Here is a 72,089-nt window from a genome sequence, read left to right on the forward strand (position 1 = left end):
AAATGCAGAGTGCCCTATTGAGGGTTGTGACTATGTAGCTGAGCATGCAGCGGCGGCGGTGGTGGCGGCCATGTTAAGTGTACACGCCACTATACATGTCACAGGCGCAGCCCCCTGGGCGCCGGGCGCAAGTGCTAAAATGGAGAAGCTAAAGCGTCCCTCCATAGCACTGGCCGGAACGGGCGAGGCCTGGTCATACTTCGTAACCCGCTGGGGTGAGTATAAAACAGGCACCAAGCTGGTCAGGCCCGACATAGTTTCACAGCTACTGGAGTGCTGCGAGGAGGATCTGAGGCAGGCAGGAGCCTAGCGGGCAACGACGAGGAGGATGTCCTCGCTGCCATGAAGGCACTCGCCGTTCGCGCAGAGAACACCATGGTAGCTCGGGCAGCCCTGTCTAACATGCGGCAGGGTTATGAAGAGCCCATCCGGTCGTTCCACGCCCGCATCAAGGGGCAGGCGGACACGTGCAAGTACCAGATGAAATGCACTAGGACAGGGTGCGAAGAGATCCTACGTGACGTGATTGCAGTATCCCTGCCTGCTATGGCCGATACGGGATGCCAAAGCTGCCTGATCGGCATTAAAGTCGCTCAACAAATGGGCCTAAGCACAGAGGACCTCATCCCCGTATCCATGACCATGAAGGCTGCGAACAATAAGGGAATTCGGATCCTCGGAGCTGCGGTAGTCAGATTCGCCGGCAACAGTGGTGACGCTCGAAGGTTGGAGACACGCCAAATCGCGTATGTGACGGACACCTCAGACCGCATATTTTTCTCCCGCGCAGCCTGCGTGGACCTGGGAATGATCTCCGCCCAGTTCCCAACACTCGGGGAGGTGAATCTGGCGACGTCAGAAGTATGTGACTGCCCGCGGCGTGCAGAGCCGCCGACCAGGCCAACCACACTCCCCATGTTGGCGATCGAGGCTAACAGGAAGGCGTTACGGAGACACTTGTTAGAACTGTACGCTCAGAGCACATTTAACACATGCCCCCACCAGACACTACCGAAAATGACCGGCCCACCACTCCGCCTCATGCTTAATGAGGATGCGACACCGGTTGCCTGTCACACCCCCATCCCCGTCGCCCTACACTGGCAAGAAGAGGTAAAGGCAGGCCTCGACCAGGACGTCCGCCTCGGCGTGTTGGAGGAAGTACCAATCGGTACACCGGTGACGTGGTGTCATCGCATGGTGATCTGCGCGAAGAAGACAGGCAAACCGTGACGCACTGTCGACTTCCAGGCCCTGAACAGGTATGCACTCCGCGAGACCCACCACACCCAATCTCCATTCCACCAAGCGAGATGTGTGCCTAACGGGAAACTCAAGACTGTGTTCGATGCCTGGAACAGTTACCACAGCGTCCCATTACACAAGGACGATCGCCACAAGACGACGTTCATAACCCCATGGGGCCGCTACTGGTACCTGTCGGCCCTGCAGGGGTACATGGCATCGGGGGACGGTTACTCGCGACGGTACGACGAGGTTGTCGTGGACATAGGCAACAAAACTAAGTGCATAGACGACACACTACTATGGTCAGATACAATTGAGGAGAGCTACTTCCAGGCGGTCCAATGGCTGGACATATGCGGCCGGAATGGAATAGTCCTCAACCCAGAGAAGTTCATTTTTAGTGCACCCACGGTGGACTTCGCAGGCTTTACAATCACCATGACTGACGTGCGACCGTGCAGTCGCTACCTGGAGGCGATACACGACTTCCCACAACCTCGTAATGTCACGGACATCAGGTCGTGGTTCGGGCTGGTCAACCAGGTGGCCTACGCCTTCAGCATGGCCAAGCGTATGCAGCCATTCCGGAAGCTCCTGAAGAGTGGAGAACGCTTCGAGTGGTCCACGGAGTTGGAAGACATATTCCGTGAGTCAAAGGATGTGATCATCGAAGAAATTGAGTGTGGTGTCCGCATTTTTGACAAAACCAGGCCAACATGTATCGCCACGGACTGGTCAAAGGAGGGCATTGGATTCTGGTTATTCCAGAAACACTGCCAATGTATGCCAGTCAGACCCTTCTGCTGCACCGATGGGTGGAAGATAACCCTGGTTGGCAGCAGATTCACGCATGCGGCGGAGTCCAGATACGCGTCCATAGAGGGGGAGGCTCTTGCGGTCGCGGACGCATTGGACAAGGCACGCTACTTTGTGTTGGGATGCGAGGACTTGATTGTAGCGGTAGACCATAAGCCGCTGCTGAGACTCCTTGCAGACAGGGCGCTCGATGACATACCGAACCCCCGCCTACGGAACCTCAAGGAGAAGACCTTGCGTTATCGTTTCCGCATCGTGCATGTCCCGGGCATGAGGAACAAGGCGGCGGACGCCATGTCACGTAGGCCGGTTGGCACCATATGGCCATCACTTATGGACCTTCCGGATGACAACGCCCACCTCCCACCCAGTACGCACACTGATGTACTGTCCTTCCTACACCAGACCGAGCCAGGGAATGACGACGACACTGAGGAGGATGACCTGGCATGGTGTGCTGCGGGCCTTGAATCATTGCGGTCAGTGACATGGGATCGTGTCAGGGAGGCCACCAGCAGCGATGGTGAGATGCGCACCCTGGAGGAAATGACGACGGACGGCATCCCAGACTCAAAATTCTAGATGCCGACGACGATCCGTGACTTCCACCAGTACCGTGAGAACATCACATCAACTGATGGGGTGGTCCTGTACAAGGACAGGGTAATTATACCATTCTCACTCCGCAGAGAAGTGCTGAGCACCCTACACGCTGCCCACCAGGGTGTATCGATGATGACCGCCCGCGCAGAATCCTCTGTGTTCTGGCCAGGCATGTCGGCTGACATCAGCGCCACTCGGAGGAACTGCGAGCACTGCCACCGGATGGCACCTTCACAGCCTGGAGCGCCGCCAACCCCGCCGGCCTCATAAATCACCTACGTCGGGCCTTCGTGACGTACGGGACGCCAGAAGAGCTCACATCGGACGGGGGCCCAGAGTTCACCTCCACCGAGACCAGGTAATTTCTATACAGATGGGGTGTACACCACCGCCTCTCATCTGTGGCCTTCCCCCACAGCAACTGCCGCGCTGAGATTGGGGTAAAGACAATGAAACGCCTTATCACTGACAACACCGGCCCAAAGGGGGAGCTTGACACAGATGCTGTGCAGAGAGCGATCCTGCAATATCGTAACACACCTGACCCTGACACAAAAATATCTCCGGCAATGTGTGTCTTCGGCCGCCCGATACGTGACTTCATCCCGGTTGTACCTGGGAAGTACAGACCACACGAGACCTGGCGTGAGACACTGACGGCAAGGGAGGAGGCTCTCCGCAAACACCACATCCGCACAGCGGATGCCTGGGCGGAGCACACAAAACGCCTCCCGCCACTCATGGTAGGGGACATGGTCCGTGTACAGAACCAGACAGGGCCCTACCCCAACAAATGGGACAGGACTGGCAGTGTTGTGGAGGTACGCCAATACGTGGTCAAGGTCGACGGCTCGGGCAGAGTCACACTTCGGAACAGGAGGTTCCTGCGCAAGTTCAGCCCTGTTCGCAACAACCTTCCACCTCCTCTATCAATTTACAACGACCTGGCGACCCGTGTCACCGTACCACCATCACTCGTTGTGACACCACGTCTGCCTGACCCCTACTGCGACCTTGTGTCCCCCACATCGCCACCGGTACTCACGTTGGCGAGCCAACCCCGGCGTGGGACGCCGCCTGCTTCGCACACGATCCTTCAGGCGTCACCACCGGCCCCTTTGGACCCGGGAGCCGATCCCCCACCGGGGCCCACTGTGTCGTCCCCTGCACCTAGGGCGGACTTACGCCGATCCACCAGGGCAACCAGAGTGCCTGCCTGGCACAGGGACTATTTCATGGGCTAGTCACATAATGGACACATGATTTATAGTCACATAACCTGGGTGTGGGTTATACAGGTATTTGTCCAAATTCTTGTGTGTTCGTTTATTTTTATTTTTTCTCAGCCTTTACACAGTATGTTAAAGACTCTGGGGGAGATAGAGAATATCTAGACAGCGCCTCTATAATAGACGGTCCTGCACAGTAGCGCAGCGACCGGAACAGGAAGTTGAGACGCTATTTGTAAATACACCTGCAATCGTCCAAGACTTGTTTGTATATTGTTTTCTTCTTTTATTAAACTGGATGGAACAAATGGAATATCGTTCTTATTTACTCCTGTACCTCACTCCTCCCTCTTCCTCACTCCTCCTGTACCTCACTCCTCCTGTACCTCACTCCTCCTGTACCTCCCCCCTCCTGTACCTCACTCCTCCTGTACCTCACTCCTCCTGTAGCTCACTCCTCCTGTACCTCACTCCTCCTGTACCTCACTCCTCCTGTACCTCACTCCTCCTGTACCTCACTCCTCCTGTAGCTCACTCCTCCTGTAGCTCACTCCTCCTGTACCTCACTCCTCCTGTAGCTCACTCCTCCTGTACCTCACTCCTCCTGTAGCTCACTCCTCCTGTACCTCACTCCTCCTGTACCTCACTCCTCCTGTACCTCACTCCTCCTGTAGCTCACTCCTCCTGTAGCTCACTCCTCCTGTACCTCACTCCTCCTGTACACCCCTCCAGTACCACCTCCTGTACCTCACTCCTCACTCCTCCTCACTCCTCCTGTACCTCACTCCTCCTGTACCCCCCTCCAGTACCACCTCCTGTACCCCCCTCCAGTACCCCCTCCTGTACCTCACTCCTCCTGTACCCCCCTCCAGTACCACCTCCTGTACCCCCTCCTCCTCCCTCCTCCTGTACCTCACTCCTCCTGTACCCCCTTCCAGTACCCCCTCCTGTACCCCCCTCCTCCTCACTCCTCCTGTACCTCACTCCTCCATCCCTTCTCTCACTTCCCACTCAGCTCAGCTGTTTCCCCCCAGTGCTTCTCAGCTGCTTCCCCCCAGTCCTTCTCAGCTGCTTACCCCCAGTCCTTCTCAGCTGCTTCCCCCCAGTGCTTCTCAGCTGCTTCCCCCCAGTGCTTCTCAGCTGCTTCCCCCCAGTGCTTCTAAGCGACCTCATTATTACTCCACTGATGAGCCAGTTTCAGACGGTAATGAATCCTGCTAGAATAGTCTTGACTCTGTTGCACCTTTTAAAGAGGAGAATGTGAAACAGAACTCCCTGCCTTGGATTAATCACCAGACAATGGACATTCAAACGCGACGCAGGAAAGCGGAACGCAAGGGGAAAAAGGATAAGCTTGTGGTTTCACTACACTCTCAAATGGTTGATGTCCACATAACCGGAGCGCTGTGAACGATGACAGGAATTCCTATTTTTCTAATCTAATTTGTAGCCACTGTCACAATCTCAGGGTTCTATTTCAGACCATTGACTCAGTGATCAATCCCCCTTCCAGTCAGCTAATAGAAGCCGCCAGTGAAAAATGTGACGAGTTCCTTGATCATTTCATAAACAAAACAGAGGGGATCAGGCAGCAGACCTCTGGATCTCCTCTGACCCCCCCTGCCTTGCAAACCCATTTGAGCTCATCTCTTTGTCAACCAATTGTTTTATGAATAACAGTAATATTTGTGAGTATTATTTTGTGCGCTACATGACACAGCTCTTGTCAAGGTTGTCAAATGATCTACTGCTTGCTGCTGATTCTTGTGACGTTAACCTGTTAAGCCCTATTTTCTGAACATCCGCCTAAAATACATACCTAAGTAAATGGAATATTTCTCCACGTCTACAAGGTCAATTTGCATGTTCTTGGTATCTAGGGACATCTATGGATCTCAGGGAATGTATTCCCAGTGTCAGAAATATTGTGTCTGTTACTAGGCTTGAGTAAATTGTGATGAAACAAAGGAGAATATAAATTATGATTTTTCTTTGCATCTTTGACGGTGAATAACACCATGCTAAAAATGACCAGACATGAAAAACTGCCACTGAGCTCGTTCAGCACCTTCTCGAGATCACGTGTACAAAAGATCTAAGCAAATTAATAAAGGGAAGATGATTAAACAGAAGGTTTTGTAGATACAGTACTGAATTCTGCCATCCGGACACATGCTATTTGAAATATTATTATAGAATATAGAATATCAGGCGTATAAATAACCTTATTATAGCCAAGTTGCACATCTATGGATCGGGCCAAATCTACTCTTTCCAATGGCAGAATTCAATTTGGATTTAGTATCACCAGGCGCAGGGCCGGCCCTAGCATTTCAGCAGCTCTAGGCGAGATTCTGAAAAGCGCCACTTGCGCGCGGCCGCGGCCACTGAAACAGTCTTAAGCACGGGCGCACAACAATAAGTACAGTATTGTATATTTAGTTCAGCGTAAAGCAGGGTTTTTGTGGTCTTTCATTACAGGATCGTACATTGCCATCAGCTGCACCTGTTTAAGGAAGTTGCCACTGCCATCAGATGTTCCCCTAAGGCTCAAGTTTCTCTCAGCTAATGACTGAATGATGGTGACCAACCTGGTTAAAACCCCACGTCATCTCTTCCTTTCTGTGTCGATCAGTCTCATCTCGTCTCTTTTGAAAGATGACAATTCTGAAGTTTCTGATACAATAAAGAAAATTCACTTTTAGTGTTAATGAAATAGAGTGACATAGGTCTGAACTTGAGTTGTAGAAAAACTTCTTACTCACGTTTTTTGTAGTAATTAGTAGTCCAAAAGTAGTATTTCCAAAAGAATAGGCTGAAAAAACAACCTGGGTCCATAGCCTGAAGTCTTGTGTAGTATATGTCCAAATTTCATAAAAATCCGTTCAGAAATGAGAGATTAGGGCGGCTAGGTGGTGTAGTGGGCAAGGCGCTCGCCATCAACGCTGGAGACGCTGGGTTTGAGTCCAGCTCTCTGCGTTGCTATCAGCTTGGCTGGCCGTTCATACTAACACAATTGGCAGTGTTAGGGGTGGGAAAGCTGATGGGTGGGTCCTGGGCATTGTGGACAGCGACCCCTACAGTTCGGTTGGTGCGCCTGCACAGCGAGGGTAGGATCTGGAGGGAGGTAGTGTGACCTTCCACACGTTACACTCTCCCGGTGGGAATCTGCGCTGCCAGGCTGGCTGCCGGCTGGCTGCACATGCGTCAGAGGAAAGCATGTGACAGTCTCCGGCCTCCCGGACCAACAGTACGGGGGAGTGCGCAACAACCAGGAAGGGGACTGGGAATTGGCATAACGACTAACAGTGGGATGGGAGAAAAATCGGAAAAAAAGAGGGGGGAAAAAGATAATAAAAAATAATAATAATAATTAGAGATTAGGAGCGGTTTTGGTAAAAAGTGAGAAAAGAAATAGCTCAGAAAACCATTTTCTCATTGACTCCAATGCATTCGACAGAGAAGGCATGTAACTCGAGAACCGCGGATCTTGTCGCCTGAAATGGGGCTTTAATTCAATAGATATAGATACAAAAAAAAATTTTTGAGGTGCAAAACGGCCCTTGGCCATTTGAGGGCACCCTAGGCCTCCGCCTATTTTGCCTATGCCTGGGGCCGACCCGTCCAGGCGTGCAGCAAGAACCGTGAATGAAATCTACTGTAAATACAGTTACTTTTTATTATGGAAACTGGTCCGTCAGAAATAAAAATCCACAAGTAATTTGATTGACAGAAGCTGGCTTGAGCTGGGTAGTGTCGTCTTTCGAAATTCTGACGCTCATTGAAAGCCCAGAGTGTCCTTCATCATAATGACTACAAACAAAATGGCGGCTCGCATTTATTTCCGATATTCGCTAGCTTATGAATACAATTCCTAAACTGATATTTCACGAATAACACTTTAACCTATTGGTAACAAACGTATTGTTGAAAATATACACTATGACTGCTGTTTTGACAGGATTATGGTCTTTACTCTTGGTTACATTTGAAAAAAAAAGTAATGCAATATTATGTCATACAGTCTAAAGAGATGGATTTATGGCATGGGTCCGGTACCGGACCCGTCGGGCTTAAGACCTCTTTGATCTGAGCTCTGCTTCTGAAGGCTGATCATAGTATTTTAATTTACCATCTTGAAAAATGGCTTGGAATCCGGGGCTCGGCTCTCATTGGTTTATCTTCTATCTTCACTGGGAGAAGTCTTTCTGTTGGTATAGGTAAAGCCACTTCCTCTCTGCCCCCCTCTCTTGTGGTGTTCCTCAGGGTCCGAATTTGGGTCCCTTGTTGTTTTCAATTTACATTCTTCCCTTGGGGGATATCATTCGTAAACACAATGTCCAGTTCCAGTGCTATGCGGACAACACTAGGCTTACTTATGTCCCACTGAGGCAGGTGACTTGGTCCGTGCCGTGTCGTTGGGTAGGCAGGGTGGGGGAAACTGTACAACTGTACAAGCAAAACTGTACATTGGAATATTTACGAAACCTTACTTGGTTCCAAGAAGAGGGTCTTGTGTATTATTGGGTTAGGACATTTACTGTACATTGGAGGGGGTTGGGTTAGGACAACTAACTATGAGATGAGACCACAATACCCATCCATGTCTCTCTTAACTGGTTGCCTGTAATCTTTAGAATTGATTTTAAGATTTTTCTGATTTAAGTTGTTTTTTACAAGGCTCTGAGTTACATTTCAGACCTGTTAGTCCCTATGAGCCTGAGATCCATATAGGGTAGAGTATACTGGTTGTTCTTAAAACACGTCTTACCAATTGGTTTTGATAGTTTATCAGTGAGCTGGATACAATCCTACCTGGAGGGGAGGGAACAGATGGTGGAAGTAAACGGTACCCTATCCCCCCCCCTCACAGTGAGCTGTGGTGTTCCACAAGGAAGCATACTAGGACCGCTACTATTCCTAATTTATGCAAATGACATGTCGTCAGCTTGTGACTGCAACTTGTTCCTGTTTGCGGACGACTCAGCCCTGCTGGTCTCTGACAAGAACAAGTTACAGGTTGAAAAAGCCCTCAGCTCGGAACTAGGCAAAATCTGCATATGGCTCGCCGACAACAAACTATCATTACACATGGGCAAAACAGAGTCCATTCTCTTCGGTTCAAATAACAAACTCAGCAAGACCGACGGCTTCTCGGTTACAGTGGGTGACAATATTATCACAAGGAAAGATGAAATTACCTACCTGGGTTCCATCCTAGAGGCTAATCTTTCCTGTGACAAAATGGCATCCAATGTAATAAAAAAAGTCAACCAACGAACGCGATTCTTGTACCGGATCTCCTCTCTGGTAAACAAGAATACCCTGAAGACTCTAGCAGGAGCACTCATTCAAGGGTACTACGACTATGCTTGCACCTCATGGTACCAAAGCACCTCAAAGGCACTAAAAAACAAATTACAAACATCTCAAAACAAGCTAGTCAGACTACTACTTGACCTGACTCCTAGAACCCACCTCACCCCTGCCCACTTTGACAACCTAGGATGGCTTAGAGTAGACGACAGAGTACAGCAACTTGCAATGGGCCTGGTCTACAAGATACACTACGCGACCAAGGTACCCATGTACATGTCAAAATACTTCCCAAAGGTCAGTGAATACCACGATCACAACACCAGAGGGAGCTCCACAAATCATGTAAAACCCAGATTCGGCTCAAACAAGGGACTAAACACGTTTCGCAATTATGCCACATCAATGTGGAACGCCCTGCCTAAAGCTGTAAAGGAATGTGAATCACTACCCACCTTCAAAAACACTCTCAAAAAACACCTACGTGAGACTGCAATTCGAAACTGGCCCCTACAAATGTCCTAACCTAGTTGTACAGTAAATGACCAAGTAAGGCTTTGTCAATATTCCAATGTACAGTGTAAAATGTGTGTGTGTCCCCTACCCAACCCCCCCCCCCCCCCCCCCCCCCACCTCCAATGTACAGCCCTCACCCAACCCACCCAACCCCACCCCACCCAACCAACCTCCTCCAATGTACAGTTTCTACGCCAAATGTATATACACTCCTTTTCTGGACACTTTTGTATCACAAACAGTACTGTATTTGCAAATTTGATATGTCATAAATGTATAGATGTAGCAGTACTGTCTATCTGTATGTCATGTATGTCATATATGTTATGATGAATTGAAAATGGGGGACCCTGATGTAAACAAGACGAAAGTCTTTCTCTGGTCTGCATCCCCTTAACAATTGTATGTATTGAGCTGTACTGTACTGTACCCATTCTGCAATCTGTTAATAAACTTTTCAATCAATCAATCAAAACCACCAAAGGTGACCAAGCTTTTGCTGTCCAGGCCCCTCAGCTGTGGAACTCCATGCTTGAGAATCTCAGACTAGCAAAATCAGTGACATATTTTAAGTCTCTTCTCAAAACACACTTTTACGTACAAGCTTTTTCATGGTAGTTTTATTTTATTTTCATTTTTATAATTGTTTCTGTTAACAAATTTCTCACTTCCCTTTTGCTCTTCTTTGATGGAGTTCTTCGTTAGTGCTTTTTAACTGTTTTACTGTTCTGTGAAGCACTTTGCAACCCTGTTTTGAAAAGCGCTATACAAATAAAATGTATTATTATTATTATCAACAACCGCACAATAATAACAACATCTGACTGTAGCTGATTCTTGGAGTCAGACCCTGAGAATCAATACTGACAATATGCACATGTATTCTACTTCACCGTAAGGCCTGACTGTAGCTGATGGTATTTCATTTTTAATTGTTATATTCAGTTGTTAAATGTTTACTTTTTGCATTCAAAGAACAAGTAACATGTACAAAGGCTAATAGACAAAGCAAACTTGGGCCTACAGCTACATTGTCCCTGTGTGCAAGAAGCTAACTATCCTAATAGGCCTATAGCTTCCTAACATTCTGTTTATCAGGCATTGCATGTATAATCCAATGTTTGTTTTCATCACTACCCCATTGAAATCGTAGACGGTCTTCCTTTTTCACACATAGACAGGTTTCTCCTCTACGTCAGAATCGATGTGTGCATCAAGGAGGCAGAAAGGAACGTAATCCTGGTCAGAACAACGAGGCAGACGATACATGCATTTTTTTAGCCATGCTAGCGAAAATGACATCCAACCGTTTTCATTTGAAACAACTTTTAGTCAGGGGAGTGTCATGGTTTCTTCATAGAGAGAGCTCCATTATACTTTAGTCAGGGGAGTGTCATGGTTTCCTCATAGAGCTCCATTATACTTTTAGTCAGGGGAGTGTCATGGTTTCCTCATAGAGCTCCATTATACTTTTAGTCAGGGGAGTGTCATGGTTTCCTCATAGAGCTCCATTATACTTTTAGTCAGGGGAGTGTCATGATTTCTCTATAGAGCTCCATAGGGAGGTGTAGTGGTTACGTCATTGCCGTTTTTCGTGTTCCACCCTCTGTCCAACGCAATGTATTTCCCCATTGCCCATTTCTAAATTGTCTCCTTTAAAACAAATAAAGCATTAACATTTGCATGGTGTACATTTCTGTGCTTATTCATCCACAATCTATAGCTCAACATGAAAATATTCGCAATTAATCATAAAATTGTATTTCAACCAAAAATGCTTAAACAATAATCTTAGTGATAGAAGGGAACTCATTTTGTGCAAAAATGTAAAGCTTTTCAATTTCCATGCGGCAGAATTGTTACAATAGCCGATAATCCATTTTCCCAATGATAAATCCCTATAGGCCCTACGGGTGGAACAACCAGTGACGTCAGACTACACCTCCCTATTATACCTTTAGTCAGGGGAGTGTCATGGTTTCTTCATAGAGTTGAAAAAAGTAGTAGAACGCGCTTACCTCACTAGACTTGACCCTGGGTGCTGTAACCTCTGATATCATACATAAAATATAGGGAAACAATGTCCAGGCACGCACTCCAGGTTTTTCCAAATTTATTGGCAGCCTGAAATCATATCATGACATTTCGGTGTGAACACACCTTCTTCAGAATGGAAAAACCTGGAGTGCGTGCCTGGACATTGTTTCTTCATAGAGTTCCATTATACCTTTAGTCAGTGGAGTGTCATGGTTTCTCCATAGAGCCCCGGTGTACTTTTATAGTGCCACAGCTCAACACATGTAGGGGGCAACTCATTCACATGATTCAGTATTGCTGATTGGTGTGGACATGGTATGTTTCTAAACCTGTCTATATAACCCAATTAATTATTTCATAACTACCCCATTGAAATCATAGATGGCTTTTTTTCTTTTTTTTATAATAGTCTCCCTCTTGTGTTTTTGTAGTTATAGACCTCAGTCAGTCAGTCAGTCACTCACCATCTCTCTCTCTCTCTCCCCCTTAGACATCTTCCAAATATGCACACACACACACACACACACACACCCACACATCCCTCCTCTCGCAGACAGATAACAGATACAGGCTCACAAGCTGAACATAATTCCACCGTTTGACATTGTTGTTCTTCAGTCTCACTCAGACGCATCACAGCTAATACACTACGCCGCACTTAAGTACACAAGCGCTCGTGTGCGTTCATTTGTAAACGAGTTATTGTTTAATTATAACTTTGCGTGAACTTTGCTGATCAGCGGGGCGAAACGTGTCTCCCTTCAGCGCATAATTATTCAGGCTAATTGCTCACCCTGTTTGTGCAACATGCTCATCCCTCAGCGAGGCCATCTCATGTGCCTTCTGTGGTGCATCCTCCACTAGGAAGGGCCATCACACTCTAAATGGTTCCCTGTCACTAATACCCTTTATGGCCCTTTTGTCAGGATATAAGCCTTGGATGGGAGAGCAGGGGGGGGGGGTCTTGGGGCAGTGATGCATTAGTAGAATAAAATGAACTGTAGTCAGTGATGACCACAGTAACAAAAAGAGATACAGAAAGAATGAATGAAAGAGAGAAAGAGAAGAAAGAAAGAAAGAAAGAAAGAAAGAAAGAAAGAAAGAAAGAAAGAAAGAAAGAAAGAAAGAAAGAAAGAAAGAAAGAAAGAAAGAAAGAAAGAAAGAAAGTGTATAATAATAGTGTTATTTAGTAAATGCTTCTAAAAAAACACATTTGTATGTAACTATTTACTATAATCGATCATAAAGATTCATATCAGCTTAAACATGTAGAAAGCTCCATTTAGCTAATTAGAACAGTGGATAAACAGAGTTCAGGTAGGTTCACCCTGAGTCTAGGACATCCCTGGTCAGATGAGAATAATTTATTGTATTTACTGTAGAACTAAAAAAGTGCTTGGAAAAAATGTCTAACATGAAGAGGTTTTGCAGAACCAGAACCAGAACCAAAACCAAAACGTCCCATCCAGTAATATGAAGCTTCTTTTCCAGCCCGGGGACCAAATAGAGTCAAACCAGCAGAGCCGCGTTCATTAAAACATACTGGGAAAGACGAGGGGACAAGGATAAGGAAGAGAAAGGAAAGAGAAAGAAAAGAGAAGAAAGAAAGAAAGAAAGAAAGAAAGAAAGAAAGAAAGAAAGAAAGAAAGAAAGAAAGAAAGAAAGAAAGAAGAAGAAAGAAAGAAAGAAAGAAAGAAAGAAAGAAGAAAGAAAGAAAGAGATAGAGATAGAGAAAGAAAGACAGAAAATAAAGAGATAGAGAAAGAAAGAAAGAAAGAAAGAAAGAAAGAAAGAAAGAAAGAAAGAAAGAAAGAAAGAAAGAAAGAAAGAAAGAAAGAAAGAAAGAAAGAAAGAAAGAAAGAAAGAAAGAAAGAAAGAAAGAACGAAAGAAAGAAAGAAAGAAAGAAAGAAAGAAAGAAAGAAAGAAAGAAAGAAAGAAAGAAAGAAAAGAAAGAGAAAGAAAGAAAGAAAGAAGAAAGAAAGAAAGAGAGAGAGAGAGAGAGAGAGAGAGAGAGAGAGAGAGAGAGAGAGAGAGAGAGAGAGAGAGAGAGAGAGAGAGAGAGAGAGGGAGAGAAAGAGAGAAAAGAGAAAAGGAGAGACCACCCACCAGAAACAGGCCTCAGATCCATTCTGCGCAGAGACGGGGTGGTGGTTGAGACTCTGGAACCACAGCCCCGTGGGCCCTGAGATCAGATCCCACCAGAACCCTCTCTCATGTGGCTCCTCTTCACTGTCTCCCTCTCAGCTTTTCTACTGTCTCAATACGGAACAATAATAGGAAAATAATACTGTCCTTTAAAAAAAAAAGAAGAAGAGGAAGGAAACGCTAGTCTAAAGTATCTAAGCACTAAACCTCCATCTGTGTCCATTAGAAATAAGTGGGATGAAGATGATCTTAATGCTGAGACATTATCAGGAGACACAGTCCAGCCTGGTCCTGCATTGTTGGAAAAAGTACACAAGTCCTTTACTTAAAGGTGCAGCCTGCTAGATTTACTAATGTTTGCCCGGAAGTGTGTGCCTCACTGACGGTGTCCTTCACACAATCTGTACGTCGATTTTGATAAAAGCGTTGACTAAATGTAACCGTTTGCAATGAGGCTGTGGATCCTACATGCAGGGACGTGCACAGGACTTTAGAGGGGCAGGTGCTCAAAGGCTGAAAAGGGCACTATACCTGTGCCCGATTTTTAAGGGCTCTTTTCGGGTGGGGGGGGGGGGGGGGCCCTTTTTATGCTTTTTGGGGGGTTTTGGTGATCAAATATTGAATATTGAACTATAATAATCAGTGCAGGAGCTCACTTATCCTTGAAAGACACTTTTATCACTGACTTAAAAGGTCCATACAGCTCCATAAATGTTCAGGGGGGAGGGAATAAGTGCTTACCCTACAGACCCCAAGAAGTGCTGTATATTCTGTATTGTTTAATATAAATGCATTTTTTATTCCAATCCCGATTTGTATTTGAGATTCCCAAATCCCATCGGACTTGACTTCTTCGTGTCCCTCAATGAGTGTAATACCAGCATTCAACTGTATGTGCCACAGCGGTTTCTATCATCATCATCATCACCACCCACGCTATGCATAAAATATAGGTCCGCGAAGAGGCACGCTGAGGAGGCCGTGCAAACTGCAATGGAATATGGGGCATCTCTCTCTCTTTACCTAATATTTTTATATAGGTATCCTGACATTTTTCAGTTGGAAGGGCAGTCTATATGCGTTAAAAAAAAAAAAAAAAGGTTATTATTATTTTTTTCTTTCAAAAAGGGCACTTTTTTTATGAGGCTCAAAAAGGCAGGTGCTCAAGCACCCCTTGGGCTCTATGTGTGCAGTGCACGTGCCTGCCTACATGGTCCTCACTCTGACAGGGATAATGAAGCTTTGGGTCCTACATGGTCCTCACTCTGTCGGGGAGAATGAGGCTGTGGGTCCTACATGGGCCTAACTCTGTCTGGGAGAATGAGGTTGAAAGTAGACATAAGTGCGGCTTTTAAAGCATTTGACAATGTATTTAAATGCCAAAAGTAATTGTACAAATTCTATACACATTTCTAGTATCTCAGTGCTCAGGATCATTGGAGCCTTGATGCATTTACCTCTAAAGGTTTTGGTAAAGTGGTTGGTGGCGCAGTTACTGTACGCTGGCTCTGATGGCATCCTTTGAAAAGGTGGCAGACTTGAACTTTGAAAGTGCAGCATCATCGCATCACTGTATGTTTTGTGTGCAAAATCCTTTTCTTCAGAGTAACACCTACAACTGCAGGGTTCAGATAGATGTAGTTGGGTAAAAGAATGTTCAATTTGTAATATAGTAGAGTAAAAAAGTACAAAGTACACTAAAATACTAAGCCTATGTTCACACTGCAAGCCTTAGTGTTCAATTCTGATTTAAGTTTAAGTAATTTATAAAAAAAAAAAATACCCAGGGACAGTGCACATTAATCAACATCTTCAGTTTCCACATCAATGTAAATGTGCCAGAATTAGCTAATGAGCTAGTTTTCATCTATAGTCCCTGCCTAACATGCATGTCTTTATGGTGTGGGAGGAAACCGGAGTACCCAGAGGAAACCCACGCGAACACAGGGAGAACATGCAAACTCCACACAGAAAGGCCCCCTGCTTTTTTATTGCTCTGATCAGATCTTGTTTGTTTGGCTGAAGAAGATGGATCATGTAAACAATTGTGACAAATGTCAACCTAGACTGACATAAAAGTCGCATAAAAGTCGCATGACTGTTCAGACTGAGGTTGCATTGCAAAAAATCCGACCTGTTTTGAAAGTGATATATTGAAATTATTTTATTGGGAAAACCACATTGAGATACAGTATCTCGTTTTCGAGAGGGTCCCAAAATATGATCAAATATGGAAGTGGCCCAAATCAGAATTGAAAAGATCAAATTCCATGTAATTTGTGCTGTTCAAAGAAGTCAGAGTTATCTCTGAATCATCAAGTCTAAGTACCTCAAAAACTGTACTTAAGTACAAACAGTACTCCAGTCAAAGTAAAAGTTACCCCCCCCCCCCCCTCTCCCACTCACGCGCTGGTCTTGTATTCCTCTAAACATAAATAAGGTTAGACAACGTGGTGATAAGAGTGACATGGATGTCTCAGTGATGGGCCTCCAAGCCGGGAAACCAGAGAGGGGACAAGAAGCCACATAATGATGGGTATCAGGGAGAGGTCTCTCCCTCAGGCAGGTCTCTCCCTGCCTCCCCTCAGTCTGAGAGCGGCTCGCCGGAGACAGACCACAGCGCTTCTCCGCAGACATGTGTCTCACTGAAGGAGAAGACGATTACCACCACGACGCCGCCCCGGCTCGGCTGGGGTGCCGGGGATTTTAAGTCACGGTATATTCTGGTGGTGCCAGTCATGTGGTTTCTCACACAGAGAGGACGTGGAACGACACGGGTGAAGGAGGATGATGAGGGAGAAAGGGAGGGGGGAGGGAGGGAGGGGAAGAAGGGATTGGAGAAGGAAAGAAAGGGGACGAAAGAAAGAGCAAGAGGAACAATGCCTCCTATATCTGAAAAATTCACATTTTTTAAAAAGTGTTGTTTTCGTGTGGTTTTCTTGCAGAATGTTTCATACCGAATCATATATTGTCTATGCACTCAATACTGCAGCACCCACGTTTCAGCACTGTTTGATCATTGTTACTCAGCTGAAAGAGTTGTACCCTTCCTGCTGACTTGTCGTACAGAACATCTAAGTCGCTTTGGACAAACGCGTCAAAATGACAAAATGTAAATGTAGACTGCAATTTTTTAAGGATACCTAATACAATACATTGTTTTTGGACTATATTACTATATTATGTGTTAACACAATACCAACCAGGTATTAGTGCCTCACAAAGTGCAGATATGAGGTTTTCCCCCACTTTTCTTTATGCAGATAGGAGGTTTTGTTCTTCATTCAAAAAGTAATTCTTAATTGACAAGTAATTTATTTTGTAATTGCTTTTAGTCTGCTTTTCCTGTTCCTTGTTTCCTGTTTTTATCTTATTTTAACTTGATTTTATTGTGCTGTGATTACTTGTTTTTATCTTTGTGTTATTCTATCTATTGTATTTGTTTACGCGGCGTCACGGTAAATGAGGGAAACCTCAGTGTCCCACGAGTTTAAGGGGAGACAACCGAATAAAATACAATTTCCTGATTTTGGGGCAATTTTGAGATTTTTGTATAATGTTGCCCCTTTACATGTCTTCTTTCAAACTAGTGACAATACAACTTAAAAAAAACACATTTAGTTGCTTATTTTGCATGATCACATCCATAAATGTGCACATATTGAATGGGGAAGTGCCTCATTTGAATATATAAACATAAAATTCAGAAAACTTGCAATACATTTTTTCTTAGTTTATATGTACATAACAAACTGGGAAATTTTCATAGTGATATCTATTCAAATATCTTTTTTGCCTATTAGGGGGTACAGTAATCGGTTGTGTTGTTTGTTACTACACTGTTACTACTACATCATTATTATTATGTTATTATGTTATTCAGTTATCAGGCATGTGTTTAGGTTGTCTATTACTAATGGTTTGATTGGGTGTTGTGTTTGTAAATAGCAGTTTAAAAAAAAATATGCCATTTTACAATACAGAACTTTGAAGGCGTTTCCAATTTACACTGTACATTGGAATACTGACAAAGCCATACTTGGTCATTTACTGTACAACTGGGTTAGGACATTTGTAGGGGCCAGTTTCTAATTGCAGTCTCCCGTATAGGTGTTCTTTGGGTACCGTTTACCTCCACCATCTGTTCTCTCCCCTCCAGGTAGGATTGTATCCAGCTCACTGGACATGTACCATTTCCCTAGCATCTACACACACCAAACTTTCCACCTTTATTCATATCTATATCCTGCTTCTTTGTGCCAAAGGGTTTGTTGATATGTCATACATAGCCTGATATACAGACAATACAAAATTTTAAAGGCGTTTTTCTCAAAATGAGATTTTATGAGTTTGTATTACACATAAAACTAAAAATCTCAATTTCTCTAGTACCTCCACATACCAAACTGGCCACGTTTCCTCCTATCCATATACCACAACTTTCTGTTAGAGGATATTTTGATATATCATATTTTTAGAAAATGTTATACAAAAAATGTATGCGAAAAATAGATTTCTTATGACTAGGGGGTCATAAAAGGTCATAAATCCCTGTTTGGGTGGCATATCAAAAAATCCTCTAACAAAAAGTTAGTTTTTTAATGTAGTAACATGAAAAACCATGAGAAAATATCTATATATCATCGATTTTAGCTAAATTTTGCTCGGGGTAACATGCAAAAATGGCTCATTTGAATAAACCACGCCCCTTTTGGGTAATAAAATTATGCAACCAATTTTTTTTTAATATATATATTTTTTTACTATTATAAACAATTAAGATGTTTGCAAATGATTTCATCCTTTATTATTTTTTCCCCTATCTAGGTGGGTGGTCTCCCCTTAAATAAAGGTCGAGAAAGAGAAAGAAAGGGAGAAAAGAATAGGCAAGAAGGAGCAGAAAAGAAAAACGCGAGATATGAGAGAGAGAGAGAGAGAGAGAGAGAGAGAGAGAGAGAGAGAGAGAGAGAGAGAGAGAGAGAGAGAGAGAGAGAGAGAGAGAGAGAGAGAGAGAGAGAGAGAGAGAGAGAGAGAGAAAGAGAGAGAGAGAGAGGGTGGTGGATAAACTAAAGTGTGCGGGGGGAGGAGGGAGGGCGTGGCAACCTCACGTCATACCGCCAACCATTCCTTCCTTGTTTACATTGTAATTTGGAATTTATTATTCAGGGTCAATATTTCTCATCCATATGTCTCCCCTGCATATCCATCCGGCTTTGTCTGTAAGCTCTTGAAAGACAAATAAAAAGCCAAACTAATTGCTGTGGATCCCCTCCGAGGCTCCGGCCCGGGTGCGTCCATCAGCGCCACACAGGAGCGCGACAGCGAGAAATCAAGCCGCAGCGTCGAGCGGAAAGCCTCCATGAATCACAAGCGCGGCGGTAGCGGCTGTGCGGCACGAGCGGCAGCGATGCCGGTGGTTTGAGAGCTAATCATTGAGGGAAGCGGCTCCGAATTAACACTCGGGCAGAGGACGCCTCGTTCTCCGTCATTAGGGCACATTACAGGGCCACAATATACATCATTAAACCGGGCATAAACAATTCATTAAAACGCCGTTAAGAAGACAAGCTAATGTCACGTCTCCCCGTGGTATTAATAGGCTGTTAAATGGCAATAGGGTTAAGAAGACAGGGATGATTCCTCCGCTACCCAGTCAGTCAACCTGACTGATGGCATCTCTAGTTGTTCCAGACATAGCAGGTGACCTCTTCCCTATCACTCTAACATGTCTCACTCTAGTACTAGGGAGATGCTTTAAAGGTAGAATCAGTAATTCCATCAAAACGGCGACCTCTAGGTAAAATAGTCCTGCTTGGTATTGCACTTTGTTTACATGGTAAATGGTAAATGCTGCATTTATATAGCGCTTCGCGCAGAATGCCTCACATTCACTCAAACACGACAGTGGAGGCCACCATGGAAGGTGCCAACCTGCTCAACAGGAGCAATTAGGGGTTAGGTGTACAGTGTACTCGAGGACACTTCTACACACTGCTGGGACGTGTGGGAATCGAACCAGGAACCTTCGGATTACCAGGCGACCGCTCTAACCTCCTGATCCACTGTTGCCCTGTACATACTTTGTGTGGGTTGGAGAGTTTAGTAACTTATTAGTGTGAATTTCTCTTGGCAGAGCCTGAGGTGTGGTCAGCAATAGCACCCCCCCCCCCAATCCCCAGTCAATTTAACCCACATGTCAGACCAAAACAAAATAATTAAACAAAGTGCGATACCAAGCAGGGCTCTTTTGCATAGTCAGAGCCCCATTCATTGTCTACACATTGGCTCACTATGTTGCAACATTAAAGGTGCAATAGATAAACATTTTATGGAGACTAATCATAAAAAAAAAACATCCAGAGCTTTTAGAAAGGTGCAGAATAAAAGTATTGCTTTTCCCCCAAATAAATTATTGATTGATGATTTTATCATTTAAAAAAGTTTGCCGGGTCCAAAATGAATGTTGTTTATATGTTGTGTGTGTATCCCCTCCCTACTTACAGAATACACCTGATTGGATAAACATGCTGCTCGTTGAGACATGCTGGTGCTATAGTGGGACATCTAGTGGCTCAATGTTATCTATAGCACCTTTAGCTTATCAAAATATGTCTAGCTTTCAGCTCGTCACCATGTTCATACCGGAAACATGGTAAAATATGCCAAAATATACCACAATGTGACCAAAACAGCACCGGCAACATGGCATCATGAGGTTTAAAGGTCTACGGCTGAAATGTAATTCCTAAATATCAAGCAAATCCAACAAGATAAGTGTTTATATCCCGTCAGGTTCACTAAGGTCCTTACTGTACCAGTGTAATGAGAAGGGGGATTATAAGGGTCATAAAGAACATACACTGACAGGAGAGCTATCAGTCATCAACCTTCCGTTTATTTAAAATCTGGTGAAATTCAAACACCCAGTTTCTTCATATCAGAGGCACGACCTTTTGAACTCAACAGTGGTTATCTTCAGGGAGCGACAGGGGTTATCACACCTCGGAACATTCACTCCTCAGCACACTGCTACACATGGTACAAAGGCTGGGGGGGGGGGGGGGGGGCACATTCATTGCAGAACAGCAGGTAAAAATAAATGTGCTAAATAAAGGTTGGGAAATCAATAAGAAAAAAAGAGAGAGCCCATGTTCCTTGTTATGGTGATGACTTCAGCTGATATGCTGAATCAATTCAGTTTCTATAACCATTAATTGCTCACAGGGAAAATGTTGATACGTGGAAATGTTGGTAAATCTTTAATTAGTTTGCCTGAGCAGTCATTTTGCTTGTTATTTGGCTGATCTCAGTGCAATTACTGTCATACAACTAAAATAAATGTGGTTCGTTTTAAGTCTTAATTTGACTAAACTATAAAAACCTAATTTCAGCTTAAACTGGATGAATTTGGACCCACTGAAGCAATTTAAGTGGAAAGGCTGATATTATCTAAGAATTAGTGTCTCTTTAAATTGTCTTTTTAAATTGACAGGAGGCTGATAACAACTGAATAATAACAACTTTCCGATGGCCTTAAAAATCCACAAGGCAGATTTCAACACGACTGCTGTTCAATGAAAAATAAATGTGTTGGTTAATCACAGGGTGTTGTAAATAAATGTTTTTGCATATAAACTTTAACATGGCTGACAGGCATAGCATATAAACTGGCTGAATAAAGATGCTAAATACTGGGGTTCTGCTCATTACTTTGGTTGAAGGGTTTGAAAGCAAAGCACCACACGACAATCAATAACATCCACTGACATCACACCACATTCAGTCAGGAGTATAAGGCACAAATATAACCTCACATACTAACTAGCATGTGTTCAAAAGGAAAATTCAAGTTTTTGCGAAAAAGGAAATGCTTTTCAAGCATCCTTAATATATTACAAAAAAAATCTATAAATAATTAAGGATAGCAATATATTTTTCACAATCATACAATTTCTACAATATTTAACACCAAATATGCAAACTTTTTTTTTCTTTCTTTCTCTCAGTCACATCATTGCAAAGTAATAACTTGTCTGATCTGTAAAGGATTTTTGTTTAGTCGTGTTTAAGAACAATGCAGTCGGCAGTGAAACTTGACCCCAAACTCAATGTTGACCTTTTATGAAGGCTTTTTTTCTCTGCTGGTTTCTGGAAATAAAAATGTAAAAACTTAAAAAGGAGAAGAAAAAAAAGTCAAGATGAAAATAAATCCCCTGAGTTTCAGATCAGACATTTCAGATGAGGTGAGACGCGGGGCGAAGGTAATACACTAATCTCCACATCGTTCAAAGGATTCTGTCATCACATCCCAACACGGCTGGCACACAAACAACAGGGGTTTGTAGTCAGAAGCCACAAACAAACAGGATTTTGTAGCCAACAGCCGCGGCCAATGATCAGCGTTATGGCCACGCGCCATATTGGTATTAAACGCACCAGACGTCATGAGAATACTATGAATACTGTGGAAACGGCTGACTTTCAGAAACAGTCCTTTTTCCCCCTCCGTGCTTGGCAGACTTGAATAAGTCTAAAAATAAGAATAAAAAGTGAATTAAATAAAAAGCTTGATGATTTAACACAAATTAAAATGATTATAGGAAGGCTTGTAGCATGTCATTAATTTCGAGTTTCCTATGGAGTTCCAAACACAACCTAAAACCATTACCTGAATTCTGCCTGTAAACAAAATGTATTTATCAATTGCTCACACTTTCAAACAACTATCAACAAAATGTTTAATTTTAACTAACACGATTACTACAATGTTGTTAAATCACAGTGTATATTTGACTCTCTAAAGAGTACATTTAACATTTTATTCACTGCGATTCTTGCGCTGGCCAGGTCTCTCTACTGGAATCATTCACAAACAATATTTGTCCATTTAGAGACCCTGTTGTTCGCTCAAGGTCACCACTAAATGGACAAACATGGATAAATCGTCAGATTTATGTAGTTTTAAAAGATACAATCCAGAAGACATTGAGTTTCATAGAAGCATTTTAGTTTAACCCATCGCCCAAACAAGATTTTACTCCAAATGTTAACAAATATTACAGGTGTAAACAAACCTTTTATAGTGAAACTCTAAGGCGCTCACATGACTGTCAGTCCTTGAGTCAAAGGCCAGGACAATTAAATTAAAAGTGAAAAAAAAATAAAGTCTTCAATCCAATAAATCACTATGGGCACTAAAGCACAGTGTAGAGGCGTGTATGACTGTTTGTATGGACAGACCCCTCTCCACCGATTCCAGCTCACACAGCGATTAAGCAATCTCGTGCAAGGTGCGCACATACAGGTTACAGATGTTGATTTGGACTGTAGATGGAGTTGAAGTAGTTGTTGAAGAGTAGTGGTTGAAGACGTTTGTTTGTTCCACAGAGGACATTTTGAAATGGAGAGTAATCAAATAATCACTCGTAAAAGATGATGATGATAAATGAATGATAATGATGATGATGATACATGCCCTCGTGCTTCAAATGTATTGGTCTATTATACGATCTCCCTCAAAAACGAACAAGCCGACTGCTTGTCAATCAAAGGAGGTCAGACTCATTACAACTTCGCCGAAACCGAAAGTGACACTTAACACGGATGGGATGTAAACATCACGAGAGCAAAGAAAACGGCCAAAATTGTTATATGAGGTATAGGAAAATTATTCAGCTTGTAGATTATAGAACAATAGACAACTCTGTCTATTTGTGTGGAAATGTGAATATAAACAAAAGTTGTTTACAAGAAAAACTCTGTTGGACACCTTTAATCAAATGGATGAACGACGAGATGCACTGTTATCCCAAATGAACTGGATTTAAGGAGAGGAGGCACTACCACTGAAAATGGTGATTTGGGGTGGATTGGACAATTATTTATCATATTATCATATTTTGCCTCTACAACTACTCCAGTCTCATAAAACATATAAAACAATCATCAAAACAACTATAAATATTAATATTATTTTTGTATGAGCTGCAAAATGTAAACTAAGCTTCTGAACAAACTTTAAGGTCTATTTTCTCAAAATGACATATTCCCATTTCTTACATCCGTTCATTTCCATTTATGGTGTATTTTATATGAGAAAATTGTGAAAATATATATTTTTTAAACATAGTATATATATTTTTTTTTAACAACATAAAAAAAAATAACTTATTAACTCTTTAGTTATTCATCACATTGAAACAAAAAAAATTTACTCTGACTTTGTCCGATGAGGAAGAAAAGTGTTCTAACTAACAGGCAACATGCATACATATTTGCAAATGTGGGTATGTTAACACATTGGACGCCAGACCCGAGATGTCAGGTTAACTCACCATCGCTTGATCGCTTGGCGCTCAGATAATTGGATTATTCTTTTTGCAGTACATCATAGACAAGGTAAGGACTATATGTTATCAATCTTGCGTTGATCCGATCATTCTTTCCCTGCGATCAGAGCGTGTGTCTGTAATGTACTGTGTAGCATATTCCGTTGGTGGCGATCGAAGCATAGAAAAATTACCCCCCACCCCCTTTCTTGCATGCATGATGAAACATAATACCGATACTCTAGCGTTGATTTTAGATTGATTATTGATCCAGGCGAGAAATGGCACGATTTATAATGAAATGCAGTAAAACGCTGTTTGGTGTCGTTTCCCGGGATTACACAGAATCACTCTAAAACTATACTCATGTTCACCATGGTATAAAACGGAAATGTATGGATGAAAAAATTATCAGTTTTTTGCATGTTGACCGGAAGAAACTCACTGACAATCGACTATGTTATTAGATCCATAGCTATAATATTTAATATAGTTTTAGCACTGCAAACACTGGCATTTATCCCCATTGAACAAAGCACTGGCACACAATGGCCATACGCCCATAGTGACCTCTGGCGCTGAACCTGTTAATAATAAATATATAAAAGTCATAATACAAAACATTGTTTATTTTGTATCCAAATTCAATGTGTAAAGTTTAATTCCGAGAAGATTATTAAGTGGTAGTACCTCCCCTTTAAAGACCCAGGGCATTTAAGAGGTTGACAGTGGGGCAACAGTGGCTCAGGAGGTAGAGCAGTCGTCTGGTAAGCTGAAGGTTCTCGGTTTGATTCCGGCTCCTTCGGACAGCGTGTCTAAGTGGCCTTGACCAAGACACTTAACCCCTAACTGCTCCCGATGAGCAGGTCAGCACCTTGCATGGTTGCCTCCACCGTCTGTGTCTGAACGTGAGGCATAAGTTGTAAAGCGCTTTGGATAAAAGCGCTATATAAATGCTGTCCATTTAGCATCATACCAGTGTCCAAAATCCAGTGTCAAGACTTTCCACACTCCCAGGCGGGATGAGCAGCAGAGGTTTGGTATAAAGCCTCCCACACGTGGTGGGACACGCCCACACGCACAGCACTAATTCTTACTAAAGGCACCAAACAGGCCAAGCCTGAATAGTAACCAGCTGTACGTGGCCATCTCAGTCCACTGTCGAAGTGCTTCACTATATAGACTCTGAATCAGGCCTTATGTCAATGAAGCTAGTGGGGTGACAGCGTTCAAATTTAAGATACATTTTGATTGGAAAATTTGGCATGGCCATTTCCACCGAGGTCTCTAGACGTCTCGCCTCACGATATCAAGATGTAAAAACGGGCTCATTGGACTCACAAGAGTCTCACCTATACAGCCACACCCAATAAGCTAACTTCAGTCCCATGCAGATTTAGGGCAGATGGTTTGATTGATGGCGGTTACCCCAAGACGGTTCGATAGAACCCCAAAGCTGTGTAACTAATAGTATCAATCCAGAACTTGCTGGAGCAAATTACATCTTTTTGTAATTATAGGTAAATTACATAAAGTTACGGTCAACATTTTCACAATTTGAATAGGTGAGATTCTAAATGTAGTGCTTGTCACATAAAAATAGATGGAGAAGATTGACACACAGTGTTGAGCTCTCAAATGATTCCTTGGGGTCCCGGCTTTCTGATGGAATAGGGCACTTGTATTGGGATCCAAAGCCCACTCCCCCTAAAAGGGCTTAGACTCCAGAGGGTCAACGGAGGAAAGTGACTGAGAACAGTCAGAACTGTTCTGGGCACCATCTCGTGCATTTAGCAGACACTCTTAACCAGAGCCACTTAGAGCTACATTACCGATCCCTCAAAAGAAGCCCTCTGCTATAAGCTTCAGTCCTGGGACCATCCCACTTGCTCATACACCATGCAAGGGTTCAAATCACAACGTTGGCCCACCATACATACATACATACATACATACATACATACATACACTACATACAAAACTGAAAGACCTTCAAAAAGAACACAAAACGGTGAGTAACATCTCGAGTTTCACAACCAGTTTTCTCAAAATCTTCATCCATTCATCGGAGTGCTACTCAAAAAGTCCTTCACGGTCTCACACTCAAGCAACATATAGATCTTCTACATGTTTAGATGAATCAAACGGGATGTTACTGGAAGCTCAACAACTGTGTGCCGGGAGCCTCACTTGCACCGTTGGCCTCGTGGTAAAACACCGGCTGGCCTTGTGGGAAGACACCGGCTGGCCACATGGTAAAACACCGGCTGGCCTCGTGGTAAAACACCGGCTGGCCTTGTGGTAAAACACCGGCTGGCCTTGTGGGAAGACACCGGCTGGCCACATGGTAAAACACGGCTGGCCTCGTGGTAAAACACCGGCTGGCCTCGTGGTGAAACACAGACTGGCCTTGTGGTATAAAACACCGGCTGACCTCATGGTAAAACACCGGCTGGCCTCGTGGTAAAACACCGGCTGGCCTTGTGGTAAAACACAGACTGGCCTTGTGGTAAAACACCGGCTGACCTCATGGTATAACACCGGCTGGCCTCGTGCTAAAACACCGGCCCTTCTCGCATAGTCAGCGACGTTATCTGCATGTCACTTTACCTTGCGTCTTGTGTTCGACACTGAGGCATGTTTCCTACCAGCATGTTGCTTGGCAACAACAGGGTGACGACTCAGGATTCTGGTGAAATCTTGACGTTTTTATCTCCATGACCTTGATTTCAACAAGTATCCGAGATAATAAAAAAATAAAAAGAACACAACAACAATGACAACAACACAAAGTCTGTCACATCCAGCCTTCCCAGGGCCAGGAGGCTGTACTAAGGAAAGCTGTTGTGTTCAGCTCATCCCTGCTGATTCCCACAGTACCATGTCACTCAGTTCAACTCCCTTCTTCATGAAACATGTCATACACAGGAGTCTGTGTCCTCTCCCGACATCGGACTCTCTCCCGTTCCCCATCAGGGGCAGTAGTGGATGCTAGCTAGTACCTCCTTTGCAGGGGAAGTGTATGCTAGCTAGTACCTCCTCTGTGGGTCTCTTGAGTTCCTGCAGTTCACTAGATGGTTCGCGAGGGGAGGGTGGTGGTCACTGGGTGGTTCGTGTGGGGAGAGGGTGGTGGTCACTGGGTGAAGCTTTTTTTGATGGCAACTTTGGGGAAGAGGTTGGAGAACTCCTGGACGATGCGGGCGTCTATCTGGGAGCAGAAGGAGACGTCGAGGAGGAGCAGCCTGGGGCAGGACTGGAGCAGCTTCCTGAGGGAGGGTGCGCTTACCATTCGTGTACCTGTACCAAACAGATAGTTAGTTTGTTAGTTAGTGGGGCGGCACGGTGGCACAGTGGTTAGCAAGGTTGTCTCACAGCAAGAAGGTCCTGGGTTTTACATGTTTTACATGTTCTCCCTGTGTTTGTGTGAGTTTCCTCCCACACCAAAAGACATGCATGCTAGATTTCCTGCCATTGCCCTTGACCAAGGTACTGGCATTACAACTGGAGTTGGTCCCCGGGCGCCGCACTATGTGTGCTGCCTACTGCTCCTAAATAGTTAGGATAGGTCAAATGCAGAGAACAATTTTCCCCAAGGGGATTAATAAAGGTTCAGTCAGTCAGTCAAACAAACATGCACAGGTAAACAACATTAAAGGAGCTGTCAAATGAGCTCTTAAGTTCTGGGCAGAATATTTTCTGATCTACAAGCAGCATCTGATCTACAAAATTATGTACTCTATCTATCTATCTATCTATCTATCTATCTATCTATCTATCTATCTATCTATCTATCTATCTATCTATCTATCTATCTATCTATCTATCTATCCATCTATCTATCTATCTATCTATCTATCTATCTATATATCCATCCATCCCTCCATCCATCCATCCCTCCATCCATCCATCCATCTCTCCATCCCTCCCTCCCTAACCCTTTCACTACGACACTACCAAATGGTTAACCCTTTCACTGTGACAATACAGAAGGTTAACCCTTTCACTACCACACTACATGGTTAACCTTCTGCAGTGTGGTAGTGAAAGGGTTCTAAGTAACGTATGTGTCGAGGATCACGTTACCCAGGATGTCCAGGTGCTGCAGGGAGGGGCAGTTGTTGGCCAGCTCCTCCACGTCGGCGTCGCAGACGGTGCGGTTGGCCGTGAGGAAGAGCTTGCGGAGGCGCGGCAGGTGACGAGCCAGGTGCTGGAAGCAGCCAGAGCTGCTCTGCAGGGTGGAGCACCAACCCAGGTCCAGCTCCTCCAGCAGCCTGGGGAAGAGGCACAATCAGGGATCCGTAAACGTAAAAAAACAAAAAAGCAGCCCCACCATCGGAAAATAACAAATAGAAATCACGCTTTCATATGTGATTAATTAACCATTTCACTGCCATGCGACAAAGGGTTAAACCTTTCACTGCGACAATACAGAAGGTTCACCCTTTCACTGCCACACATCAAAGGGTTAACCCTTTCACAACCACACTACAGAAGGTTAACCGTCTGTAGTGTGGTAGTGAAAGGTTAACGTTCTTTATTACATGGCGTTTTAACATTCGCCGAAATGCTTGATTGTGATTGGTCAATAGCCCCCGACAGCGGTGAATTATTTTTCGATAACCACCGGTGATTATTGTTTTTCGCTAGGGATGCCCCGATCACGTTTTTTGCCACCGATACCGATCACCGATCGTCGTGAGCCATATCGGCCGATACCGATCCGATACCGATCGTTTTTGATTAAAAAGAAATTAAAAATTATTGTATATAAATATATATATATATTTTTTTTTAATAAAATATATATATTATATAATTAGACTTGTACTTGTATTATCTGCGAGACATCGCCACCACGCAACAAGCTCCACTGTCTGTGTGTACTCTAGTAGCCTCCAGCTACGGCCAGGATTCTCCGGAGCTGCACCTGGACCTATACTCGAGTAGCCTCGAGCAGAGCTACGGCCAGGATTCTCCGGCGCTGCACCTGGACCCTATTGGCATAACGTTACTTAACTGTGCTCAGCAAGCCCTCAGCTCGAATACGCATCGAATCAGTGTTATAAGACATTGATATCAGGAGCTATCTGTAGCTACTGCTAGCCGGATATATAACGTTAATACAACGCCTCAGTGAATTATTTAGTTCAATGGGACATTTCGTTTTGAACGGTGAACTAACTTGCGCTAACGTGAGCTAACAGGTAGCATACACGTCTCTACTAGACTTTGTGGAGCGTTTGTTGATGTCAGGAGCTATCGGTAGCTGGCCGACTAGATGTTATTAGACATTGATAAGACATTGATATAAGACATTGATATCAGGAGCTATCTGTAGCTACTGCTAGCCGGCTAGATGACGTTAAGACAACTATTTAGTTCAATCGGACATTTCGTTTTGAACGGTGAACTAACGTCAGCTAACGCAAGCTAACGGAGATATCAACATGGACCACTAGACTTCTGGGGCATTTGTTGATATCCGGAGCTATCAGTAGCTAGCCGGCTAAATACCGTTAGACAATGCCTACTAAAAGTGAATAGTTGACTGGGTAATTTTGTTTAAACAGTAACGATAGCTAGGTAGCTAACGTTAGCTCAGGTCGAATGCACTATCTAGACTCAGCAGAGGAGGTCCGCCTCCTCTGTGTTTACAAACTCTACACGGGTACGGGCGGGGCTAGGGAGGAGGAGCAGTTTGCAGGTCCTGTGCGTCTGAGACAAGCGAGTGAGATATCCACTTGATCAGTTTCCGCGATCGGCGAATATGACTAATTATCGGAATTCCCCGATCGCATATTTATACTAATTATCGGCCGATAACGATCGGTGGCCGATCGATCGGGGCATCCCTATTTTTCGCAGCTGGAGTAATCAAGCCCCACTGACACACACTGCATCAGTGCAATCAGACACACCTGCCGGGCTGCCCGCGATAATAATAATCACTTTATTTGGGCTGACAGAGCCACAGAACAACTGCGTCTGCATTTGATCTCGTCTTGTCGATTTTGTAAAATGAATTAGGTATATTGTTAGTAAGTTAGCCATGTAATAAGCGGGATAATGTATAGCTATACTCTGTCATCATCAAACTCCGTGTCTGTCAATTATTTTGCGACAATGACCTCGTACCCTTACGTAGCGTGGTAGTGAAAGGGTTCATTAATAATAACTTGTAAAACATAAAACATTTGAGCAATACATTTTAAAAGCACATGGAGTTACCAGCGGGCAGTAGAATGTCACAGACAGAATGGAAATGTTTAATAGTAAATAACTCCTCAAAAGACGCAACATTTGAATGATAAATTAAAGGAGTGCATGTATTGCATTCAGTTCTGACTCAGCACCATCTTGTTTGAAAGACCCGGGGAAAGCCCTGGAATTGAAGCGTTAACTATATACAGGGTTCCCACAGACATTGCAAAATTTAATTCAAGGACTTTCAAGTACTTTTCCAAACACAATTTTTAATTAAAAAAAAATCCACTTTTAAATGCAGTTTTTTTATTGGGAAAAAAGTCTGATCCAATATTTATGGCTTAAAAGTTTTAAAACCAATTTCCGACAATTAGTTACACTTTAGATACAAAAATTTAGATTTCTTGATTCACAACTATTTTTATCATGGATGAACAAAACGTTCAATGCGAATGGTTGATTTGCATTTCAATTACTTTTTAAGCACATTATAATTTTTTTTGCTGTTTTCAAGGAATTACAGGCCTCGACTTTTGTTTGTCAAAAATCAAGCACTTTAAGCACTTCAAGGACCTTGTGCGAACCCTGTATATATCTACAGTATCAGGGTATCTAGGGATTCCTTCCTTGTGATCTCTAGTGTCATATGGTGTTATTACTTGGAGCCGGTGGAAAAAAACAGATTTTCAAACTTTGATATCGGTCGATACAGATATTTTATTAACGGCCAATTAATCGTTCAGATATATCGGTCGACCCTCCTAAGAACATGATCTCATTTACAGCAAACGGCCAGGGGGAGGAGCTGTGTTGCGACTACCATACCTGCAGCCTGAGACCAGCTCTGCCAGGCCTCGCTCCGTCAGGTTCCGAGAGCGCCAGAGGTCCAGCGAGCGCAGGGAACGACAGCGTGCACTCAGCATACTGGCCACCACATCATAGTCCTCGATCTGACAGGAGACACAGGAGGTTAATGTGCCATACTGGATTAAAGAGAGTCAGAAAGTTATTACTCACACTGCACTGTATTATAATGAGTCTACTCACACTGCACTGTATTATAATGAGTAGGGCTGTCCCAGACTAAGGATTTGTATAATCGATTTGTAGTCGCCAAAATTTGCCGATAGTCGACTATTAGTAGACTATGAAAAAAAAGTCCATTTGGGCTGTGGGGGTGCTTAATGTCTGAAGGAGTTGACGGAAGGCTTCTTGTCCGCCACTGATGGATACATGATGATATTTGTCTAGCCTAGTGTGTTCATTAGATGGGTGAAATCCTTTTTCAGTGCCTCTGTGCCTGTTTTCTTAGGCAGTTAGCCTCTGGTATGCGTGCCATTAGCGTTAGCCACGCTTCTAGGCCTCTTTGCTTTTGGAAAGAATGATAAAAATAAAAGAAAAATTTAAAAATAATAATAATAAAAAAATGATTATAATATATATATATTTGTTTTGCATTTGACTAAGAGGTTGGCAGTCGACTACGGCTCCTTTCGATCGATTAGTCGACTATTCGACTAATAGGGGTCAGCCCTAATAATGAGTCTACTGTATTACACTGCATTATAATGAGTCTACTGTATTACACTGTATTATAATGAGTCTACTGTATTACACTATTATAATTAGTCTACTGTATTACACTGTATTATAATGAGTATACTGTATTGCACTGTATTATAATGGTTCTACTGATTTACACTGTATTATAATGAGTCTACTGTATTACACTGTATTATAATGAGTCTACTGTATCACACTGTATTATAATGAGTCTACTGTATTACACTGTATTATAATGGGCTACTGTATTACACTGTATTATAATGAGTCTACTGTATCACACTATATTATAATGAGTCTACTGTATTACACTGTATTATAATGGGTCTACTGTATTACACTGTATTATAATGAGTCTACTCACACTGTATTACAATTAGTCTACTGTATTACACTGTATTATAATGAGTCTACTGTATTACACTGTATTATAATGAGTCTACTGTATTACACTGTATTATAATGAGTCTACTCACACTGTATTATAATGCATCTACTCACACTGTATTATAATGAGTCTACTGTATTATAATGAGTCTACTCACACTGTATTATAATGAGTCTACTGTATTACACTGTATTATAATGCTTCTACTCACACTGTATTATAATGCATCTATTCACACTGTATTATAATGAGTCTACTGTATTACACTGTATTATAATGCATCTACTCACACTGTATTATAATTAGTCCACTCACACTATTATAATGTGTCTACTCATATTACACTGTATTATAATTAGTCTACTGTATTACACTGTAATATAATGCGTCTACTCACACTGTATTATGGTAAATGGGTGCTTTTTTATATAGCGCTTTTATCCAAAGCGCTTTACAATTTGTTCCTCACATTTTACCCATTCACTCACACATTCACACACCGACGGCGGAGGCAACCATGCAAGGTGCCAACCTGCTCATCGGGAGCAATTAAGGGTTAAGTGTCTTGCTCAAGGACACATCGACACGCTGCCCGGGAGAAGCAGGAATCAAACCGGGAACCTACGGATTGCCAGACTGCTCTACCTCCCGAGCCACTGTATCATAATTAGTCTACTCACACTATTATAATGAGTCTACTCACATTACACTGTTATAATTAGTCTACTGTGTGTGTGTGTATGTGTATGTGTATGTGTATGTGTGTGTGTGTGTGTGTGTGTGTGTGTGTGTGTGTGTGTGTGTGTGTGTGTGTGTGTGTGTGTGTGTGTGTGTGTGTGTTCGTTCTCACCATCACACAGCTTCCCAGGTTGATGTGTCTCAGTTCTATACAGAAGGTCAAGATGCTCAGAATGGCTGTTTGCTATGGAAAAATAGAGAATAGAGATCAGTCAAAAATGTATGTAGTATGTGTGTATGTGTAGTATTGTGTTTATATTGTATTGTCTGTCTGTAGTATGTGTAGTATTGTGTGTATGTACTAGTATGTGTATATGTGTAGTACTGTATTGTGTATACGTGTAGTATTGTTCATATTGAATTGTGTGTATGTAGTATGTGTATATGTGTAGTATTGTTTACATTGTATTGTGTGTATGTGGTATCTGTGTACGTAACGTGTAGTATTGAGTTTATATTGTATTGTGCGTTGTGAGTAGTTTTGTGTTTATATTGTATTGTGTGTTTGGGCGCTTTCTCTCTCTGGCATCTTTATAAATGCCTTTCTCCTGTGACAGAGAACGAGAGAGCGAGAGTGAGAGCGAGAGAGAGAACGAGAGAGAGAGAGAGAGTGGGCTATTTAATTAGAGCAGTGACAAGGTAATGACAGGCGAGATGTCAAGTGTTACAGACAGAGACACACACACTGCCTGCTCTGTTTGCCTCGGTAAACAACGTGAAGCACGTTTCACTCTGTGCACCACAGAAACACAACACCACTACACACCCGGCCCTCAGTGCCGCTAGGCTAGCTGCCACCACAACACCACTACGCCATCCAGCCCACAGCTCCGCTAGGCTAGCTGCCACCAGAGAGCCTCCGACATGACAGGACAGCCAGGGGGAAACGCTGAGGTGCTAAATAAGACACAGGTCTGAACCTGAACCTGGAGCCACCGTGGTGCCGCCTGCGAGACGCTGGGCTCCTCCTTACAAATGATGAGAACTGGCTTCAGCCAAAACCACAACATGACACTTCCAGGGGTCAAAGGAGACTAATCTAGTTCTTAAAAGGGAAGGTGAATCTAGGTGAATTTGGACCTACTATATCATCTTTAGCTGCGACCAGCAGCTCTATGACACGCTCGGTTGGTTGGTTGGTCCACAAAAGTGTCCCCACCCTCTAGCGGCCAGAGTTTTCACCCTAGGAGGCTGAAATTCATCCACATCCTGTGTTAGCCTCTCGTATCATATAGGGTACTCAGATAACATGGGTAGTAGTAGTAGTAGTAGTAGTAGTAGTAGTAGTAGTAGTAGTAGTAGTAGTAGTAGTAGTAGTAGTAGTAATAGTAGTAGTAGTAGTAGTAGTAGTAATAGTAGTAATAGTAGTAGTAGTAGTAGTAGTAGTAGTAGTAGTAGTAGTAATAGTAGTATTGGTAGTAATAGTACAGTAGTAGTAGTAGTAGTAATAGTAATAGTAGTAGTAACAGATAACTCAGATAACAAGGGTAGTAATAGTAGTAGTAATAATGGTAGTACTAGTAATAGTAGTAGTAGTATAGTAGAATTATTATTATTATTAGTAGTAGTAGTAGTAGTAGTAATGGTAGTAATAGTAGTAGTAGTATAGTAGAAGTAGTAGTAGTAATAGTAGTAGTATTAAATGCCAATTCCCAATCCCCTTCCTGGTCGCTGCGCACTTACCCCCCACAGTCGGTCTGGGAGAGTGGAGGCTACCACGTGCGGATTCTCACTGAGAGGGCGTAGCGTGTGGAAGGATCACACTATCCCACTTAGATCCTATCCGCGCTTAGCAGGCGCCCCAACCGAACTGTAGGAGTCGCTGTTTACAACGACCCGGACCCACCCCGCCAGCTTCTTTGCAATTGTGCTGCTGAAAGGTGATGTACGTGCATTGAGAAATCGTTAAAACTGCAAAATGTGCAAACAGAAGGGGAGGAAGGGATGGATGTTTCTCTCCCAGGACGTTCTGAGATGTTCTGTGTCAGCTTTTCACACAACAAGACTTCAACAAACCATATTTTAACCAAAACAGGTTCATGTTCAAACAACCAGAGGCAGAGACCTAGGCTACAGAGATTAAATGTTCGGCTGGACCAGAGTGACCTCATCTCTACCGTACCTATCTTGGTACAGTAGAGCACCAGACACACTGTTGACCTGGTGTTGACCTCCATGGTACGGTAGAGCACCAGACACACTGTTGACCTCTATCTTGGTACAGTAGAGCACCAGACACTGTTGACCTGGTGTTGACCTCTATCTTGGTACGGTACGGTAGAGCACCAGACACACTGTTGACCTCGTGTTTACCTCTATCTTGGTACGGTAGAGCACCAGACACTGTTGACCTGGTGTTGACCTCTATCTTGGTACGGTACGGTAGAGCACCAGACACACTGTTGACCTCGTGTTTACCTCTATCTTGGTACGGTAGAGCACTAGTCTGCGGAGGCGCGTTAGTTTCGGGATGTGTGAGAAGGCCTGCGGGTGGAGCCGGTCACAGGAGGCCAGGTTGAGCTCCTGGAGGCGGGGGCAGGTCTGGGAGATGACGTCCAGACACGCCTCAGACAGGAAGTGACAGCAGGACAGCTCCAGAGACACCAGGCTCACACCACACGCCTTCAGGAAGCTGGAGAGAGAGACAAGACAGAGAGACTATAACACGCCTTCAGGAAGCTGGAGAGAGAGACAAGACAAAGAGACTATAACACGCCTTCAGGAAGCTGGAGAGAGAGACAAGACAGAGAGACTATAACACGCCTTCAGGAAGCTGGAGAGAGAGACAAGACAGAGAGACTATAACACGCCTTCATGAAGCTGGAGAGAGAGACAGAGAGACTATAACACGCCTTCAGGAAGCTGGCGAGAGAGACAAGACAGAGAGACTATAACACGCCTTCATGAAGCTGGAGAGAGACAAGACAGAGAGACTATAACACGCCTTCATGAAGCTGGAGAGAGAGACAAGACAGAGAGACTATAACACGCCTTCATGAAGCTGGAGAGAGAGACAAGACAGAGAGACTATAACACGCCTTCATGAAGCTGGCGAGAGAGACAAGACAGAGAGACTATAACACGCCTTCATGAAGCTGGCGAGAGAGACAAGACAGAGAGACTATAACACGCCTTCAGGAAGCTGGAGAGAGAGACAAGACAGAGAGACTATAACACGCCTTCATGAAGCTAGAGAGAGACAAGACAGAGAGACTATAACACGCCTTCATGAAGCTGGAGAGAGAGACAAGACAGAGAGACTATAACACGCCTTCATGAAGCTGGAGAGAGAGACAAGACAGAGAGACTATAACACGCCTTCATGAAGCTAGAGAGAGAAAAGACAGAGAGACTATAGCACGCCTTCATGAAGCTAGAGAGAGAAAAGACAGAGAGACTATAACACGCCTTCATGAAGCTAGAGAGAGAAAAGACAGAGAGACTATAGCACGCCTTCATGAAGCTAGAGAGAGAAAAGACAGAGAGACTATAGCACGCCTTCAGGAAGCTAGAGAGACAGACAAGACAGAGTGCGGGGGGATAAAATGAGTGAATGTTGATGAGAGCCTTGACGTAAGTGGTTGTAGCTACGGCTGTGGGGGTGCTGGAGACATGATCCAAAATACCTTTTTATATGCCTGAGTCTCACTGAGAGACCAATCCCATGTCGACTTTTCCATACCTACTCCCCAACCGGTGCATGCACAGATTGCCCAGGGAGTGTCTCAGGGAGTTTTTTTTTTATTATTATAATTATTATTTTTAATAATACATCCACAGATCTTTTAGAAAGGTATGGAATAAAAGTATTGCAAAAAGAGTATTGATTAATGTTGTTGATGATGATGATGCTGCTGGACCTGTATTATGCTTGGTTTAAACTTTAGACCAACTCAGTCCCTGATTACAAGACTTTACTCTTAAAAAAAAACAAAAATAACTTTAAAGAAAATAAGTATAGCCTATCTAACAGTAATATTAACACATTGAATAAGGTAAGTATATATTTAGATATTTTCGATGAACAGAAAAAGTATTAATCTGTTATTCCTATCAAATAAAATAAAATAGACTGTAGGCTGCTGGTAGGCCTATTTCTAACATAATTTAGACCTCAACGTGAAGAATAGAACCATAGGTTATATTTCCATTAGATTAGATTCAAATGTATTGTCATCATACAGCACAAGTACAGTACAATGAAAAGAAGTTGGCATCTAACCAGAGTGCAAATTGAACAGTAAAGCTGGATTATATATGGTAAATGGCTGCTTTTTTATATAGCGCTTTTATCCAAAGCGCTTTACAATTTGTTACTCACATGTTACCCATTCACACACACATTCACTCACAGACGGCGGAGGCAACCATGCAAGGTGCCAACCTGCTCATCGGGAGCAATTAGGGGTTAAGTGTCTTGCTCAAGGACACATCGACACGCTGCCCGGGAGGAGCGGGAATCGAACCGGGAACCTCCGGATTGCCAGACGACTGCTCTACCTCCTGAGCCACTGTCGCCACTTACTCATATATAAATGAGTAATAATACTATTCAGATGTATGTACAGTGTATTATAATTACTGCCTCATGGATCAACATGATCTTTAAAGTAAATTTCACATGCAGCACAGGTGTGTTGATATGTATTGTATAAACACCCTAAAGGGCATTTCTAACTAGCAGCATCACCATCATACCCATAATGTAAAGAATGTCCTTGTATTATTAATATATAAAATAATCTGATTCCCTCCTCTGTCCTCTGCTGTTACGGCCCCGTCCAGGTGGCGTTACCTGCTGAAGCCGGACAGGGTGACTGCCCCCCGGTTCCCCGTCCAGGACATGTTGAGCCTCTGAAGGAGGGAGCAGCGGCCCTGCAGGTGGCCCAGGGAGGCGTCGCTCAGACGGGCCCAATAGGGCTGCAGACTCAGGTGGATGTACTGGAGAGGGTCGCAGCAGTGCTGGTGCAGCAGCTTACAGCTCTGAGCCAGACAGCACAGGTCAGGCAGGGCCAGGTGGCTCACGATCAGCTGGATCAGCTAGGGAGGGAGGGAGAGAGAGAGAGAGGAAGGGAGAGAGGGAGAGAGAGAGAGAGGAAGGGAGAGAGGGAGAGAGGGAGAGAAGGGCACACAATGGGGGGGGGGGCATGAGATGGGATGAGAGGATAGGACAGGACAGGAAATCTCAGAAAATATGAAGCACAGCCAAGAGAAGAGAATAGAAGAGAATAGGATAAGATAATAGAATAGAAGAGTAAAGAAGGGAAGATAAGAGAATAGAAGAGAAGAATAAAGAAGAGCAAAGAAGAGAGGAGAAGATAAGAGAAGAGAGGAGAGGGGAGAGAAGAGAAGAGGAGGAGGGGTGAGAGAAGAGGAGGGAGGAGGGGAGAGAAGAGAAGAGAAGAGGGGAGAGAAGAGAAGAGAAGAGAAGAGGAGAGGAGAGGAGAGGAGAGGAGAGGAGAGGAGAGGAGAGGAGAGGAGAGGAGAGAAGAGAAGAGAAGAGAAGAGAAGAGAAGAGAAGGGAAGGGAAGGGAAGGGAAGAGAAGAGAAGAGAAGAGAAGAGAAGAGAAGAGAAGAGAAGAGAAGAGAAGAGAAGAGAAGAGAAGAGAAGAGAAGAGAAGAGAAGAGAAGAGAAGAGAAGAGAAGAGAAGAGAAGAGAAGAGAAGAGAAGAGAAGAGAAGAGAAGAGAAGAGCAGAGGAGAGGAGAGAAGTTGCTGTTAGGCAGGTCTGAGGAACACAGTGAAACAGTTATCTGGGACACAAAGCATTGATCTCCTTAGAATCAGTGGCAGTGAGTCAGCTTGTTTGTGCAGCGTCTACATGTGTGTGTGTGTGTGTGTGTGTGTGTGTGTGTGTGTGTGTGTGTGTGTGTGTGTGTGTGTGTGTGTGTGTGTGTGTGTGTGTGTGTGTGTGTGTGTGTGTGGTGTGTGTGTGTGTGTGTGTGTGTGTGTGTGTGTGTGTGTGTGTGTGTGTGTGTGTGTGTGTGTGTGTGTGTGTGTGCTGCAATGAATAAACAGTGCACAGTGTTGAACCTGGTATCAGCTGGCGGATAATGACTGTATTGTGTTTCAGAAATAAACCTGCATGGTGGATGTGAGGAGAGCCGTTAATGACAGCGGTTTGGAGGGAAGATAACAAAAAGGAACATCTTAAAAGCACCGCTGTGGTTCTTAAAGCTCAGACAACAACACAATACGTGTTTGTGGCAGGAAAATTTGTCTCTGGTACAAGATCAAATGCCAGAATGGGTCCATGCCAGAACAGCTGTATGTTGTTGTTTTTTAACCATTATTTACCCAGGCTGGTTCACTGAGCACAGACCCTGCTTCACACGTTCACCCAAGAGCTGCCCAGTACAACCACAGTATGACACTGTTGACCACTAGGAGCTGCCCAGTACAACCACAGTCTGACACTGTTGACCACTAGGAGCTGCCCAGTACAACCACAGTCTGACACTGTTGACCACTAGGAGCTGCCCAGTACAACCAGTCTGACACTGTTGACCACTAGGAGCTGCCCAGTACAACCAGTCTGACACTGTTGACCACTAGGAGCTGCCCAGTACAACCAGTCTGACACTGTTGACCACTAGGAGCTGCCCAGTACAACCAGTCTGACACTGTTGACCACTAGGAGCTGCCCAGTACAACCACAGTCTGACACTGTTGACCACTAGGAGCTGCCCAGTACAACCACAGTCTGACACTGTTGACCACTAGGAGCTGCCCAGTACAACCACAGTCTGACACTGTTGACCACTAGGAGCTGCCCAGTACAACCACAGTCTGACACTGTTGACCACTAGGAGCTGCCCAGTACAACCAGTCTGACACTGTTGACCACTAGGAGCTGCCCAGTACAACCAGTCTGACACTGTTGACCACTAGGAGCTGCCCAGTACAACCAGTCTGACACTGTTGACCACTAGGAGCTGCCCAGTACAACCAGTCTGACACTGTTGACCACTAGGAGCTGCTCAGTACAACCACAGTCTGACACTGTTGACCACTAGGAGCTGCCCAGTACAACCACAGTCCGACACTGTTGACCACTAGGAGCTGCCCAGTACAACCAGTCTGACACTGTCGACCACTAGGAGCTGCCCAGTACAACCAGTCTGACACTGTTGACCACTAGGAGCTGCCCAGTACAACCACAGCCTGACACTGAGAGGGGGCGCTTTATGCACTATATTACTGTTCAGTATCTGGTCTCACTAGGAGGACTGGTCAGTGTCTGGTCTCAATAGGAGAGCGAAGCAGCTAGCAGGGGAATGTTCAGTGTCTGGTCCCGGGATCCAAATGGCCAATATATATATATATATATTTTGTTTTTTGTAAGTTTATGACATTAACTGTACTGGCAAGTGAATGTGCATTAGTGTGTGGCAGCTGTGTCTTACTGAATGCATACTAGACTAACTGCCCTGTCCTGCAACGAGAGAGGGAGAGACTAGAGCATTTTCTGGCAGTGACATCACCTTCTGGCGACACACAAGACACACATTCGCAAGTTCAACATCAATCACAGAACACAACGTTGCAGCCCGGTTTTATATAGTTCTATGGTTGCGGTATATAATAATAATAACTTTATTTGTATAGCACTTTTCATACAGAGGTTGCAGTTCAAAGTGCTTCACAACAGTAAAAAATACAGGCATAAGCGAGCATACCATTTTTTTTTAAATACAAAGAGATAGGTAAGGCAAATCACAGTTCTTCAGTAATACAAATAATAAAATAGAATAGATTAGATCTAGTAAAAAAAAAGTGCGGTTTGATTCAGTTTAAAATAGGCAAAAAATTATAAAATAGAACGGACAGTAACAAAGTGTGCTAAGATTGTTCAATAAAAAATATATAACAACAGAGCAGTGTATCGCTCTTAGTACTTTGAGTTTATTTACAAAGTTCTAACATACAACAGAGCATCGCTCTAACATACAATAGGGCAGTCCGTCGCTCTAACATACAACAGAGCAGTCCGTCGCTCTAACATACAACAGAGCAGTCCATCGCTCTAACATACAACAGAGCAGTCCGTCGCTCTAACATACAACAGAGCAGTCCATCGCTCTAACATACAACAGGGCAGTCCGTCGCTCTAACATACAACAGAGCAGTCCATCACTCTTAACACTTTGAGTTTCTTTACAAAGTACAGTTCTAAATTACCTTTTAGAACAACAGAGCAGTGCGTCGCTCACAACAACAGAGCATCGCTCTTAACCCTTTGATCGCCGGGGTTAAATTCATAATTGACCATCCCTCGCAAGCCCTATTTAACATGGAGAAGTTCCCCTTCTTTGCAGGGCTATAACTTTTTAAATTGTATTGCTAAATTGACATTACCATGGCCCATTCAAAGTCCTATATCTATTGTTCAGGGTGTAGCAACGTTATACTTTTTCATTCACATATTCATACTAAAATACGGTCTAAAGTATAAGTATGTTTTTATCGTTTTCTGCAGCTTTCTCCAGAACTTGATTTATAGCCCTAAATGCATTATATTGATGATCAAATACAGTTTGATAGCGATCGGTGCCAGATAAAAAATGTCAACTGCACGTAATTCTAGAAGTTACTACGTATGATCTGATGTTGACCGGATGGGCGGGGGGTCGTTTATAATTCCATGGGCAACGTTATATCATTCATCTAGTGTGGGTGATATGATCATTATAGCAGTTAGTATAGAAGACATTAGAAAATAACGATGAAACTCACCGTAGCTTCCTCTCGCCGTTGGCAGATGAGCGTGGAACAGAATTTTTTCTATTATGGGATGTGGAAATACCCAATCCATTTCCAGGTTGTATAATAGTATATACATCCAAATCATGTTGTTTATCGAGTTATTTGCACAGATCGGTGTTCACTGTGTCAAGATGGAGTCCCTCTAACGATAGCGAGTGCCCGGACGAAATATGGGTGAGCACCACTTCATCCACAGATCACTTCCTGTTGGCGATCTGCCGATCGGCCACCAGATGGCGCTCTTGAACCGTTAGAGAGTTGAGAGGGACTCACCAGTACATATAATGTCTCCGGGGGAGAAATATGATTTCGATCACAGATTTTTGAAATATTGATATCAATGACGCTGTACAGCGTCTTCGGCAGAATAAGCATGGCGGGGAATGACGTGTTTCAGCGTCAACAGCGTTCAAAGGGTTAACTTTGAGTTTCTTTACAAAGTTCAGTTTTGAATTATAACAGAGCAGTGCTCTTAAATGACAGTGCATAGGAGGTAGTGAGATATAATTAGCATAGAACCGACATATGAATTTGATTGGAAGTGTATGAAAGTAGGTAGGGTAAGAATAGTGCAGGTAAAGTACAATTTGTCAGGATATCCCTGATGTTTCATTGAAATGCCTGAGCAAAGAGATAGGTTTTAAGCTGTATTTCTTTTTGATCTACCTTTTCTCCCATTTTCAATTTTTCTCCCATCCCAATTTCGTATTGTCCAATTCTACCCTCCCCTGTCTCGAACGCTGTTAGGCCATGCCTCCCACAGGCCGGCTGCAATGTGGACGAAGCCTTGCATCACGTGTCCCCTCCGGTACACGAGGAGGCAGCCGTCGCATCTTTTCACCTGCACAGCGCGATCTCTCAGCGGCGAGGGAGGGACACGCCGCCCCCGTTGCTTCCTGATTCTGCTGTGCAGGCGCACCAACCGACCTGTAGGAGTCGCTGTCCACAACGGCCGATCCCCACCCACCAGCTTTCCACCCCTAACACTGCCAATTGTGTTAGTATGAACGACCAGCCAAGCTATGAATAAATGAATGAATGCATTATTTTATTTTGAATGTTTACAAATAAATAAACAAACAAATAATTTTTCGAACATTTTCACAAATAAACAAACGAAAAGGATAGGTTTGAAGCCGAAGGCTTATAGAGCAACCTACCCCTAATTCAAAAAAGTTAGTTTTCAAAATATAACAAAAAAAAAAAAATCAACAATCAAAAATCAACAAAAAACGATCCAGAAAAGAACAAAAAAAGTTAAAGTTTGCAAGATAAAACAAACAAATAAACAGAAAATCAGCTGGTAGCAATGCAGAGAGCTGGGCTCGAACCCAGCATCTCCTGCATTAGTGGCGAGCGCCTTGCCCACTGCACCACTTAGCCGCCCCGGTTTTAAGCTGTCTTTTGAAGATGTCTAGCGAGTTGGCTTCCCTGATGTTTTGGGGTAGTTTGTTCCACAGTTTTGGGGCATAGTTGATAAAGGCTGCATTACCGATCCTCTTTTGACTGTTTCTGGGAGTCTCTAGTAGTCCAGTAGCTGATGATCGCAGTGTTCTTGCTGGCCTGTAATTTATTAGAGTGTTGGGTACACAGGACTAGGTACACAGGATGAGTATTAGGTACACAGGACGAGCTACACTATTATTTATGTTAGTGTTGAGTAACTGTGATATTAGTGTACGAGTGTATCTGTTATTAGTAGGGATGCATGATAATTATCGGGCCGATATCAGCAATTATGACGTCATCCAGATAAACCCGATAACGTTATTGATAGCTCCGATAATATAATATATTTTTTGGTAAAAAGAAAATGCGGTGTGGGTGAATTGGGATGAAGGGCGTTTGTTTTTACTGTAGGCTCCTCCCATTTTGCCAGTACTGTGGTACGACTGATAGCGTGTGGTTTAGGAAGAGGGCGTTTTACACAAATCCAGCGCTCCCTTTCTTGGCTGTGACGTAGCCACGTAAGTTTCTGAAGCAGCGCGGATGTAAACAAAGATGGTGTCAGTAGTGTGGGGAAAAAAGTTTGCTTGCTATTTGTAACAAATGCAATGCAGAAGTTCCACGAGGAGGGAAAAGGGCAACAACTTATAATACATCCAACCTAACAAGTCACCTGCAACATCACCACCGCTACGATGGTGTGTTATTGTGTTAAAAGCCTACGACGACGTGCGAGCAGCTAAAGCTGCTGCAAATCTAGCCCCTTTCATGACTGTGATGCAACCCTCGGTTGAATACGCAGTCACTTATTGCTCCGTAGTAGCCAGGTTCATTTGCACCACCAAGCACTGCTTAAAAGCTAGCGGCTTGAGCCCTTGGGTCATTTCTGTCAAACTTCTTTAATTTAGCAAACGCCTCGTCAATACGTACAAGCGGGTTCCTTTGTAGCTGGCTTTGGATTCACAGCATCTTTAGCTGCTCGCGCCTCGTCGTAGGCTTTTAACACACCATCGTAGCGGTAGTGATGTTGCAGGTGACTTGTTAGGTTGGATGTATTATAAGTTATTGACGGATTGTGCATTTTCTGATTCAAATTATATTTATTTGGAAAAATAAATATGGTCACTTTATCAGTCAAAACTGTTGTCTTGGCTTTGTTTTGTGCATAGTAGTAACGCTCATGTCATGATAAATCTGGTTAGGTCAAAACTACAGGAATATACATTTAAAAAAATATTGTATAATACAATAAATATCGGTTATCGGTAGGGATGTCCGATATTATCGGCCTACCGATATTATCGGCCGATATCGGCATTCAAATGTGATATCGGAAAATATCGGTATCGGTTTTCAAATTATTATTATTATTATTATTTTTTTTTTACATTTCTATAGAAATGATGTCCGATATTATCGGCCTATATCGGCATTAAAATGTGATATCGGTTGATATCGGTATCGGAAATTAAGAGTTGGACAATATCGGTATATCGGTAAAAAAGTCAATATCGAGCATCCCTAGTTATCGTATCGATTATCGGCCTTGAGGAGCATAAAGTTATCGGTATCGGGGTCAAAAATCTATATCGTGCACCCCTAGTTATTAGTTGTTGTTTATTCATTCATTCATGATTTTAGGGGCGTTTTAAAAAGGTTGACAAGTTGGCCTTGTTCTCCGCTTGCTTGTTATTATGATTGTAATGATTTTACAAACTTCAACACTGTATTCATCACCTGAATCTGGCGATAAGATACTATTCTGAGTGGAGAGAGAGAGAGAGACTGATATCCGACACAGAGACCAGGCAGTGGTTGTGGCATGTGGCAAGGTGAGACCTGAATGAGGACAGAATGACAGCGTATTCTCTCAGAGCAACAGAGAAACCACTAACACCTTGCCTTGTGCTTTCTCCAGGGTATTCCTCTGACAAAAAAACAAATACAATGACCAAAACCTGCGTCACTTCTCACGTTTGTTTTCGTAACAAAATGTAGTTCGGAGACCAGACAGAGTCGTCTGGGATTCTTCCTGGTGAAAAGATCTTGCAGCGTAAACTCCCGTCGCTAATCATGCAGTCTGAAACCATAACGACTCTCCTCGATTACAAGGCGGACAGTTTTGTGTTTGTGTAAACAGCATATCGCCCTGACGAAAGTCGCGTAGTGGGTGGGCGCCTTAACCCTTTCACGACCACACTACCAAAGGGTTAACCCTTTCACTGCGACAATACAGAAGGTTAACCCTTTCACTGTCACACGACAAATGGTTAACCCTTTAACACTTTCACTGCCCAAGCTTAAATCCTTTTTACCTCCTTGAATGCCCAGGGCCACTTCAATGTTAAGGTTAATATCGCCTAATCTATGTTTTAAATTATGGCTATGTGTCTAATCTGCCCGTCGCTTATCAAAGACTTATTTTCCAGTCAACATTGTCGTAGCAGATTGTTTTTTTATCGCTTAATTTCCGTTTTCTAGCATTTTGAAAATCACTCGTTTTCATGGAAAAAATAAGACATTCCATGATAATCGCCTTTTACTAGAATATTCTAGAACGTTGTCATTGTTCGGCCTATTTATGAATCGTTTTCAAATAAACGCTAGATTATCGATAGTATATGTGTGCGCATGCACGCTCGTGCCGCGAGTTGAAAATCGATTATCCTACTTACTGACCGCTCGCACAGCGAAACAGCACTATCACATAATCACATAAAAGCTTATATCTCTGTGAAAACGAGTATGATTATCCTACGACTGGTAACATAGATTCCTTACCTGAGATCAGATGGTATCCAAATGGATTATTCCAATTCCTGATCGCCATTCGGAAAAAATCTATATTTTTATTGATCCACCGAGTATAGTGTAAAAACACATAATCCCTGCTGCTCTGAAACTCCAGAGTGAAACTGGTCGACGGCGGTTGCATGAGTGAGAAGTAAAACGTGGATTCCGGGTTTTTTTTTCTCATTCATTTTCATTGAGTTCAATCCAAAAGGGTGAATTACCATCTGGGAGACAATAGGGGGCTCTTTTTTCATATCTGAGCGCCTGGAGTGGGTGATTTTCCAACGGTAGACTTGGTTGATGAAATATGATTTCAGATCGCTAATAATTAATAAAAAATAAAAGAGAGAAAATACGAGAATTCTCGTGAGTGGGCATTCAACCCGCGGGGGGTAAACCAGAGAAAACTCGGGTTGGGCAATCAAAGTGTTAACAACCACACTACAGAAGGTTAACCTTTCACTACCACACTACAGACGGTTAACCGTCTGCAGTGTGGTAGTGAAAGGGTTAATATTCTGTAGTGTGGTAGTGAAAGGGTTAACCGTCTTTAGTGTGGTAGTGAAGGGGTTAAGAGGAGGGCCAAACAGCTAACAGCTGTGTGTAACCCTCTCTACCCCTGCAACTACCCCCCCCCCCCCCCCCCCTCCCCCCCTTGTGTAAATAACAATGTGTTGTTACTTGTTAGTCAACTTGCCTGGTTAAATAAAAAACAAAAAATTAATGGTTTTTGAAAGTCTATATAATTATTACCTCGTATGGAAGTTTGTCAAAGTAGCCATTTCCTGTGCTCTGATGCTTGCCGTCCGCTCCTTGTCTGAAGGGACCTCCCATGTCAGACAGCTCCTCCTCGCTGTCGCTCAGGTCGTTGATGTCGATGGGCATTTTGTAGAGGGCCAGGATAGGCCTCTCCTTCACCCCGCGCAGGATGACGGCGTCCAGCTCTGTGTAGTACTGCAGCAGCGAGCTGTTGACCTCCAGACGGATCAGATTGGTGGGGAAGTTGAGCTGTTTGATAGTGGGGGAGAACTGACGAGCCTGCGGGGTCATGACCTTGGTGGTCTCCCCGGACCACAACACCTCCCACCTGGACAGAAAGGGGGGGGGCATGATGATCAGCTGAGGTATGCGACCACAGAATATATAGGACCCAGTGCAGTACAATGTACTAAAAACATTATGGCTTTGGTCAATTCAATGGCATGTTATTCTAGATTAGGGTTTCTCAACTGGGGCGATATCGGTATGGAGTGTTGGGGGCCGCTGGGTGTGCAGAATTGTTGAAAGGGGGGCATTGAGATGCTCAAAGGGGGCACTAGACATCAGATTGGGGGGGGGGGGGGGGCGTTATGAAACATAGACATCAGAACCACTGCTCTAGATGGCCGTCTCTGTCACTACTCCCTGCCTGTTTACCTGACGTCAGTGGGGGGGTTCTGGGAGAAGGGGTTGAGGGAGCAGGCCAGGATCTGGACGATGGCTCCGGGGTGGTAGGTCTCCAGCACCTCCACCGCCATGGGGTAGACCGGCTCCTCGAAGGCCAGCTCGATGTAGTCCTGGCTACGGAAGCCCTTGGGCGTGCGGCGGAACGGCGGCGGGGCGCTGGCGCACTGCTCCCACCAGGTCCCATAGGCCCTGAACACGGCGGTCTGGGTGAAGTCCCCGGAGCTGGGGTAGACGTTGGGCACCCCTGCCAGGTTCCACATGGTGTAGGACATGCTGTTCTCGCTGCCGTAGTGCGAGCTGAAGTCCAGGACCTCCTTGGCATACTGCTCCAACTCCACGCTGACCGGCAGCGCCGCCCGCTGGCCGGACTCCACGGCGCGGCGGCTGTTCAGCGCCTCGCCGCGTGTGCCGCTCCTGGAGCGCCGCCTCAGACAGATATAGTAAAACATGCTCAGCAGGGTTAGCATAGGGAACAGTTGGATGGGGGGTGGGGGGGGGAGGGGGAGGGAGGCACAGAGGGACCACACGGCAGCCGACGCCCCCTGGAAGCACGACTGGCTCAACCTTCAGCCTCTACAAAGCGCACGCTAGAGGCCCAACTGCATGCATGATCTGTGGGTTAGAAAGAGGACAAACACGCACCAGCATCAGAACAACAAGACAACACACACACACCAGCATCAGAACAACAAGACAACACACACACCAGCATCAGAACAACAAGACAACACACACACACCAGCATCAGAACAACAAGACAACACACACACACCAGCATCAGAACAACAAGACAACACACACACACCAGCATCAGAACAACAAGACAACAGACACGCACCAGCATCAGAACAACAAGACAACACACACACACCAGCATCAGAACAACAAGACAACACACACGCACCAGCATCAGAACAACAAGACAACAGACACACACCAGCAGGGTACAAAATAGTCACACGCCCACCGCCACAGGCTGGTAGATTTAATGTTTGGCCGTCATAAATTAAGGCCTGGGCGCCATCTGGCGGCCAACAAAATCCACTGCATGCGTCGGCATTAATATGATATGAGTAGCCTCCAGCTGGAGGGAGAAATGTCGTGGGAGCGGGCGAAAGTTGCCCAATCTGGAACAATCTCCGGGGCTGCAGCTGGCCCCTATTGGATGCGGGCGTGGTGAGTTGAAACGAAAGTGAAACTGTGTGTGTGTGTGTGTCACGTCTCACGTGTCCGTTCTAATGTTTACAAACAATGAACCTTTAAATGTAAATGAGATGCGCTCTGCTCACGAGATCAAGTTTGTAACATGAGACGCACACGAGGTCTGTCTTCATCCGTTCTTTAGCCTACAAAAAAACCTGCAATCGTGTTTTTGATTGTGCTCTGATATTTAATTTTGCATTTGATTTGACCAAATATGTGGAGGCATATTTTGTACCCTGGTTATTTCGCGTTTGTAACGTCATAACATCAGTGGAGGCTGCTGACTGATTAATAATAAGCTCTCTTTATTTCGCGGAGCATAATGTGATTTCGCGTTTGTAACGTCATAACATCAGTGGAGGCTGCTGCTGACTGATTAATAATAAGCTCTCTTTATTTCGCGGAGCATAATGTGATTTCGCGTTTGTAACGTCATAACATCAGTGGAGGCTGCTGCTGACTGATTAATAATAAGCTCTCTTTATTTCGCGGAGCATAATGTGATTTCGCGTTTGTAACGTCATAACATCAGTGGAGGCTGCTGCTGACTGATTAATAATAAGCTCTCTTTATTTCGCGGAGCATAATGTATAATGTTATTTCGCGTTTGTAACGTCATAACATCAGTGGAGGCTGCTGACTGATTAACTCGTAACGTCATAAACCAACTACCAGATTCACTCGTCACTGTACATCAGTGGAGGCTGCGTAACTGACTAACTGATTAACTAGAAACTGCACATTGAGGGGGTTTGAATCACGCTACATCAGTGGAGGCTGCTGACCAGATTATTATTATATTATATTAGGGGTGGACGGTATTATTATTATTATCTATTATTATATTATTATTCCATACAAGGCTGGATGCATTACAGACTCCGCTAACATCCCTTGTTGCCTTGTAGGTGGCAAGTATGGATTTGTTTATCTTGTTTGAAGTTGTTTTAATATGTTCTTTAATTCTTTTGCTTCCATATTGTAAATAAATTCGCAATAAATTATTTGCATTTAAAACTATTAACGCTGACTCATTCCTTCAGTCCACTCAAAATTATGCTAATATTCCTTATGTTGTTTATGATATTAATTGAAAATAGCATACGAGAGTATTATATAGTAATAATAACACATGGCGATATACTAAAAAGCTATTTATAATTTTTGGCTGGTAAAACATCTGGATGGCTGGTAGTTTTTAAAATCTACCAGCCAAATGGCTGGTAAGTCAAAAAGTTAAGTTTGTTCCCTGCGGACACCAGCATCAGAACAACAAGACAACAGACACACACCAGCATCAGAACAACAAGACAACACACACACGTGGTCAGCATCAGAACAACAAGACAACACACACACACCAGCATCAGAACAACAAGACAACAGACACACCAGCATCAGAACAACAAGACAACACACACACCAGCATCAGAACAACAAGACAACACACACACCAGCATCAGAACAACAAGACAACACACACACCAGCATCAGAACAACAAGACAACAGACACACACCAGCATCAGAACAACAACAAGACAACAGACACACACCAGCATCAGAACAACAAGACAACACACACCAGCATCAGAACAACAAGACAACACACACACACCAGCATCAGAACAACAAGACAACAAACACACCAACATCAGAACAACAACAAGACAACAGACACACACCAGCATCAGAACAACAAGACAACACACACACCAACTCAGAACAACAAGACAACACACCAGCATCAGAACAACAAGACAACACACACACCAGCATCAGAACAACAATACAACAGACACACACCAGCATCAGAACAACAAGACAACACACACCAGCATCAGAACAACAAGACAACACACACCAGCATCAGAACAACAAGACAACACACACACCAGCATCAGAACAACAAGACAACACACACACACCAGCATCAGAACAACAAGACAACAGACACACACCAGCATCAGAACAACAAGACAACAGACACACACCAGCATCAGAACAACAAGACAACAAACACACACCAGCATCAGAACAACAAGACAACAGACACACACCAGCATCAGAACAACAAGACAACAAACACACCAGCATCAGAACAACAGGACAACAGACACACACCAGCATCAGAACAACAAGACAACACACACACCAACATCAGAACAACAAGACAACAGACACACACTAGCATCAGAACAACAAGACAACACACACACACCAGCATCAGAACAACAAGACAACACACACACACCAGCATCAGAACAACAACAAGACAACAGACACACACCAGCATCAGAACAACAAGACAACACACACACCAGCATCAGAACAACAAGACAACAGACACACACCAGCATCAGAACAACAAGACAACACACACACACCAGCATCAGAACAACAAGACAACACACACACACCAGCATCAGAACAACAACAAGACAACAGACACACACCAGCATCAGAACAACAAGACAACACACACACCAGCATCAGAACAACAAGACAACAGACACACACCAGCATCAGAACAACAAGACAACACACACACACCAGCATCAGAACAACAAGACAACAGACACACACCAGCATCAGAACAACAAGACAACACGCACACACCAGCATCAGAACAACAGGACAACAGACACACACCAGCATCAGAACAACAAGACAACACACACACCAACATCAGAACAACAAGACAACAGACACACACTAGCATCAGAACAACAAGACAACACACACACACCAGCATCAGAACAACAAGACAACACACACACACCAGCATCAGAACAACAACAAGACAACAGACACACACCAGCATCAGAACAACAAGACAACACACACACACCAGCATCAGAACAACAAGACAACAGACACACACCAGCATCAGAACAACAAGACAACACACACACACCAGCATCAGAACAACAAGACAACACACACACACCAGCATCAGAACAACAACAAGACAACAGACACACACCAGCATCAGAACAACAAAGACAACACACACACACCAGCATCAGAACAACAAGACAACAGACACACACCAGCATCAGAACAACAAGACAACACACACACCAGCATCAGAACAACAAGACAACAGACACACACCAGCATCAGAACAACAAGACAACACGCACACACCAGCATCAGAACAACAAGACAACACACACACACCAGCATCAGAACAACAAGACAACAGACACACACCAGCATCAGAACAACAAGACAACACACACACCAGCATCAGAACAACAACAAGACAACAGACACACACCAGCATCAGAACAACAAGACAACACACACACACCAGCATCAGAACAACAAGACAACAGACACACACCAGCATCAGAACAAGACAACACACACACACCAGCATCAGAACAACAAGACAACAGGTCTGCCCGTCTGACACACTTCCCTCCCAGGGAGCCACTGACGACCAGGCTGCTCCGTCTAAAGAAATATAAATCTATCGAGAGGTTTTGTTTCAGAATTTTATCATCAATTACTAACGTCCTCGTATGAAACCCTCCAACTAGACTCTGTCTGGAGGAGGGATATACCAGACCTGGAAAATGACTTTGATTGGCAAGGAGCCTGGGCAAATGTCCGACTTACATCAAGGAACCCGGATCATCAACAAATCAACCTTAACTATATTCACAGGACATACTTGACTCCTATAAGACTGTGCCGAATGGGGCTTAAACAAGATTCCAAATGCACCCAATGTTCAAATGGGGACGAAGGGACATTTATGCACATGTATTGGGACTGCTCACCAGTTAAGGCATTCTGGAAAGATGTGACCCAACAAATATCAAAACTCGTATCTTGGAATATACCTGTACACCCCTCGGTATTACTATTGAATGATGTTTTTGAGTTTGCAGTGAATCCACAGCTAAAGAGATTGGTTTTATCGGGTATCACAGTAGCCAAAAAGCTGATCGCATCACGCTGGTTTCAACCGGAAAAAAATTGCCGTAAAGTTTGGTTTCTTACATATCTCGATGTAATTTACCATGAAATATCTACAGCAAGAATTCTGGGTCTCAATGAATCCAAAATGTCAATGTGGTTAGAAGTGGTGGAGAGAATAAAAGCTAGCTTATAATGGTAGTGTCTGCCTGGTTAGGTGCGAGGGATAGTGGAGGTACTTCTCAAGGTGGGGTCCGGGAGGGGGGGGTTCGAGCTGGAGCATATGTGTGTAGGTTTTTTAGATAACAGGTATTAGGGGTATATCTTATATAAGACAACTAACTAAAATGTGATCTCATTGGATGTGCCCTGACAATTAATGCTTGTATATCTTATCGTGTGTTGTCATGTTTGTTTATATGTTTGTTTAAAAAAATAATAAAAAAATAAAATACAAATAAAAAGAAATATAAATCTATTTTATATCTTGTGTGTTATTCTAATGGTCTTGGATAAGTTCAATAGACATTTGAGAATGTGAACGACTCTCCCCAACGCCAGCAACCAGAGAACTACTGGCTTGAGCTTGTGATGTCATCCAAATGTAAATAGATTACGTTACGTGGAAAAGTGATTTTGACGAGTGATCTGACGAGTACTTGAGTATTTTCTTTAGTTGCCGCGTAGACGGAGCGAGGCGCCACACAGCAGCCCGGATGAGTCGGATACTTTCATCATAAACATTTAAAAGTTACACACTGTGGTAGGGAGGTTTGTGATCATGTTCTTAAATTGTCCATAGGATAGTGTTGCATCGATCCTTAGTGTGAGGATCATTCCAAGAAGTGGGTGCATCAGAACAAGCACAAACTGAACTCTTACGACCTTAAGTGTCTTATAGTCTGTTGTAATAGAATTACTAAGAGTAATGAGAAAAGGTCTGTGGCCTTGAACACAAAGACTAATGACTGTATGATTAACAATATACAAGAAATAGGGATGCACCGATCCGACTTGTTCAGTCCCGATACCTAGAGCCATATGAAATCCGCGTTCACGGAATCGCGGACGGAATCGCGGAATTAACCAATAAAAATGGAATCAACTGCAAAACGTGGAATATTGCAGAATTTGGCCTAATCTGGACTGAAATTTCGTTTTTGGGTGGAACGTTTGGTGCACAAGCGACCGGGGAGGCGGGGCCTCTACAGCGTGTTACACACAACACAGCCGCGGTGCTCAATCGTCTGGCTGCTTCAGTGTTAACATCGTCAAGAAGCTAAACAATTCCACAATAAGCCCTCAATTCAAATGACTTTTATGCCTCCGGTGATAAGGTGTTTTGCTAATTCTGTCAACGTTCCGTGGACTGGACCCGCAAAAACACTTGCGACACTATTGTGATTAAATAGCTATAACGTTAGGACGTTTAGCGTCTAGCTAAATCTAGTGCACCCATCCATTTGTTTAATAATGCAAACGATTGTCATTATACACTGCCCTTTATAAACTAAATACACTTAAATAGCTATGTAACGTTATAGGACTATCTATGGAAATGATAGCTTCTAGAAGTTCTAGCTAAATCTGGTGCACCCATATTTGTTTAATGCAAACGATTGTCATTATACACTGCCCTTTATAATCTAAATAAACTTAAATAGCTATGAAACGTTACAGTACATAGGACTATAGATGGAAATTATAGCTTCTTGCTAAATCTAGTGCACCCATCCATTTGTTTAATGCAAACTATTGCCATTATACACTGTCCTTTATAAACGAAATAAACTAAACTAAAGGTGCCTAAATTATGCATTACTAAATTTCATCACAATATAATAGATATAGCTAGGTTACTGACATTGTCATTGTGATAATGTCAGTAGTAGCTAGCTGTATCTATTGTTTACACTTGAAATATGTATTTTTATTTTGTCACAATATTAATTGAAAAATAGTGTAAAATTGAACTGTATTTCTGAGTTGCAGCACTTAAAAACATTAAATGGACTGTTATATCTTATTCAATTGTGGACATTTATTCATTCCCACTTATTAGACACTATTTCTGATGGTAAAATGAGCATAAAAGGCAAAATACAGAATTCTGAAATATTAAAACGGAAAAAATGGAATTTGGGAAAAAATAAAATGGAATTTGGAAAATAATAAAACGGATTTCATATGGCTCTACCGATACCGATACCTGGGTTTGGGTATCGTTTTTTTTTATATTAAAATATATTTTTTTTTAAGAATTGTAAAGGATCACAAGTGTGTTTTTGATTTGTTGTAAACAAAGACAGAAAATAAACTTCATTCATTCAATTAACACTTTGCCGCCCAACCAAGAGTTAACTCGGGTTTCGGTGACATGCGTTGAGGACCAGTTAACTCGTGGCAAGTTGTTATTGTTTTATTCCATATTAATAAACGGATCAAGATCCCCGATCGACTCTGCAGATTTACCTGCCTCCTTGAAATCGGCGACATGCAATACCGGCCAGATCCTCTTAGGGGCGCCATCGCTCCACTGCAGTATCATTGAGGGCGAATGGGAAAAAGATTATTTTACTGTCTATGGGCGTTTCATATGAGCCTGGATCCCAAGCGAACATCCTCCACCGTTGATCACGGTTCGAAGCGCAGATTTCAGCCTGGAATAATGGGATTTATGATCAGCCAATGGACATATCGATCTACCAGATGCCGATGAATAATGGGGAAATGCTGCCGGCGATCACATGGGCTGACGGTAGGACACTCTTCCCCCAAATTACAGCCGGATTGGACATTGTTGTAAAACGCAAGCGATCGATCAGTGAATGTGGCTACTTGACCGCACACTGTATTGCTAATCAATAATACTAATCGGCGTCCCCCGCCGCCCCCATTTCATCCATAGATGCTCTGTAATAGTCCGGATGCTAAGCAGTTTGTTTTATTTAATTCGTATATATATACAACAGAAATGCCGTTCGATATAACGTGACTAGCCTTTAGCCCTATAAATAGCTTTCCAGAAAAAATACGAGACGAAAACTGCGATAAAGCTTATTTCACGACACTATAAAATGACAACCAACCGATGGATTTTTATTTTCTTTAAGCCATTATGAAGGCACGGTTTATGCCCTCAAGTGACAATGAGAATGGACAGATAGCAATACTATAAAGTATATATATATAGCTATCCAAAAGTACATCGGTTTGTTTACAAAGCGTTGTCCTCCAGCCACATATTAGATGGCGAGGGCCGGTCGTCAATGTGTTAATAAACTGTATGCCTCACTGTCACTGTGTGGAAGAGACTGGGATCATTATTTTGTGCAAGGCAACATCAGGCTTGACTTAAAACATTACTTTCCTAACTTAGTGAAACTAAATGTAACAAATTAACACATAGATATAAATGTACTGAATGGTTATCTTATTTTATTTATAAAAAAAAAATATATATATATATATCCGATATATATATTTTTTTTTACCGATACCCGATCCAGCTATTTTACTGATATCGGCGGCAGATACCGATACCAATATCGGATCGGTGCATCCCTAACAAGAAACACAACGACAAAGTGTTGGATTTGTATTGTTATTACCTGCATTAATTACTATTTTTCTGATTCTCTGCATTGCTTTTATTCTGTCTATTTTATGCTCATTGTATGTCTATTTTACTGATGTGAACCCCTTTAGGCTGCAATTATTATTATTATTATTATTATTATTATTATTATTATTATTATTATTATTATTATTATTATTATTATTAAGTGTAAGCCAGTCATTTGAGAAGGTAAGATAAGGTCCATAATTCCAGACAGTTTCCCCATCAATGGCATTAACACATTGAGTGCCAGCGACAAGATTTATCGTTAGTTCATGCCGACCGTTGAGTGCCAGCGACGATAAATCTCGCTTTTTTTTATTAGCGATTTGAATTCATATTTCATCAATCTAGTCTCACGTTAGTGCTGCAAACTCTCTCTGAGCTCCATTGAGAAAATACTGCCCCCTATCGTCTCTCCCTGTTGTACTGCACCCCTTTGGAATGGATTGCATGAAACACATGGGGGGGGGGGATCCAGCTTCCTCATTTTACTTCTCAGACAAGTCATCCGAGAGGATCGGGATTCATTGCCGAGCCCCAAAACAGTGTGGAATACATATTTCCAGTATCCAGCATTGGATCAATAAACGCGATCGATATTTGGAATGGCAATCAGGAATTGGAATAATCTTTTTGGAGAACATCTGATCTGAGGTAAGGAATCTATTTTACCAGTCTTAGGATAATCAGAACTTTTTTCACAGATATATCAACGTGTGCCCTATGTGTGTGTGTGTATGTGTGTGCGTGTGTATGTGTGTGTGCTGATGAGGAAATGAGAGAATACATTTTTCAGCTCGCGTCTATAGCGTGCATAAGTACACATATACTATCGATAATCTAGCGTTTATTTGAAAACGATTCATAAATAGGCCGGAAAATGACAACGTTTTTTGTGTATTCCAGAATATTCCAGTAAAGGGCGATTATCATGGAATCTTTATATTTTCCTGATATTTAAAAAAAACAAGCGTTTTTCAAAATGGTATAAAATGGAAATTAACCAATTAAAAAACAATCCGATTCGACAATATTGACTGCAAACAAGTCATTGATAAGCGACGGCCAGATTAGACACATAATTTAAGACATAGTTTATGCGTTTGCAAATATGAGAGCTCTATCATTGAAGTGGACGCTGGCATACGGAGGCTTTTAGCGCTCCGCATGGCTGGCAATCAATGTGTTAAAGATAAACAGACACCAATGTATATCTTGCCTCTCTGATAGAGAAGACCAACATTATCATATAGGATGCAATATGCCGATTTTGATCAGTATTTCACAAGTCAAGTATTGTGCCATCTGCTAATAAAAGGATCATGAGGCTAACTGATTAGGCTACTCACGCACCCCTGTCTTTAGGCAGGCTTCACCAAAAGCAGCTTTGTTCTAGTAGTGTTATCAGTTCTGAACCAATACATTAACCTTTAACCTCAGACACTCCCCCTGGGTGATATCAAAGCCACCTTTACCACCTTTCCCTGTTCTTCTTCTATGCAGCAGCTACAGATTTTATATCTTGGTGTGAAGAAAAAAACAAGTTGGTATTCACCGGCTAACGGCAACCATACAATTATGACAATGCTCCTTATTTTCAGAAACACGTGCCAAATTATGCCAACCAAGCTTCATTAACACTTCTTCTTCCGACTGTTTTTAAATCCAAGTGGACTTGGAACAGCAGTCCAAAGATCATCAAGACCATGTTTCTAATTGTTTAACTGATTAGGAACAACAAGAAACACCTAGGCTAATCAGATTAAATGCCTGCTTGGCCCTGTGGCCTTGTATCTACCCCCACTCTCTAGTCTGACATACAGTAGACTGACATACAGTACAGTAACTTACTGGTGGGTAAAACCCTATTAAAAGAAACAGCTCAGGTCGTTTAGCAGGTCAGACAGAGAGTAGACCATTCTGATCAGACAGGTCCAACTAGTCACCACTCACTCATTCACTGCCAATATGCAGCCCAGAGCTCAGGGACCATATGAAGTATAGATCTTACTCTTATTGAACATATAAAGTACTATTAGTGACCATATGAAGTATATATCTTACTCTTAGTGACCATATGAAGTATATATCTTACTCTTAGTGACCATATGATGTATATATCTTACTCGTATTGAACATATGAACGAAGTATATATCTTGCTCTTGGTGACCATATGAAGTATAGGCTATATCTTACTCTCAGTGACCATATGAAGTACATATCTTGCAGTACTAACATCAATATTTGTGAAAACTGCACAGTCAGGGACAGTGTGACTTGTTAAGTGAATAGGATATAAGATTATTATTATAATTATTATTATTTTTATTTTGTTTTACTTCTGAGGTCACAGATCATTCAAATCGAATGAGAATGTATATTACTGATCACCTGCAAGCAACACACAGACATATTATTGTTAGGTATCACACAGACAGCAATGCATCCTTTCTCAAACCATGCTTTGAATCACACAGAGCCATGGCTTTCTAAATGTGACAAAGAGCCTTAAACAGCGATGCTGTGTCTACACTGTGTACACTGTGTGATGAAAACAGCTGTGTGACTATAATACTTTCCCACTGGTCACGCAGCATTGCTATAGTTTAGATAGAATATAGGCTACCTAGATAGATTATGCACCATCACGTCAATAGCTAATAGTAACACGTGTTATTGCGTTACACATTACACACCATCCTCTTCCTTTATTTCAGTGATGATGGGCCTAGCGAGCTTATACCCAAACACACCGCAATGACAAAGGAGCAACACAGATACCAATGCACCACACTTGATAAACATGGGAACACATTGCTACCAGAGTAGCTAACCATCGCAGTAACATTAGCTCGCTCCTCATTAAAGAATAACGCTAACATTTGAATTAATTGCGCCGTTGTTGTTGTTGTTGATAACGTTAGCTAGCTACCGTTGGCTAGCAAGCTAACAGCTGAGCTGTCAAAATATGTACAGCAGCGTGATCTGACCCAGGGCTAGCTTACTAAGAGGCTAAACTACAACACTTCACACAAATACAACATCGGTGAAACTTACGGTAAACGTAAATCAAATATATCCATTCAAGTTTCGTAACCGTCTTTATTCCATATGTTATGTATTTATTTAACCATAAAAGCGCATTCTGTGTTCAATTCTGTGTCGCCGTCCTGCTGTGTTGTGTTTACACACACACACACACACACACCCCGAGTATCAACATCCGGTCAGAGAGAACTGTGGGAATTGTAGTTCCTCAATGTTGTTGTGCGGTTTGATTGATTGATTGATTGATTGAAAACTTTATTAACAGATTGCAGAATGGGTACAATACAGTACAGCTCAATACACACAATTGTTAAGGGGATGCAGACCAGAGAAAGACTTTCGTCTTGTTTACATCAGGGTCCCCCATTTTCAATTCATCAGGACATATATGACATACATGACATACAGATAGTCAGTACTGCTACATCTATACATTTATGACATACCAGATTTGCAAATACAGTACTGTTTGTGATACAGAAGGAGTCAGGAAAAGGGAGTATATACATTTGACGTAGAAACTGTACATTGGAGGAGGTTGGGTGGGGGGGGGGTTGGGTACACTGGGATATTGACAACCATACTGGGTAATCTACATTGGAGGTGGTTGGGGGGGGGGGGGGGGGCACACTGTATATACAAGCAAAACTGTACATTGAGGGGGGGGGGGACACTGTACAAACAAACAAAATTGTACATTGGACTATTGACAAAACCATACTAGGTAAATGACTGTACATTGGAGGGGGTTGGGTTAGGATATTTACAGGGGCCAGTGTTGAATTGCAGTCTCCCGTAGGTGTCCCTTGAGAGAGGTTTTGAAAGTGGGTAGTGATCCACATTCCTTTACAGCTTTGGGTAGGGCGTTCCACATTGATGTGGCATAATTGCGAAACGTGTTTAGTCCCTTATTTGAGCCGAATCTGGGTTTAACATGATTTGTGGAGCTCCCTCTGGTGTTGTGATCGTGGTATTCACTGACCTTTGGGAAGTATTTTGACATGTACATGGGTACCTTGGTCGTGTAGTGTATCTTGTAGACCAGGCCCATTGCAAGTTGCTGTACTCTGTCGTCTACTCTAAGCCATCCTAGGTTGTCAAAGTGGGCAGGGGTGAGGTGGGTTCTAGGAGTAAGGTCAAGCAGTAGTCTGACCAGTTTGTTTTGAGATGTTTGTAATTTTGTTTTTAGCGGTGACGCCGAGTGGTGCATTCGGGTTTTTTCCATTTGGTAAATTCTGGTAAACTCGTTAACCTATCACAGGACCAATTTGTGCATACCAGGAGTCGGTTCGGTTGCACCATTTATTTTTACTAAGTAAGTGCAAACTATCCCTAGTTATAACATTTTACTACATCAAGATTGAATCACTACTAAATTCAATGGTTTGCACCACTCACACTCTTTTTAGAAGGCTCTGGTTATTACGTAGAGCTTAGTAACTATATGTAGTATCATACCCCTAAGGTGGTGTAAGTTATAACTTAGACAAAAATAACCATGTATACAGTAATATATATATAAAAATAGAGAAACAATGTCCAGGCACGCACTCAAGGTTTTTCAAATTTATTGGCAGCCTGAAATAAATCATATCATGACGTTTCGGTGTGAACAGCCTGGGGTGCAGTCGTAATATCAGAACTGCCTGGACACCACGTGCACGCGCATACATGTTCCTTCGCGTGTGCACAGACCCCAAGCAAACCCCCCACAGGGCTTGTATTTTGGTCTTGCACTTCTCTTTCTTTGTTATGCTATGCAAAGACTAGGTGATAAGTGCCGGGTACTTGGAGCACTGCGCGACAGTAGAGTGAAAGTTGTGAACGCATTTTTGTGTGCGCACCCGAGTGGTACCACCACTGCATCACTGGGTGTGAACACACCTTCTTCAGAATGGCTTGCATGAAGCATGAAGGGTAAGGGTAAGTGCTTCAGGGTAAGTGACCCAAGTTTATACAAGTCAAACAGGAAGTGACAACATAGGAAGTGACAACACATTCCAACAAGAGATCTGCAAAAGAGTACAAAATGCCACTTACAAGCACAACCTTTTCAGAAGTATGTAAATCAAAAAGAAGCGTGTAAATCAAAAAGAAGCATGTAAATCACAAAGAGATATATCTATATATATTATACAGAGTAGGCCTACATCTTAAACTACTGAAATATAAACATAAACACTCATGACCCATATAAGCCATCTTTCAATTATAAATATAAAGAATGATAAATGAAAATAAAAATAATTAATAAACAATCGAATGAAATGAAATAATCAAATGAAACAGGTCAAAACATTTTCCTCATTGAGGCCTCTAGTGGTTCTCAACCTGTGGTTGAGATGGATGGATCCTGGCGCTGCTCTGATGGCTGCCTCTCTGATCGCTCCGACGAGACTGTGCTTTATTTTGTTAATTTTTATAGTATTAGGAGTTTTATTTGCACCAACTGTTGGTGCATTATATGTGTATGACCGTCAGTCAATCATTGACATTGGATTAAGAAAAACTTACCGTTTGGATTGCTCTCTGGATCGGATCGCTGAACAGCAGAAATGGCCCACCGAGATCCTTTGTTATGCCGGCCATGGACAAGACCACCAAAAGCCGCCGCGAAGACGAGGAAAAAGGGCTGGGATCCGAAACAGGCTGAGATCCAGACGACACCGTACACCACTTCCCAGTATATTGCTAGCCAATGTACAATCAATAGACAATAAACTGGATGACATCCGAGCAAGGATTCAATATCAAAGAGACGTTAGGGACTGCAATGTCCTTTGCTTCACCGAAACATGGCTAACACCGGAGGTTCCAGATCACGCGATTCAACCAGCGGATCATTTCTTTATCCATAGGAAGGATCGGACACAATCAGAGTCCGGTAAACAACGTGGTGGAGGTATTGCCTTCATGTTTAACAAAAATTGGAGTGATCCAACGAATGTGAAGGAATTATCCAATCACTGCTCCCCAGAACTGGAATATATAACCATCAAGTGTCGTCCTTTCTTCCTCCCGAGGGAGTTAACGGCGATCATCCTGGTCGGAGTGTATATTCCACCGCAAGCCAACAACAACGCCGCGCTCTCCAGACTACACGACGAGGTAAACAATATACAAGCGACGAACGTTAACGCCGCCATTTTAGTACTGGGAGATTTCAATAGCGCCAATCTGAGAAAGGTATTGCCTGATTTCTACCAGCATGTGACTTGCAACACCAGAGGCGGTAACATCCTAGATCACTGTTACACGCAATTTAAAGGTGGCTACAAGGCTCATTCTGATAGTGGCTTTGGCAAGTCAGATCACGCATCCATTTTCCTTACACCAAAGTACAGACAAAGAATTAAAAGTACTCCCGTAGTCTCGCGAGAGGTGCAGAAATGGGATGTGACGTCAGAGGATACACTAGTGTCAGTGTTTCACAACACAGACTGGATTGTATTCCGCGACACAGATAACATTAATGCCTACACGGAGACAGTGCTGGACTATGTCTGTACTAGGGTGAAAGAAACAATCCCCACTACCAAAATGAAAGTTTACCCAAATCAAAAACCCTGGGTAGACAAATCCGTCCGTGAAGCTCTGAGAGAGCGCACCAAAGCATACAATGACGGCCTAGTGGCAGGCAACATGAACGACCACAAGGTGGCGCAACACAACGTAAGGAGGACAGTGTCAGAGGCCAAACGGCGCTACAGGGATAAAATTGAACTCCAGTTTGAACAAGCTGACTCTAGAGCTATGTGGCAGGGGCTCAAAACGATGACAGACTACAAAGGCGCCTCCCTCAAACTGAACAGTGACATCTCCTTAGCAAACGACCTCAATACCTTCTATGCGAGGTTTGATGCTGGTAATAACAACACCAGCTCACAAGCCTCGGCAATGGGGGGGGGGGGGTCGGCTGCTGATGGAGGCGCAGTGTTCAGGGTAACAGAGCATGAGGTGAGGCGGACCTTTAAAAAAGTGAATATCAGGAAGGCAGCAGGTCCGGACGGCATCCCCGGCCGCGTCCTAAAAGTCTGTGCCGACCAACTGGCCCCAGTATTCACTGACATATTTAACCTGTCCTTAGAACAGGCTGTCATCCCCACCTGCCTGAAGAAGTCCACTATTATCCCTGTACCCAAAAAATCCAAGCCTGCTTGCCTCAACGACTACCGCCCTGTAGCTCTCACCTCCATAGCCATGAAGTGCTTTGAGAAGCTAGTAAAGGGCTACATCTGCTCCTCCCTCCCCATCAACATGGACCCCCTGCAATTTGCATACCGCCCCAACAGGTCCACGGAGGACGCCATATCCCATGTGCTGCACACAGCAGCATCACACCTGGACAAGAGGCAGGGGAACTATGTGAGAATGCTATTCATCGACTACAGCTCGGCATTCAATACCATAGTCCCCTCCATACTCATAGCCAAGCTCAGGGACCTGGGCTTGGGCTATGACCTCTGCCAGTGGGTCTTGGACTTCCTGACTGGCAGACCCCAGGTGGTGAGAGCAGGCAACTGCACCTCCTCATCCATCACCCTCAACATAGGGGCCCCCCAGGGCTGTGTTCTGAGTCCCCTCCTCTACTCCCTGTACACACACGACTGTGTGGCTCAGCGGAGTAGCAATACAATCGTCAAATTTGCTGACGACACAGTGGTGGTGGGCCTGATCTCTGCCAACGACGAGAGGGCCTACCTGGAAGAGGTCAAGGTCCTGGCGGGATGGTGCCAGGAAAACAGCCTCTCCCTGAACGTCAGCAAAACAAAGGAGATGATTGTGGACTTCAGGAGGTCGGGGGTCAAGGACTACAGCCCCCTCAGCATCGACGGGGCACCGGTTGAGAGAGTCAACAGCTTCAAGTACCTCGGAGCCCACATATCCGAGGACTTGAAATGGACCATACACATTAACAGTGTGGTGAAGAAGGCACGACAACGCCTCTACTTCCTCAGGCGCCTAAGGAAGTTCCAAGTCAGCCAGAAGATCCTTAAGAACTTCTACTCATGTACAATAGAGAGCATCTTGACCGGCAACATCACCTCCTGGTTTGGGAATAGCACTGCAAAAGACCAAAGCAGACTACAAAGAGTGACACGTTCAGCCGAACGCACAATTGGAGGGGGGCTCCCCACCCTCCAGAACATTTACTACAAGCGTTGCAAGGGGAAGGCTAAGAGAATTATTAAGGACTCGAGCCACCCGAACAACTGCCTCTTTGAACTGCTGCCGTCAGGCAAGCGATACAGGAGTCTCAAGGCGAGCACAGAAAGACTCAGAAGTAGCTTCTATCCCCAGGCCATCAGGCTGCTAAACGAACAATGAATGAACACTACACAACAACAACCACCAAACACACATAGCACACACATCCACACGCACACACTCACTTTAAACAAACACACTGTAGCACCCACTACACACACTTTATAGCACACACCCACTTTAAACAAACACACTGTAGCACCCACTCCCCACACTTTATATTTATGGATGAAGGATTGCACTACAACTCGTACACCTTACTGTAAATTGTACCTAAAATTGTACCTCATCCCATTTCTGCTTTGCACTAGATAGTACTGTACATTAGTACACTGCATAGTTGTGTATTGTATATTATATGGTAACTCAGAACATTGTACATATGTCTATACCGAACAACTGTGACCTCATTTTCTTCTTCTAAATTCATGCTATATTATGTTATTATGTTATTTGATACTATCTTGTCTAGCACAGTCTCTGGAGCGTAACAGTAAGAAGCATTTTGTATGAAAGTATTCTGTACTTCTGTATGACAACTATTAAAGAACTTGAGAACTTGAACGTGGTACTCGTACCACTAGTGGTACTTGGTGGTACTGCTGGTGGTACTTGAAAATATTAATAAAAAAAATTAAAAAATGTGTGCAGTCAGGCCACTGAACTTAGAAGCAGCCCAGGCCAGTGTTTCTAGTGGCGGCGGTGCGATAGTTAGATAACCTAGGTGGGGAACAACCAGGAGATCACTGTGACAGAGAGTATTGCAGTCTAAACAGTCATACATCTTTTATTCAACTTCAGCCCTGATCATAACCATTTTTATTTTTAGATTTTTTTTTGTAATGTCAGATAAAAAATGAAATACTCTGAAATATTCTGAAAATAATTGTTAAATCTGACATTACAAAAAACAAAAAATCCATCAAAATCTGTGTTGTTGCTAATCATTGACACATGCCTAGCCTGTAATAATCCCCCCCAGAAAAATGTACTTTGCATTTGATATATTGAAAATATTTTACTTTTTGTGTGTTTTTTTAACAATAATTTGTGATGCCTGTAGAGTTCCGTGTTCCTTCGCTCTCCATGTTCAATGTAGAGGGTTCTGTTGCTTCGTCATCAGTGTCGTTCAATGTAGAGGGTTCTGTTTCTTTGTCACCATGGCTCATATCTTATCATATGTATTTATCCACACAAAGAACGCCTGATCCGTTTTGTTTCTTTTATGTGAATAGTTTATTTACAATAAGTGAACCAAACTTCTCCTCCATTACAAACACCCCAAACACCCAGCTGTGACACACCCCTTTCACCCCTGTGCGCACTGACAGCTGACCGATGACAGCTGACAGCAAGATATACGTGCTCGGCTTCCCGCCACTGCGTCATACCGTCATGTCTTTACGTACTGCAAGTACAAGAACAAAACACAATACTTAGAATAGAGTTGCACCACATTTCCAATACAACACATGCCTATGAACGTCTAGGCGACTCACTACAAAACATAACAACCATAACATATGATCCCATTTTTTCAACATATGAGAACATATATCTCAACACCCCCACTTGTTCTCATCATCTCAAGCCGAAAATGACGATACTCATGTTAGTTTCCAAAAAAGAAACTCTTGAATTTATTAAACTTGAACTTAACTACCGGTTTTGTAAGTATGTCTGCAGCCATATCTTCTGTTGGGCAGTAAACAATATCGATTTTCCCTTCGGTGACTGCCTCACGAATAAAGTGATACTTTACATCAATGTGTTTGGACCTCTGTCTGTTCACTGGGTTCTTACTGAGTGCAATGGCCCCCTGGTTGTCTTCATGAATCTTTGTACAATGGTAGACTCTCTTATCCATGCCATTTAATAGTTGAGTTAGATACATGCTTTCCTGAGTAGTAGTAGCTAGACTGATGTATTCAGCCTCACATGTTGAGAGTGCTACTGTTGGTTGTTTCTTTGACTTCCAGGATATTGCAGGGCCTTGTTTAGTCAGGCTAAAACAGTATCCTGTCGTACTTCGTCTATCTTCCACAGAAGATGCCCAGTCAGAATCACTGTAAGGCATATATTGGGCGGCTGGGTGGCATAGCGGAGATTGCGCTCGTCACCAATGTAAGAAACTCCGATATTGAATCCCAGTCTCAGCATTGCCTTCGGCTTGGACCGGCCGTTGTACTGGCTCATTTGGCAGAGTCAGTGGGTGGAAGTCGATGGGTGGGGATTGGACGTTGTGGACAGCGACCCCTACAGGTCGGTTGGGAGATGCCTGCACAGCAGAGACAGGAAGTGGCGAGGGTAGTGTGAGCCTCCCACACGTTACACCTCGCCAATGAGAGTCCGCGCTGGCAGGCGAAAAGATGTGACAGGCTGCCTCCTCATGTGCCGGAGGGAACACGTGATGCAAGGCTTCTATCCTCTCTACAACCGACCAGTGGCTCAGCTTCTTCCCCCAGGCCATCAGAGCCATGAACAATGTACATTGAGTGCTCAGAACATTGAACTGTCCACACACAAGCACACATGAACACACACACGACACGCACACTGTGCACGCTCACACACGAGCAGCCACTTAACACTTTAACATGAGCGGGCACACACTCATGTCGCACACACGCACACTTATGGCCAAAGGAAAGGACACTTTAAATTAGAATAACAGGAACAGTGTATTGCACTACCAAAGCTAACTAGCATGTCACACATGCGCTGTAAATAACTATGTACAGATACCGAGATGTCACTCCATGTTACCTGCTATCTGTTACTGCACAATGTTGTTTCTTCTTTTGATTCTATTATATGTACCACTGTATTGCACATCGTTGCGGGCAAGACCACCCGCATTTCATTGTATACCTGTATGCCGTGACAATTAAAACTCTTGACTTGACTTGACTTGACTTGTGGGGGCATAGTCGAGCAACGTTCAAGACAGGGGAGGGGAAAATTGGATACACTAAATTGGGATGGGAGAAAAATAAGGAGAAAAAGTGGATTAAAAAAAAGAATAAGGCATATATTATTGAAATTAGTTTTCTCTAATGAATGCATCTATTTCTATATTTAATATCATTTAATACATCTACTCCAGTGCGCCGTCAGACAGATTCGGCCGGCAGATGCGCTGTCTGAAACTATAAAAGAAGGAAGGGTCATCACGTCAGAATACCAGCGCTATCTATTTCTACAGCCGAACAGAACGTTTCCACACTTGACCCTTCCTTCTTGATTATTACCAAAGAGTTATAATAGACTGCATCAGCCTACACACAGTGCTCTCTCTCTCTCTCTCTCTCTCTCTCTCTCTCTCTCTCTCTCTCTCTCTCTCTCTCTCTCTCTCTCTCTCTCTCTCTCTCTCTCTCTCTCTCTCTCTCTCTCTCTCTCTCTCTCTCTCTGTCGCTCTCTCTCTCTCACACACACCCACAGTACAGGCAGATAATGAGAATCCTAATGGCTGTGTGTGGTAGTGGTCACATCTTGGCATGGTATTTGCATAGATAAATGACTTTGTCCAATCACTCTGTCTCTCCGGTGCATTGAGACTCTATTGTCGCCACAGAACCCGGGGCAGCCAATCACAGGCCAACTCTCATTAGCAGCCGTCCTCTGTGGGTGACGAGAGGAGATGATTAGCCTCGAGGAGAATAACTCTATCTATCCTTCTATCCCAGTGGCAACAATACATGGCCTGTCATGGCAGCCGTGGGCTAGTCTAGTGATAAAAGCAGCTTATAACTAACTTGTTTAGTCTATTTCACTGTGACATCACTATGAAACAGAATGAATATTGCAGTCGTGTGAGAGGAGGGTAAATGCCATTCACTGTCATTGAAAACAACAAGAGCATCATTGAAATGACCGGCTTTGTGAATTACCAAATTGTGACACATTTTCCCTGTTTCAGTTGCAGTGAATGAGTTGACAAATGTCACATCCCAGCCTCATCATAACTCAGCCGTGACAATAGCTAAAAATGACAAAATACTATGGACATCCACCTGGACTAGTTTCCACAGGTTCCCAAAACAGTAATACAATAAGACGATAACCAAGGTAAATATTTATTTGGAAAAGAGCTCTGCTTGTGACTGACGTTAATGGGGTACCAGGGTACTGCTGCTACGGTAACCTACCCTTCACCCTAGCAGGTGGGGGGGGGAGAAACTGTACATTGGAGGTGGTTGGGTGGGTGGGGTGGGGGGTTGGGTAGGCGGGGTGGGGTGGGGGGGAACTGTACATTGGAGGGGGTTGGGGTTGGGTTTGGACATTTACAGGGGCCAGTTTCGAATTGCAGTCTCCCGTAGGTGCTCTTTGAGAGTGGTTTTGAACCTCCTCTACCTCTCTGACCTCCTCCACCGCCACACCTCTACCTCTCTGACCTCCTCCACCACCTCTACCTCTCTGACCTCCTCCACCACCTCTACCTCTCTGACCTCCTCCACCACCTCTACCTCTACCTCTCTGACCTCCTCCTCCACCACCACCTCTACCTCTCTGACCTCCTCCACCACCTCTACCTCTCTGACCTCCTCCTCCACCACCTCTACCTCTACCTCTCTGACCTCCTCCACCACCTCTACCTCTCTGACCTCCTCCACCACCTCTACCTCTCTGACCTCCTCCACCACCTCTACCTCTCTGACCTCCTCCACCACCTCTACCTCTCTGACCTCCTCCACCACCTCTACCTCTCTGACCTCCTCCACCACCTCTACCTCTCTGACCTCCTCCTCCACCACCTCTACCTCTCTGACCTCCTCCTCCACCACCTCTACCTCTCTGACCTCCTCCACCACCTCTACCTCTCTGACCTCCTCCACCACCTCTACCTCTCTGACCTCCTCCACCACCTCTACCTCTCTGACCTCCTCCACCACCTCTACCTCTCTGACCTCCTCCACCACCTATACCTCTCTGACCTCCTCCAACACATATACCTCTCTGACCTCCTCCTCCACCGCCTCTACCTCTCTGACCTCCTCCTCCACCACCTCTACCTCTCTGACCTCCTCCACCGCCACACCTCTACCTCTCTGACCTCCTCCACCACCTCTACCTCTCTGACCTCCTCCACCACCTCTACCTCTCTGACCTCCTCCACCACCTCTACCTCTCTGACCTCCTCCACCACCTCTACCTCTGACCTCCTCCACCACCTCTACCTCTGACCTCCTCCACCACCTCTACCTCTGACCTCCTCCACCACCTCTACCTCTCTGACCTCCTCCACCACCCCTACCTCTCTGACCTCCTCCACCACCCCTACCTCTCTGACCTCCTCCTCCACCACCTCTATCTCTCTGACCTCCTCCACCACCTCTACCTCTCTGACCTCCTCCACCACCTCTACCTCTCTGACCTCCTCCTCCACCACCTCTACCTCTCTGACCTCCTCCTCCACCGCCTCTACCTCTCTGACCTCCTCCTCCACCACCTCTACCTCTCTGACCTCCTCCACCACCACACCTCTACCTCTCTGACCTCCTCCACCACCTCTACCTCTCTGACCTCCTCCACCACCTCTACCTCTCTGACCTCCTCCACCACCTCTACCTCTGACCTCCTCCACCACCTCTACCTCTGACCTCCTCCACCACCTCTACCTCTGACCTCCTCCACCACCTCTACCTCTCTGACCTCCTCCACCACCCCTACCTCTCTGACCTCCTCCACCACCCCTACCTCTCTGACCTCCTCCTCCACCACCTCTACCTCTCTGACCTCCTCCACCACCTCTACCTCTCTGACCTCCTCCTCCACCACCTCTACCTCTCAGACCTCCTCCACACCTCTACCTCTACCTCTCTGACCTCCTCCACCACCTCTACCTCTACCTCTCTGACCTCCTCCACCGCCTCTACCTCTACCTCTCTGACCTCCTCCACCACCTCTACCTCTCTGACCTCCTCCACCGCCTCTACCTCTACCTCTCTGACCTCCTCCACCACCTCTACCTCTCTGACCTCCTCCACCACCTCTACCTCTCTGACCTCCTCCACCACCTCTACCTCTCTGACCTCCTCCACCACCTCTACCTCTCTGACCTCCTCCACCACCTCTACCTCTCTGACCTCCTCCACCACCTCTACCTCTACCTCTCTGACCTCCTCCACCGCCACACCTCTACCTCTCTGACCTCCTCCAACACCTCTACCTCTCTGACCTCCTCCACCGCCACACCTCTACCTCTCTGACCTCCTCCAACACCTCTACCTCTCTGACCTCCTCCACCGCCACACCTCTACCTCTCTGACCTCCTCCACCACCTCTACCTCTCTGACCTCCTCCTCCACCACACCTCTACTTGTCGCCTCAGGTCTGCTGATGCCAACCTCTTACTTCAGGACTGAGCTCCAGACCCGGGGGCAACAGGGCCTTTGCTGCAGCTGCCCCCTCTCTCTAGACTGCCCTCCCCAGCCACATCAGCAACACCCTACCACCCTTTAACCCTCTAAAGCAGAGTGTCACATTGACATGTTTTGCATCTGAATCTGAAGATTCTCTTCTCTCCGTATCTCTCCGTCGTCCACAGGCTGACTGGTAGCCTATAGAAATGCTAGAAATGGTCACATGGGCTGGGAGGACCAATGGAAAATGTATATTGTTTCTCTACACTCTCTGACCTCCTCCTCCACCACCTCTACCTCTCTGACCTCCTCCACCACCTCTACCTCTCTGACCTCCTCCACCACCTCTACCTCTCTGACCTCCTCCACCACCTCTACCTCTCTGACCTCCTCCAACACCTCTACCTCTCTGACCTCCTCCACCGCCACACCTCTACCTCTCTGACCTCCTCCACCACCTCTACCTCTCTGACCTCCTCCAACACCTCTACCTCTCTGACCTCCTCCACCACCTCTACCTCTCTGACCTCCTCCACCACCTCTACCTCTCTGACCTCCTCCAACACCTCTACCTCTCTGACCTCCTCCACCGCCACACCTCTACCTCTCTGACCTCCTCCACCACCTCTACCTCTCTGACCTCCTCCACCACCTCTACCTCTCTGACCTCCTCCACCACCTCTACCTCTACCTCTCTGACCTCCTCCACCACCTCTACCTCTCTGACCTCCTCCACCACCTCTACCTCTCTGACCTCCTCCACCACCTCTACCTCTCTGACCTCCTCCACCACCTCTACCTCTCTGACCTCCTCCTCCACCACCTCTACCTCTCTGACCTCCTCCACCTCCTATACCTCTCTGACCTCCTCCACCACCTCTACCTCTCTGACCTCCTCCAACACCTCTACCTCTCTGACCTCCTCCACCACCTCTACCTCTACCTCTCTGACCTCCTCCACCACCTCTACCTCTGACCTCCTCCACCGCCACACCTCTACCTCTCTGACCTCCTCCAACACCTCTACCTCTCTGACCTCCTCCACCGCCACACCTCTACCTCTCTGACCTCCTCC

At 44.1% G+C, this 72,089-nt stretch overlaps 1 protein-coding gene across 1 annotated transcript; it reads right to left on the minus strand.

Annotated features, from left to right (window-relative positions):
* Positions 1-20,857: 20,857 nt before the first annotated feature.
* fbxl4 (F-box and leucine-rich repeat protein 4) lies at positions 20,858-59,519 on the minus strand. The gene is made up of 9 exons (XM_084336432.1): positions 59,394-59,519; positions 47,553-48,194; positions 46,890-47,223; positions 37,928-38,172; positions 35,551-35,764; positions 33,245-33,316; positions 31,269-31,393; positions 28,323-28,510; positions 20,858-27,536 (listed from the first exon to the last, which is right to left on the minus strand). Exons 2-9 carry the CDS (start codon positions 48,047-48,049, stop codon positions 27,373-27,375), a joined length of 1,839 nt encoding a protein of 612 aa, XP_084192558.1. The 5' UTR covers positions 48,050-48,194; positions 59,394-59,519; the 3' UTR covers positions 20,858-27,372.
* Between the last annotated feature and the right edge of the window lie 12,570 nt (positions 59,520-72,089).

The sequence above is a fragment of the Notolepis coatsorum genome, assembly GCF_963971535.1.
Source record: "Notolepis coatsorum genome assembly, chromosome: 19".
NCBI lineage: Eukaryota > Metazoa > Chordata > Actinopteri > Aulopiformes > Paralepididae > Notolepis > Notolepis coatsorum.

Excerpts from the sequence above, each read along its gene's own strand:
- fbxl4 (XM_084336432.1), bottom strand. The coding sequence starts at position 48,049 with ATGCTAACCCTGCTGAGCATGTTTTACTATATCTGTCTGAGGCGGCGC. Across the intron at positions 47,224-47,552 it reads AACCCCCCCACTGACGTCAG|GTGGGAGGTGTTGTGGTCCG; the intron begins GTAAACAGGCAG and ends CTTTCTGTCCAG. Across the intron at positions 38,173-46,889 it reads TTGACAAACTTCCATACGAG|CTGATCCAGCTGATCGTGAG; the intron begins GTAATAATTATA and ends CTCCCTCCCTAG.